The sequence below is a fragment of the Gallinula chloropus genome, assembly GCF_964237585.1.
Source record: "Gallinula chloropus genome assembly, chromosome: Z".
Classification (NCBI taxonomy): Eukaryota; Metazoa; Chordata; class Aves; order Gruiformes; family Rallidae; genus Gallinula; species Gallinula chloropus.
The window spans coordinates 1,276,861-1,337,808 of record NC_140089.1 but is presented as its reverse complement, the minus strand read 5'-3'; the positions used below and the strand labels follow the sequence as shown (position 1 = coordinate 1,337,808).

Genomic DNA, 60,948 nt, shown 5'->3' with positions numbered 1-60,948 from the left:
CTCTCTCCAGGAGATCCCTGTCCTTTTTAAACCAAGGAGCCCAGAACTGGACACAACACTCCAGGTGGGGCCTGAGCAGGGCAGAGTAGAGGGGGAGGATCACCTCCTTTGACCTGCTGGCTACACTCCTCTGGATGCACCCCAGGATCCCATTGGCTCTCTCAGCCCCAGGGCACACTGATGATGCGCAGTGCCCACATGGGGCTGGCAGAGGAAACAGTCTGGGAAGAGCCTCTGGTCTCAGGACCGTTCTGCTTCCCCAGGAACAGGGAATGCAACGAGAGCTGAGAGCTGGAGGGGAGGGGACGCTGTGCTGCCCAGGACCTGCTGTGGTGCAGCGAGCGCTCAGCCGGTGCCCGGCACGGGGCTGGGCCATGGGGGCACAGAGAGCTGCCCGCACCCAGCTGCCCAAATTCTCCTTTCTCAGGACCGCACAGGAGTGATCTCAAAGCGTGCATCCCTGTGCCTGGAGGAGCCAGCTTCCTCCTGTGCTGCTGGTGCTGCAGGAACCTCATCTGGGAAGCCCTGGCCGGGGCAGGGGCAGAGGTTTTGTGGCTGCCGGCCGCACGCGGTGTGGGATAAGGGAAACACGGCCGTGTGGGCACTGCTGCTGGTTTCCCCCACGCTCACGGCCATGAGAAGGTCCAGCCCCGGGCTCCCCAGTGCGAGAGAGAAGAGGATGCACTAAGGAGAGGCCAGCCAAGGGCCACGCAGACCACAAAGGGAACCGAGTATGAGTTGTATGAGGGGGGCTGAAAGAGCTGGGGCCACCCTCACGGAGAAGAGGTTCCTGGGGGTTCCTGTCCTGAGGGAGGGAGAGAGTAAGATGATGGACCCTGTCCCTTCCCAGCATTGCCCTGCGCCGGGAGCAGAGCCTGCAGGCACACACGGAGATGCCGGAGGCTCCGTCCAAGCCGAAGGAAAATCTCTTTGGTTTGGGCTGTGGAGGGTCCATCCTTGGAGAAGGAGAGCCCTGACAGGACACAGCCTGAGCAGGCAGATCGAGGTGACCCTGGCGCGAGCAGGGGCCAAGGGCTCTGTCATCCAGGGTGAACCAAACGTGCGGGACACGCCCGGCACTGCCAGGCAGGACGGGCACGAGGGGCTCAGCCCCAGCCAGCGCAGCCTCGTGCCGCAGTGAGCTGAAGGGACTCCCGGTCATGGTGTCCACCCCGCTCTGACACACCCCTCTCCTCAGCACTTTGGGTTTCCTCTAGGAACAGAGCGAAAGGAAAAGTATTGCTGCTTTAAAGCAAGTGACCCTGTGAGGAGATAAGGCCTCCTGGGAGGAGTTTCCAGGGGGCAGGGCTCAGCGCTGCTCATAAATACCTTGGTTGGACGTGGGGACGGTGCAGCTGGTTGTACACTGACATAGTGCAGCCGCCCCATCTGAGCTCCCAGTGAACTCCGCCTTGAAGCTGCTGCTCACCTTGGGGAGGCAGCATGGCTGAGCGGTTCATCTCCAACGAGCTCAGGGATGACGGTGTGACCGTGTTCGTGACAAGCGGCTGCCTGAACAGCCACTACGCCTTGATGCTGCTCATGAGATACAACTTCCAGCCGGGCGGCCTGCGCGTGATCAATATTATGGTAAGAAGAGATGTCCAGCTCTGCCTCCAACAAATGACCGGCCAAATGAATGTAAGTATTGGCAGCCTTTGCTCCCGAGACAGCCAGTCCCTCGTCCCCACCAGCCCACGCTCTGTGTGGCTGGGCCAGGGTCCCCAGCGAGGTCCCTTTCCCCTCCACTCTCTGCCCTGGGGCTGCAGCACCTCCCGGGATGTGATGTGCCTCCCCAAACCCTGTGGCCAAGGCTGCTGGCCACCGAGGAGACCCCGGGCTTGCTGTTCCCTTCTCCCTCCTCATTAAGTCCCTAATGAGCCCGAGCCCAACAGGCTGGTGAAGGGGGTGGGAGGGGAAGGCAGCGGACCCGCTGCCCGAGTCACGGGTGGATTTTGCCTGCGCTGGGCCCACGTCCTGGCAGGCAGCCGGGCTTCTGCTGGACCCTCCTGCTCGATTGGGGCTTCGTGGGGGTGGCACAGGGACCTTGCCGTGGGCTTCACCCCCCCCACGCCCTGTCCTCAGGCCGGCAGCTGAGCACACGTGACCCACGCAGCCCCACCAGACAGCCAGAGCAGCCCGGGACCCTCGCTCTGCCCCGACGGCCAGAAATGACCTCTGTGCCCCTTGCCCAGCCCCAGCCCTCTGCAGCCCTTCTGGAGAGCGTCCCGTGTGTGGTTCTGACTTCCCAGCCATCCCGGCCGTGCCTTCCCGGAGCTCTGCACGGGCTGCTGTGTGTCATGGGCCGTGCCCGGCACCACAGGAGACCTCGCAGCCCTGCAGCCCAGCATCCACTGGATCCCAGTGGCAGCCTGGGCGATGCTGGGAACACCAACCAGCCTCCCAGCAGCAGAAGGGTTTTGCCACACGGCAGCGGGGGGATATGGCAGGGAGGCAGGGGGAGAGGAGACAGGAGGGAAAAAAGAAGGGAGAGAGGGAGAAAGGACGGGAAAAGGGGGCAGAGAGGAAGGAGGGAGGGAGTCAGGGAGAAAGGAGGGGAAAAGGAGGGAGAGAGGAGGAAGAGAGGTGGAAGCTGTCCGATTTTGTTAGAGCAGCCACACACAGAGAACAGAAAGTGATTTGCCAGAAGCAGGGGAAGTGGCAGCACATTTCTAGGCTGTAAATCCCACTTCCGAAGGGGGAAGGTGGTGGAGGGGGGGGGCCAGAGGGAAGGACACAGTGAGATTTTGAGTCTGAAGAAGAAGGTGTGAGGTTTGCCAGCGAGACAAGTCTGTTCCCAAAAGCAGAAGGTCATTTCCCAGCACGGGAGGTGGCAGGAGGGGGACGGCTGGCATGAGGGGGGCCAAGGGGTCCCCCAGATGGGGAGGCTTGTCGTAGGTGCGGCTGGGGCCGTGGTGTTGTGGGGATGGGAAGGCTTTTCTCCCCAGCTTGGCCATGTGGGATGAAGGAAAATGGTCTCTGTGCTCTCTTCAAAGCTCTCCTGTGCCAGTGCCACCACTGACAGCCCGCGGCTGCAGGGGGGGTTGGGGGGGTGGGGGGGGGCTTTCCCAGCACTGCTCTCTCACTTCTGCCTGGCTGCTCCCCTCTTCTCACATTCTTGGCGGTGCCTCAGCTACTCCTGGTCATCAGGAGAGGGGTGCTCTTCCTTGCTCTGCTCATTTTGACATCTGGCCCTGCGCTGGCCATTGTCTCTCCTCTCACAGCCAGGTGACCATCCTGAGCCAGCCAGGAAATGGGACCGGCACAGGCATGGGGATGGGCAGCAGGGGCTGTGAGGTAGGAGAGGACAAGAGGCCAGGAAGGGGTGTGTGGAGAAGGGGTCGTGCCAGAAGCCCACCTCTGCTCTGCCCAGTGACTCTGGTGCTGCGGCGGCTGTCCAGGGCCGGCAGCACGTCCCACCCTGGGAGTGCCGGAGCTCGGAGACCCTGCTGGGGCCACACGTGTGGTGCCTCCGCGCCTCAGGGCCCGGCACTCGGAGCCGCTCACTCGCTGGGCTGGGACCCGTGTGTGTCTGCAGCCTCCCCAGCGCTCCCTTCCCACCGCCCAATCGCATCCTCCCCTACAAAACGCAGCAGCTTCCCTTCCCTTCTCTTCCTGCAGCCGCTCTCCAGGCAGGTGGGGGCTTGGGGCAAGGTGAGGAGGATGGGGTAAATCTCACTGTCTTTCAGCAGAGTCACTCCCCAGACAAACCCTCTGTGTGCCCCAGCTCTCCCCACTAACCTGTTGATGGTGTTTTTGCCCAGACTCCTTACGTGTTTTTCGGGAAGTATTGCCTTGGTGGCTCTACTGAACTGCACAGACTCGGCAATATGCTCCCCATGATACTGCAACAGATCCATGCCCTGCGCTAGCTGCAGGTGAGTCCTGGGGGGAGCGGTGCCTTGGCAAGGGAGATGTCACCAAGGTGACACAGGGGGCTGTGCCTGGCCTTTTCCTGGGCCCAGACGACATGGCTCAGCTCATAGAGCTTTCTTTGGCAGTTTGCTTTCCCCGTGTCCAAAGACACAGCCTGTTGCTCTCCAAGAACCCTCTGAGGTGCCCCCCGAGCGCTCAGAGCGGGGGATGTTTCATTGCACCATCACTGGCTTCAGCAGCCGCCTGTGGTGCTTGTGTGGGGCCCGGGGTGGGGGGGAAATGCCGTGGCTGGACCCGGCGCACAGGAGGCCTGGAGAGTCGGTGCAGCCCCAGTCCTGCAGCCCGTAGCTCTGACACGGGGAAAGGGCACGCAGGGGGTGAGCAGAGCAGGGAGGAGCTCCTCAGCGTTTGGGCTGAGGTGGTGAGTGTCCTGGGTTTGCCAGCGCAGCCCAAGGGCTCCCGGGGCCAGATGCTGCCCGAGCAGAGGAGAAGCAGGCAGGAGAGCTGCCTCAGGCGTGAATGGCCTCTGCCCGGCTCAGGTATCCCCCAGCCCTAAGGCTATTTACAGAGTTTTTTCTTACAGACCACAGAGTCACCAGGCTCGAAAAGCCCTTTAAGCCCGTGGAGTCCACCTGTCCCTGTCCTGTGCAAAACTAGATCCCTGAGCACCTCATCTCCCCTCTGTTAAACACCCCCAGGGCTGGGGACTCAGCCCCTCCCTGGGCAGCCTGGGCCAGGCCCTGACAGCTCTGCCAGGGAAGAACTTTTCCCTCCCAGCTGAGCTGACCCTGCCCTGGGGCAGCTTGAGCCCATTGCCCCTTGTCCCATCTCCTGGCCCCTGGCTGCAGAGACCATCGCCCACCTCTCTGCACCCTCCTGGCAGGGCAGGGGAGGTGGGGAGAAGGTCTTGAGCCCATTTCCCCTTTTAAACCCACATTCCACTTCTCTGGGAGCCAAGATGCAGCCGGGCGTACAGCCAGACACGGGGGTGTTGGTGGGGGTGTGTGCCCCATCCCTCTCCTGTACGTAGAGGCGTGGCCGGGAGCTCGGCAGCGCGACGGCAGCCGGCTCAGAGCTGCGAGTCTCCCTGGCTCAGAGGCCCTGGGGCTCCTCACCCAGGAGAGCTGCCCGTGGGGTGAGGCGGTTGGTAGCGCTGGCGCCTGGACCCCTCGTGCGCTGCTCTCCACAGCGTGTGTGTCACACGGCCCCGTGTGTGTGTACAGACACACGTGTGGGGGGGGTCTCCTCAGCACCCCGTCCTGTGCTGGTACTGTCCTGCTGGAGTGGTTCCCAGCAGCACTGACCTCACCCCTCTGTGTCTGCTCTTTCTGCTTCCAGGGGAGAGAGAATCATGAGCCGTGGCCCCTCATTCTGACCTGCATGCTTCTCGGAGCAAATCGCTTGTTGCTGCCTCCGAGGGGATCACACGTAGCTTTTGGCCACTGCAGCTCCTTTCCCTTCCACATGTGCTCCGACGTGTTTCCTCTCTTGCTTTGGAACCAAGTGCAGAACACGAAGTGCTTCAGCCCCATAAACTCTGCTTGCTTCTTGCAACTGCTGGCACCATTGTGGTTCTTTCCATACAGTCCCGTTGCCGTGCCCCTGGCAAACATCTCACTGCTCCCCACCAGCCCCTTCTTTTGTAGCCACTTTAAGGGCTGCAAAGATGATGAAGGGCCTGGAGCATCTCCCCTATGTGGAAAGGCTGAGTGAGCTGGGGCTGTTCAGCTGGAGAGCAGAAGACTAAGGGGGTCCCTTATTAATGTTTATAAATATCTTAAGTATGGGATGCAGGGGGGAGTGGGCAGCCCCTTCTCAGTGTCTGTGGGGACAGGACAAGGGGAGATGGGCTCAAGTGGAGCACAGGGAGTTCCCCCCAAAGTGGGGAAGAACTTCTTGCCGGTGAGGGTGAGGGAGCCCTGGGACAGGCTGCCCAGGGGGTGTGGAGTCTCCTTCCCTGGAGAGATTCCAGCCCCGTCTGGACACCAACCTGTGCACTATGAGCTGGGGAGCTGCTTTGGCAGGGGTGGGACCCAATGAGCTCTGGAGGTCCCTTCCAACCCCTGTGATTCTATGATTCTATGATTCCTACCTGTCTCTGCCAAACACCCTCTGGGAACTCCCGTTGCTGCCCAGGCCCCATGGGAAGGGGCTTCAGGGGTGCGAGCTGAGGTGTGTGGGTGGCGGTATCTGTGTACCCTGCAGCGGGGTCCTGTGCACACATCCCCTGCCCCGTGACCCAGCGCCTCTGGGCTGGGCCGGCCCCTCTGGGCAGGGTCACGGTGCCCCCCGAGCAGCACTGCTGTCGCAGCTCTGCGTGGCTGGGTGCTGGGAGGGCACCTCCAGCCAGGGCTGAACCACCACAACTGTGTGGGTGCGGAAGGCGCTGCGCACGGCCGCTGGCGGGAGGTGACACGGGCCCGTCCTGTCCTGCTGAGCCCTGAGGCACCGGGACGGCAGAACATCCCGTGAGACACGGGGGCCACGGGCCGGGCTGGGGCCCAAAGGGACGGCACCGGGCTGGGAGACGGGTCCTGGAAGCGCACGGTGCTGCTGCCAAGCCGGGCCAGGAGCTGGTTGAAACGTCCGGCAGCACAGGAGCACCCGCTGCCCAGGGCAGCGCAAAGGTGCTTCACCTCCAGGAGCAGCTGTGACACCCCAGAGCCCTGGTTCCCCTCCAGGACGAGGTGTGACACCCCAGAGCCCTGCTTCTCCTCCAGGACAAGGTGAGACACCCCAGAGCCCTGGTTCCCCTCCAGGATGAGATGTGACACCCCAGAGCCCTGGTTCCCCTCCAAGACAAGGTGTGACACCTCAGAGCCCTGCTTCTCCTCCAGGATGAGGTGTGACACCCAGTGCCCTGGTTCCCCTCCAAGACAAGGTGTGACACCTCAGAGCCCTGCTTCTCCTCCAGGATGAGGTGTGACACCCAGTGCCCTGGTTCCCCTCCAGGACGAGGTGTGACACCCCAGAGCCCTGGTTCCCCTCCAGGACAAGGTGTGACACCCCAGAGCCCTGGTTCCCCCCCAGGATGAGGTGTGACACCCCAGAGCCCTGGTTCTCCTCCAGGATGAGGTGTGACACCCCAGTGCCCTGGTTCCCCTCCAGGACGAGTTGAGACACCCCAGAGCCCTGGTTCCCCTCCAGGAGCAGCTGTGACACCCCAGAGCCCTGGTTCCCCTCCAGGACGAGGTGTGACACCCCAGAGCCCTGTTTCCCCTCCAGGACAAGGTGTGACACCTCAGAGCCCTGCTTCTCCTCCAGGACAAGGTGAGACACCCCAGAGCCCTGGTTCCCCTCCAGGATGAGATGTGACACCCCAGAGCCCTGGTTCCCCTCCAGGACAAGGTATGACACCCCAGAGCCCTGGTTCCCCTCCAGGAGCAGCTGTGACACCCCAGAGCCCTGGTTCCCCTCCAGGACAAGGTGTGACACCCCAGTAGAAAACGCTTCCGACTTCTTCTCACTTTTCTGTCTCTCGTCTTCTCTTTTCCCCTCCTTGGTTCTTCTGCACAAAGGAATTAAACCTGATTTTTCTCTGTCTCTTTTTATTTTTGTTTTTATTTCTTATGTTATTTTTTTCTTTTATGTTTTTATTTCATTTTTATTTTCCTTCTTTTTTCTCCTTTTAATTTTCTTTCTTGTTCTCATTCTCTTTTTCCTTCTCCTCTTTCTCCTTCTGTTTCTCCCTTTCGTTCTCCTTCTTTGACTCCATCTTCTCCCTCTCCTGCTCCTTGCCCTGAAAGTTCTGTTAACACTCATGGAATTAGAGTGCTGTTGTTTTGGATCATACAGCACTGCCCTTTGCCTGGAGGAGGGTTAACATAAGGAGGAAGAGAGGAGAAAAAAGAGGAAGAGAAGGAGAAAGAGAAAGCGTAAGGGAAAGAGGGAAAGAAGTGGCATTTGGGAAAAGAAAGAGAAAGAAACAAAAATAAAATGTTTATTTAATGTGCTTTTAATGAATGTGACTTTCTCTGTCCTTTTATATGACAGAAATAAAACATTCTTTTGCTCATTTTCATTCTCTTTTTCTTATTTTTGATTTTTAAAAAGATTTCTATTTTTATGTTTTATTTTTTCTTTTTATTTTTTTCTTATTTTTCTCCTTTTTTTTCTCCCTTCTCCTTCTCCTTCTCCTTCTCCATCTCCTTCTCCTTCTCCTCCTCCTCACTGTGAAATTTGTGTTAAGCCTTGAGGCAGCAGAGTCATTTCTGCTGTTCTGAAGCCCTTCACTGCCTGGGTTTCAATACCAGTTTAACCATTAGGAAGTGCCAGGCAGACGCAGCCTAAGGGCAGGACCCCAGCCCCTGCCAGCTCAGCCCCTTCCCCTCTCTTCCTTGAGGGACCCTCCTCCTGAGCGTGGTCTCCCTCTCCCAGCATGAAGCTGGGACAAGGTGGCAGCAGCCTGTCCCCAGTGCCACCAGCTTGGCAGCCTCTTCCTGCTCTGAAAGTCCCCACTGGTGCTGCTGGTGCTGCTGTCCTGCTTCCCCTCACCAGGAGTGACAGAGGAGCAGTCCCAGCCTTGCTCCCATGCCCAGGATATCATGGGAAAGGCAAAGGTTTCATCCTGGCAAGTTTAAAGCCCTTTCCCTCTGGGCTGAACAGCAACCCCAGGTTGCTGCAAGCCCTGGTGTCACGATCTGCACCCAGATAAACGGCTTTGGCAGAGGTTAAACCCCCCCTTCCATTTTCTTTGCTATGTAACCAGCCCTGCTCTCAGCTGGCTCAGTGTGTGAACGCTGCAAACCAACCCAGCAGAGAAGTGACACTGCAAGACACGAGTTTCTACATTCTACTCCATATGGATTGGCCGGGGCAGGGTGGGGGGAGGGATGAAATTGGCTTCCCTCTACCCCCATAAATGAAGGCAGGGAAAAGCACAGCTGACAAGGTCGGCATCCTCGCTGTGGCTTCTTTCTTCCCCCTGCAAAGAAAATAAACAAATTTGCTTCTCAGTGAGAGGAGGAAAAAACCAGCAAGGGGGGCAAAGAGGTGGGGAACAGTGAGCCCTTAATGTTAAAGGCAGCAACAAGGCAATTTCTTATGAAACTATGCAGATAGCATCTCCTGTTCTAAGTGTGGAGATCTGGGCTCTAGTGTCTACCAAAAATGTTATTGGCATTAATTAGGTTGTACAAAACAGGTAATCAGTAAATCACCTCGGTGGTCTTCAGAGAGTTTTCTGATATATATCCACCCTTTGCCCCCCACTCACTTAGAAGGGGACGAAGGAGCTAGCCTCCCGGCAGCCTGGGGGAGGAAGTTAAATCCAATAAAAGAGCACTAGGAGCAGGATTTTCGACCTTGATTTGTGGATTTTTGGGTCATCTTAGTACTAACTTTTCCAATTTATCTGTGGGCACCCCGTTCATGTGTTCTCAGGGAATGCCTTTTCTCCATCCCATGGTCCACAGACGATTATGTTTGTTTTCTATACTTTCCGTAATTATTTCCCTTGTGCTTCTCTTTCTGATAACAAAATTCCATCTCCTCCTGACAGGGACACTCTCAACACATACTCTGACTCCTGTCCACACAAACAGCTTGAATTTGCAACTCGCTTGGTCTGTCTCCAGCTGCTCTCCTTGCGGAGACGCAGAACCACAGATCAGAACTCACTTTGCAGTCAGACTGCATCTCAGTCAAACACTGGAATCATTCCAACGACACACGGCACTGGGCACAAAGATTTCTTGCATATGCAAAGCATGACAATGGTTATGGAAAGGTTTTTCTCTCTCTCAGATACGCTGCAGGACCTCACACCTTTCTGTTCTCTGAGAATCCTGCCGACTACGCCATTAACATGTCACGATCCACACCCAGATGAACGGCTTTGGCAGAGGTTAAATGCCCTGCATTCCAACCAACCTCAGATTGCTCTGGGGCGCTGGGGGCGGCTGGGCTTATCCCCTGAGTGATGTCCAATCAGGTGCTTTATCGTGAGGAGGTCTGCACAAGTCTCGGGAAGAGAATTAAGACTCAAAACCGAGTCCAGGTTTAAGTTACTTTATTTAGCCCGCAACAAGCGGGCAGGAGAAGGGGTGGGGGGAGAAAGAAAGAAGAGTGAGAAAGAGAGAGTGAGATGGAGAGAAAGAGCTTGAGAAAGAGAGTGAGAGAGAGAGAGAGAGAGAGAGAGATTGCAATATCTACCCCCACGGAGCTGAGGCGTCCCATCAGTCCGAATCGGCTTCACGTCAGGTGGGGAGTTCCATTAGTTGCTGGGTGTCATGGTTCAGCGCTGGGTGCAGGGGGGTTGCTCCACTGTGGACGTGCACACTAAGGTGGCAGTTCTTCTTGGTTATATACAGTTCAGTGATACTTATTCATTAGGGTACCTCACACACCTGTACACATGCATCACCTGTCCCGCTTCGGATTAACATGAGTCCCAAGAGGTGATTTCCATCAACTCCTCCCCACTGCTGTTTGGGGGTGATGGTGGAGGGTGGTGGGGATGAAATCAGATGGCTCCTCTTCATCACCACAAGTACCCTTCTGTTTAGCACAGACTCAGTTGCCCCTTGACTCTGATCCAAACTACACCTTTGGTTCCAGCAGGTTCTGTATGCCTTCAAGGACAAGGGGGAGCTCGAACTAGCTACAGTGAGATGCTTTTTGCCTGCATTTGTGACCAGTTTGAGACAGGCAAGGAATTCATTGAACAGATAAGGGGGAGGGGGTCCTGGAATTTGTCGTAGTCATCATTTTATTTTCATAGAGCACATGGTCCTCCAGTGTGTCATTTACTTCAAATACGGTGTTAGACTCAAACTTATGTCCCTATCGGTGTTTCTTCTTTATCAGTGAGGCAGAGTCGTTCAAGCCAGGCATTGTTTATGGGAGGTCACCACTGTGGCACTTCAACCCATCCTGTTAGCAAGTCTTCCTTCAGCCTTTACAAGCATCTTAATGCAATATTGCAGCAATGGTGAGACATAGGTCCACAGGTACAGGCATTCGTTGAGGGACACGGTACGTCACACCCAGATAACTCCAACTGGCTTCTAATTTACCCAGACTCACGTTTGGCAGCACATTGCACCCCCCAGGCACGGGGCAGTGACCCAGCACAAGGAGTTCCATGCAGACCTTCCCTAGACTGCCTGGCAGGCAGGATTTGGATGGTGGGGCGCGTTCTTCTGGCCCAGATCTCTCTCAGCACCATGAAGCAGCGCTCTGCGAGATCTCTGAGCACCACCTGTGTTAATTGAAAGCACAGCCACCCGTTGTTCCAGTGTAAACCCCTCTCTGTCTAGCAGGGAGTCGTGCCTCGGCTTCACCTCAGTCGTGTTGCCCTGGGAGGCCGGAGCTGCAGCCGCTCTGCAGCCCCGAGAGGTGCAGGACGCCCGGCCCTGGCGCAGTGAGTGTGTCCTGGGGCAGGCAGGGTGTCAGGGCTCCTGCTCCGGGGCCAGGCTGAGCTGTCCCTGCTGCCTCGGGCAGAGCCCTGCCTGCTGCTGGGACCAGGCTGCAGGACTCGGCGCCGCTGGCGTCTGGCTGCTGCTGCCCATGGGGCATCACCTCCTTCCCTCCTCTGCGCGGCCCTCAGGGGCTTTTTGGAGCCGATTTCCTTTGTTGTGGGGTCCTTTTATCCCTTGTTCTGCACAGGTTCTGTGCTGGATGGAGCAGCCTGAGAGCTGAGGCTGCAGGGAGCACGTGGCTGGGACGAGCAGCACCTCACTGCTTCAGTGGCAGTGAACAGATTAGACAGCTCGAGTTATAGCAGCAGCTCCACCCTCTGTGCAGAAACGTGTTCCGGTGTAAAAAACCCCTAAACATGCCTTTTTGCTGGTTTATCTGTAAAGCTGGCTTACTACACGGCGCTCAGAGGCAGCACGAAGAGACCAGGTTAAGTTGGAACGGGGTCCGGCTGCCCCGTCCCTCCGCAGTCGCGTTGCAGCTGGGCTGCGCCGGGGGAAGGCTCTGGAGGTGGGCGCTTTGCTCTGCTCCCTTACAGCAGGGGCTTTGGCTGGTGAAGTCTGGGCTCTCCAGCCCCAGGAATAACTGGGATTCCCGGGAATCTGTTCTGCACTGGGGCTCTCGTTCTTCAGCCACTGGGATGTTCCAGCTGCGGAGCTGCTGAGCCAGCACGAGGGACGTGATCTTTGCCTGGTGTTCCCCAGCTCTGAAGCGATTGAAATGGAGCCACAGGCTCTGCCCTGTTTCACTGGCCAGGGCTCAGCTGTGCTGTGGCTTCTGCCTGCCTCAGGTGGCCAGGGTTTGGGCTGGGGAGCTGGTGGACCCCTTGGCTTGAAAGGTCTGGGCTTTCAGGGCGATACAGGCAGCGTCCGACTGGGAAGGAGGATGTGCCGCTGCTCATGGGTGGGCAGATGCCTTAGGGTTTGCCTTTTCCCCTTGAGGTGGACACCTTGTTAGCTGTGTCAGAGCTGTAGTGTGCATGTCCCTGCAGCTGAGGAGGGTTTCAGTTTGGGTGTGTAAGGACAAGTGCTGGCACCTGTGGTGGGGAGATGCTATGCGAGGTGAGCAGTGGGAGGGTTAGCAATGTGGAATGGGGCTGGAGGCGGAAATAGAGGTGATGGTGCAAGAGAATTGGGAAGATGAGCCCTAGGAAAAAGCAGATTAGGGTCAAATGGGGGCAATGGAGGAGAAGGCAGTGAGCACAAGTCACTCGGAGCTCTGAGTGGTCAGCTGAGGTTGGATGTTTATTGTCCCTCCTGGGTCTCAGGGGAAGAGGGAATGGCATGAAGTCAGCTAGCAGCAAGCAAAAGCATGGCTGGAGGCCATGGAGGGGAAGAGATCCAAGTTCATTCTATGGACAAGAAGAGTCTGGTTCCCCTGGGGCACTCCCAGAGCCTAATGTGCAGCTGGGAGAGCCCGAGACAGATATGTCGTTCCACTGTTGGCATGTGAGGGAAAATCCTCCCCTGGTGTGTTTGCCACTGATACCCAAACTGTGCGGAAGTGACATTCGCTGCTGTGCAAAGGAAGGTGTGTGCCTGTGTGACAGCTCTGTGAGTGTGTCACCATGTTGTCTGTCTAAATATCTGTCTACTCTGCCCTCGGGAGGCCCCAGCAGGAGTCACAGAATCACAGAATCACAAGGTTGGAAAAGACCTTTGAAGATCATCAAGTGCAACCATTCCCATTTTGAGCTAAACCAGATCCCTAAGCACCTCATCTACTCGCCTGTTGAGCCCATTGCCCCTTCTCCCATCTCCTGGCCCCTGGCTGCAGAGACCATCACCCACCTCTCTGCACCCTCCTGGCAGGGCAGAGGAGGGGAGGTGGGGAGAAGGTCTCCCCTCAGCCTCCTCTTCTCCAGGCTCAACACCCCCAGCTCCCTCAGCCGCTCCTCAGAGGATTTGCCCTCCAGCCCCTTCCCCAGCCTGGTTGCCCTTCTCTGCACTCGCTCCAAGCCCTCCATGTCCTTCTGGCAGTGAGGGGCCCAGCACTGGGCCCAGCACTCCAGCTGCGGCCTCCTCAGTGCCCAGCCCAGGGGCACAATCCCCTCCCCAGACCTGCTGGCCACACTGGGCCTGGCACAAGCCAGGATGCCCTTGGCCTTCCTGGCCCCCCGGGCACACTGCTGGCTCGTGGTCAGTCACAGTCACCCAACACCCCCAGGGCCTTCTCTGCCTGACAGCTCTCCAGACAGTCTCCCCCAGCCTGTAGCGCTGCCTGGGCTTGTTCTGTCCCATGGGCAGGACTCTGCCCTTGGCCTTGTTAAACCTCATCCCCTGGCTCTCAGCCCATGGGCCCAGGCTGTTCAGGTCCCTCTGAAGAGCCTCCCCACCCTCAGGCAGATCAACGCTTCCTCCCAGCTCAGTGGCATCTGCAAACCCACTGAGGGAACATCCCATCCCTTCCTCCAGGTCACGGATAAAGATGTTGAACAGAACTGGAGCCAGGACTGAGCCCTGGGGGTGCCGCTCGTGACCGGCCTCCAGCTGCCTTTGGCTCCATTCAGCCTTTGGGCCCGGCCATCCAACCAGTTTCCAACCCAGCTGAGGCTGCCCCTGTCCAGCCCAGTGGCAGCCAGTGGCAGAGTCCTGTGTCCAGAGCTGGGGCCCCAGGACAAGAGAGATGTGGGGCTGGTGGAGAGGGGTCAGAGGAGCCATGGAGATGCTCAGAGGGCTGGAGCAGCTCCCCTACGCAGAGAGGCTGAGGGAGCTGGGCTGGGTCAGCCTGGAGAAGAGAAGGCTGTGGGGGGACCTCACTGCAGCCTCCCCGTCCCTGAAGGGACCCCAGGAACAGGAGGGCAATGGGCTTGTTAAAGGGCAGAGACTGTCAGGACAAGGGGGCTGGAGTGAAGCTGGAGGAGGGAAGGGGGAGAGGAGAGACTGGGGGGAAGTTCTTTGCAAAGAGAGTGGTGAGGGGCTGGAAGGGGCTGCCCAGAGAGGGGGTGGGTGCCCCGTCCCTGGGGGTGTTCAAGGCCAGGTTGGCTGGGGCCCTGGGCACCCTTGTGTAGCTCCAGGCCTGGAGGTTGGTGTCCCTGCCTGTGGCAGGTGGTTGGAGTTCTGTGACCCTTGGGGTCCCTTCTGACCCAGACCAGGCTGGGATTCTGTGATTCTATGATTACTGATGGAGAGTTGATGAGAAGTGGATCTGTTTTCTTTGGAATCCTTTCAGCCTGGGATTGCACGTCTCTCAGGGTCAGATGTAACTTGATTCCAGCAGCACAACTACTCTTTGGAAATGCATTTTCATCACTGGCTGGTAGATTACAGGCTCTTCCAAACCTGTCTCCCTACAGGCAAGGCCTGGGTGACACCTCTCTGTGTGCTTCTGTGGTCTTGCTGACTTTTGAGCCCAATTTCAAGCCAATCTGTTGATGGCGATAAGAGTCATCTTGACCCCTACAGTTTGTTTGGGGTAGCTGGATGGTATCCATGGCACGTACCTTCCATAGCGCTGCCCTGAGCGAATCAGAGCTCAGGAGGGGACTATGAAGATGATGATGTATAAGCTGTTTATTACATCAGAGGGCTGTGGTTGGTGAGACTCTTAAGGAACTTCGGGCAGTTCCACGATCTGAGCCGTGGTGGCAGGATCATGGAGCCTCCTGGGTTTGCTGAATTGAGGCAGGCTATGGAGGACACCTGGCTAAACAGCAGACTAGAGGTAAAGAAAGGACCTGGGCTTTCCTCCTCCAGGCACCGTGGTCACTTAAGCAGTTGGTGCCCACCCAGCAGGAGTAGCACTAAGCAGATGTCTTTGTCAGCCACCCTAAATGGCAGCCCCACCTCCTGAGCCAGCACCCCCATCGCTTCACCTGCCCCAGGGCTGCTCCTGCCGGGCTCCAAGGCCACTGTGGCTGCTGCTGTGGCTCCAGCAAGGAGATGGGTCGAGCTGAGATGCACCAGCAGCCCTTGGCCTGGTGCTGCTTTTGGCACTGGATGGTCAAGTGCTCCCCTGAGAGCATCCCTGATGGGTTCTGGCACTGCTGGGAGCTGGTCCTGGGAGCAGCACAGGGGAGCAGGAGCTGTGGGTGCCAGAGAGGGTCAGTGTGGGGAATGGGAGTGGGTGTTTCATGCCTGACACCCCAACCTGCCAGGAAAGGGGGAGTGTAGTGATCTCCCTGTGTTACTGCTTGTACCAGGGCAGCAGCTTATGGTGGGTGTGAGGAGGGACGTGCTGGTGTCTGTGAAGTGCTGGTGATGGAGCCGTGAGCGCTGGGTCTCCAGGGGTGGTACAGTGACCCAGGGGTGTGGTGGGCTTTTCCCAGGGTGCTGCCTCTTCTTGCTGACCCTGTGGAGGTGTGAAAACATCCTGTACCTAAAAAACCATTCCCCATGAAACAGTGTAACCCCCACAGTAATCAGGAGGGATACACCAGGGATGCCAAATCCCCCTTGTACCTCCACCTCCCTGCACCGGTGGCTCTGCCACTCCTCAGGAGATGCTTTGGAGCTGGGAGCTGGGGAGCTGAGCCTGGCTGGGTGGTGGGTTCCTCAGTCCTGGGGCTGTTGGGAGGTGGGAGCTGGGGAGCTGAGCCTGGCTGGGTGGTGGGTTCCTCAGTCCTGGGGCTGTTGGGAGGTGGGAGCTGGGGAGCTGAGCCTGGCTGGGTGGTGGGTTCCTCAGTCCTGGGGCTGTTGGGAGGCAGGGGGTGGCTGGTGTGCTGGCTGGGACTCAAGCACAAGGAGGGGTACATGGAATTTACTGGGTGTTACTGGTGCAGGCAGCCTGTCCTTCCAAAGTGCTGCTCCTTGTGAGGGGGTTTCTGTCATTCCTGTCATTTCCCAGCCTGAGTTGCTGATCAGTTCACATCCAGCCCTGCTGAAACCCAGCCTCTGAGTGCAGGGGCAGCGGGAAGAGCCCGGGCTGTGAGCAAGGAGGGGGCAAGAGCAGGACGGGAAAGGGAGAGGTTGGGGAGCAGGAAGGGAAGGGGAGAGGTTGGGGAGCTGGAGGGAGAGGGCAGCACCCACCCTGCAGTGCTGGAGTGAGAGGGGCAGCACCCACCCTGCATTGCCGGAGGGAGGGTGCAGCGGGTGGAAGCAGCAGTTGGGGTGAAGCAGGGGGGTCTCTCTCCCCGTTGGATGGGGACTTCTGCCCCTCACTCTCAGAGGAGGCTGGGCAGGAGGTGCTGAGGGGCTGGCACAGGGGCTGGACAATTCCTGGGCTGCAGATGTGGCGAATGAGGGATGCACTCTGACCCTCCTAACGAGGGTCCGTGGTGGGGAGGTACTTGGGGAAGGGGCATGATGGGACTGCTGCTCTCTCACAGAGACCCCCTTCCCCAGAACTTCACTCCCTTTGCTGCAAAACAGAAACAGGGGAAACCTGGATGATCCCAGGGCTGGGGTTTGGAGAGTGGTTCCTGCACCCGTGCTGAAGCCTGAGAGCTGGTGGGAGGGGGTTGTTCCCCTGCCCTGCTGCCTGCTGCTGCCCAGTACTTGACAGAGGGTGGGTGAGACCTGTTAGCTCCATGCCCTGCTGAATACAGACACTTTTATATTACTGTCTCAAAGGTCCCTTCTCAGCCAGGGATGCTGCTTCTGAGCAGGCAGGTTGCTTGTGTTAACCCAGCCAGACCTTGTGAAGATGTTCTCAAACAGCCACCTTGGGAGCCAAACCAACCACCAGGGCAGCGGGGCAGGGGCTGGGAGGGAGCAGCAACGCCTTTGGGACTCCCACACTTCTCTGCTGTGTGAGACAGAGGAGGGGTATTTCTCCTGCCAGCACCCCCAGATCGGGTTGTAGAGTTGTCAGTGTTCCCTCAGACTACTCCAGGTGCCACCGTGTCCTTGCTGAGCACGATGAAGCACCAGGTCTCGGGCTCCACAGCACCCAGCAGAGAACCCCCTGGGTCCTGCGAGGAGCCCAGACCCTCTGGAGCCCTGGCTGCAGCCTGTGCCATGGCACAGGAGCACAGAGCCTCCTCTTTGCTCTGAGAACATCCACCTTCTCTTCCTGCAGCACAGGAGGTGTGTGGTTCTGCTGACATGCTGCCTCTTTTCTTTCTCTTGCAGGATACTCTCTCTTCTCCACCTTCGATTCAGTTTCAAGGATCCCAAGGGGTGAGTGCTTTTTACTCTTGTTATATTGGAAAAGAAGTTATTAAACCCACTAATTACCCTTCAGGCATTCCTATGATCTGCCTGTTCCAGGCACCTTGCCTTGTACAGTACGTTTGCTGAGCAGTTGCAGCTGAAGGTGGAAGAGAGTCAGGCTCTGGGTGGGCGTTGCTGTCGTGCTTCTGTCACCTCTCACCCGTTTAGCAGGAGATTCTAAGGGCTCCACAGCGTGACGCAGAAGAGCAGTTTGGGGGAGTAGGGCTGATGGTTCTTGAGCTGCCTCTGAAACCATAACAGAGTGTTTGGAGTCTGTTAATGAAGAGTTGAGGGGGAATAGGAGGAAGGCTGCTCCAGTGATAACCTTGGGTCTTGTTAAAGAGTCCTGGAGAGGAGAAGCTGGAGGTAAAGTGGAACTCAGGCTGTGGGCTCACCATGGGAGCCTGTGCTGAACCGTGGGGACGGCCAAAGGCTCCTTGTCAGGCTGAGGCACAGACTGAGCCTCTGATGCTGTTCAGCGCAGCCGGGACCTCGGGCAGGGCAGTGTGCCACGCAGCTGAGTGGTGCTGGGGCAGAGAGGGGGGACTGGTGGGGTCTGTGTCACTTGGCAGGAAGGGGACTCACAGACCCTGTCTCCAGCAAAGCTGCTGTGGAGACACAAGTTCTTAACGCTGCCCTTCTGAGAAGCTCTTCTCTCCTCGGAGCTGGTTCCCCACTGGAAGTGCACTGGGAAGGGTTTGAGCTGTGCTGGGAGAGGATTTCCTTGCTGGAATGAACTGTGAGTCCCAGTTCAGGTGGCTGGGCAGAACAGCTGTGCCAGGAGGGGGTGGCTGGGTGCACAGATGGATTTTGGAGTCAGTGCTGGCGTCGAGAGGGAAGTTGTGCCTGCAGACCTGACTGGGAAGGAGCCCAGTAAAAGGGGCTGTCTGGCTGTGGCAGCAGGCACACAGCCTTGCAAGGGGCAGGGCAGGAGACAAGTTTTTCTTGGTTTTCTTAGTTTTCTGCCTTTTTCTCAGGTTAGTTATACTATAGGTATATTAACTATAGGTATATTACCTATACTATAGGTACATTAACAGTAAGAGAAGGGACAAGGAGAATCCCCAGCCCTTACTACATGCTGAGGGAACTTTAGTGACAAGGGATAAAGACAAGGCTGAGGTCCTTAATTCCTTCTTTACCTCAGTCTATAACAGTAAAGATGGATGTTCCCTGAGTGCTCATCCTCAGGATCTGGCTGACAGGGAGGGGAGGAAGAGCAAAATTCCCATGGTTCAGGAGGAAATGATTAGCGTCCTACTTGGCCAGTTAGACACCAACAAGTCAATGGGACCAGATAGGATCCACCCCAGGGTGCTGAGCTAGCCAAACCCCTGGCCATCATCTCCCAGCAATCCTGGCAGACTGGGGAAGTTCCACTCGACTGGAGCCTGGCAGATGTGACACCCACAGACCAGAAGGGTGGGGAGGAGGATGCGGCGAGCTCCAGGCCTGTCAGCCTGACCCCAGTCCCGGGGAAGATCATGCAGAGGGTCCTCTTGGGAGCTGTCCTGCAGCACAGGCCTGAGGGCCAGGGGCACAGGCCCAGTCAACGGGGTTTACAAAAGGCAGATCCTGTCAAACTGACCTGATCCCCTCCTGTGACAAGGTGACCCGCTGAATGGGTGAGGGGAAGGCTGTGGATGTGTCTGCCTGGCCTTCAGGAAAGCCTTTGGCACAGTTTCTGCCAGCATTCTGACTGGGAAACTGGCTGCCACTGGGCTGGACAGGGGCAGCCTCAGCTGGGTTGGCAACTGGCTGGATGGCCGGGCCCAAAGGCTGAATGGAGCCAAAGGCAGCTGGAGGCCGGTCACGAGCGGCACCCCCAGGGCTCAGTCCTGGCTCCAGTTCTGTTCAACATCTTTATCCGTGACCTGGAGGAAGGGATGGGATGTTCCCTCAGTGGGATGTGTTAAAAAAAGGGTAAATGAGGTGCTCAGGGATCTGGTTTGGCATAGGATGTGAATGGTTGCACTTGATGATTTTCAAAGGTCTTTTCCAACCTTGTGATTCTGTGATTCTGTAGTTGCACTGCCACTTCTGAAATCTTCTAGGAGAGAAATGTTCCCTCATCATTGTTTTTGCCTCTCTGAAATAATGAGTGCCTGAGGAATGGGCATCCTGTAGTTCTGGAGTTTGTGACAAGTGGATCTGAAAGATTTGAGGTTGAGAGCAAACCTCTGGATGCTTTCTTTGCTCTGTCAATGGTTGTGGTAGCTGGTGATGCCATCATCACTGGTTTCTATCTTACAGAGTTTGTAGGGGTGAGGGGAAGCTGGAGAATATTTGGTGTTTCCATCTGCGTTTGCTCCTGGGTCATGGTTGCTGGTGATAATCTTCAGAGGCATCTGCCTGCAAGGTGCCAGACTTGTCCTTGTCTGTGTTTTATCAGTGTCCTTTTAGCACCTGGGGGAGTGGAGACCTCACAGAAGAGAGTGGGACAGCAGAAAAGGGCTTTAGATGTGCCCCAGGTCTGGCTTCTGTCTCCAGGCTGCTGCATCAAAGCACACACTGAGACCTGGTCTGGTACCTGTGCAAAGTTCTTCCAGAGTCCCGTATTAAACTATGAGGGAGCAGCAACTCCTGGTGCTGGGGGATTCCTGCCTGTTCCTCCTTTAGCCTGGTCGATGTCAAATACAAAGCCTGCTCAGGATGAGCTCTGGGAATGGGATGCAGGAACACACAGCGACAGCTGCATCTTCCCTCTGGCTCCTTGGGGACCAGCCCCAGGTCTGTCACCCTTCGTGTCTGTGGGGTCTCCAGAGAGTGTCTCAGGGTGACGACAGCCACAGCGGGTGGGACGGAGCCGTGAGTCACACACAGACCCTGCTGTGTTCACAGCACAACCGTGTGCCCAGACCCTGGGTGGGTGGGTGGGTGGGAGTGGGCTTCAGGGGATGCAGTTTCAGTGCCATTCGGGGCCCTGTGGTCCTCTTAGGGTGATGGCAACTCCGTAGTCCTGCTGGTGATCCTGAGAAGGGAAAGCTGCACGTGTGACCCAAGATCAATGACGCAGTTTCTCTCCATTCTGGTGTGAAACACACAGATTTCTCTCTGACCGTGCTGCTACTGTGAAGCTGAAGGGACAAGGGGCGGGTGGGAAGGCTGCCTTTCTCCCTGGGGTCCAGTCCCTGCCCCAGGGTGTTGGTGAGCTCTGCCAGTGCTGATGAGCAGCACACAGCTGGGATGGAGCTGTTGTGTCGTACCCATTGGTGCAGGGACTGCGGGTGCCTGGAGAGACCCAGGGCCAACCAGCAGGCCAAGTGTCCAGAGGAAGGTCCATCAGAGCATGTCCAATGTCCCTTTAAGTATCCAAGTGTCCAGAGGAAGGTCCATTTAGAGCATGTCCAATGTCGCTTTAAGTATCCAAGTGTCCAGAGGAAGGTCCATCAGAGCATGTCCAATGTCCCTTTAAGTATCCAAGTGTCCAGAGGAAGGTCCATTTAGAGCATGTCCAATGTCGCTTTAAGTATCCAAGTGTGGAGGGGAAGGTCTATCAGAGGTTGTCCAATGCTGCTTTAAGTATCCAAGTGTCCAGAGGAAGGTCTATCAGAGGTTGTCCAATGCTGCTTTAAGTATCCAAGTGTCCAGAGGAAGGTCTATCAGTTGTCCAATGCTGCTTTAAGTATCCAAGTGTCCAGAGGAAGGTCCATCAGAGCATGTCCAATGTCCCTTTAAGTATCCAAGTGTCCAGAGGAAGGTCCATTAGAGCATGTCCAGCGTCCCTTTAAGTATCCAAGTGTCCAGAGGAAGGTCCATTAGAGCATGTCCAATGTTGCTTTAAGTATCCAAGTGTGGAGGGGAAGGTCTCTCAGAGCATGTCCAATGCTGCTTTAAGTATCTTTCTCTGTCAGCTGTATTTACTCCATTAAACACTCCAGCCAGTCTCAGAACAGCTTTTCACACTCACTGCAAGCTCGTTTCCCCTTTGGAGTGGAGGAGTCAGATGGCAGCAGGTTTTTGGTGCCTTGGTGTGGTTTGCTGTGGCAGCACACTGAAGAGCCTGCTGATGCCACCAAACGTTCTGGCCATTCCTCACACTTGCATCCTTGGGCTGCAGCAGGATGCAGCACGTTCTGTCCTCAGTGGCCAGTCCAGCCAGGGGGATCTGACTGAACCTGCAAAACACTATTTACGTTTCACTCTTGGCAAACAGTCGCATCCAGAGCTGAGGAGAAGAAAAAGCCTTTCAGGGCCTGTTGGGTGTGAAATTGGGGCTTTATAGTTTGAGAGGTTTTGCTGTTGTGATTTGCGTGTCGCTGTTTGTTTTCCCTCCCTCCTTGGAGCTGGCTGTACACTTCATAGGGCTGAGGGAATGGCTGCCCCTGGGCGTCCCACGCAGGGTGTGCACTCTGTGCTGCTCTGGTCCCTTGGCTGAGCCTCAGGCCCTTGGATGATACTCAGGTGCTGGTGTGGAAATTTGGGCATGTGTCTGTTAGTGCCACCAGATGGGGAGGGGTGACTTGCTGCTTGAACCCTCTGCTAAAGCAGAGGCTGAGCGACTGTAGGGTCTGTGGGGCAGTTACTGCTGTGGCAGACACGCAGCCAGCCCTGCTTTCCCAGGGAGAAATGTGCCAAACCCACTATTTTAGTGGCTTTTAGTGCTTAGTGTCTTTAGTGGCATGTTTGACATCGGAGCCTTCAAGACACAGTTTCTCTCTGTAAGCCACAGCCCTGGTTCATGGTGAGCAAAGGGCTGTAGACTCCAGTTTTTACACCACCTTTTCTTTCCTTTTTAGCATCCTAGTATTCCCAAAGTTGCTGTGCCAAATGAAGTGCAAACATTTAACTTCTACATGTCAGATGATGGCAATGATAATCCTCAGGGAAGCTTTGACTGTGTCCAGCAGGCTCACTCCAGGTAAGTTTTCCTTAACGTTCCCTTTCGTGGCCAATTCAAGTAGATTCTGTGGCTTTGAGGGCACAGCAAAAGCCTGGAGCAGGAGCCTGCGCCCAGTGATGAGCTGCAGGAGAGAAGTAATTCCTAGCAATTATAAGTACAAATACCTGCTTCTACATAGAATTCTCTTGGGTTTGCTCTCAAAGGAGGTAACCTTTTGAGGGCTTTCTCACCTCTTTGTGCTGCTTCTAAAACATTCTGGGTTGAGCATCGTCCAAGCCAGACCAGATCCATTCTACAGCCATATGTAAACATGGTTATGGCTGGCAACACGCATGGGTGCTGCCCTGAGGGATACTGGTCTTATTTTAAGAACCACATCAGTCAGTGGCCCTGCCCAGAACTGCGTGGCCATGGTGCTTCAGAACCCCCTGTAACACAGCAGTGCCTGGTCTGGCTCCTTGGGGTCCGAATGAACAGTGCTGATGCTGACCAAAGAGGCAGGTTACACCTGGGGTTTGCTTCAGCTTCTGCAGTGTTGGATTCAGTCCAGTGGTGATGTTGTCTGGTGGTGGGGGGTGGCTGTTTGTCCCCTCTCATTGACTGGGACATCACAGGTGGGGTTTGTGCTCTGAACTAGTGCTCGGGCTCAACCTTTCTCGATGTTTTTGTAGTTCTGGAGCCTCACAACTCAGTTGCCTGGGACCTGTACAGGGTAAAATTACAGTATGTGCCACAAGGGACTCCTATCAGACGACCAGAGAGCACGTGACTCAGGCAGAAGAGGAGTCGGGCAGTCAAAGCGCAAAGGCTGTTAAACCCAGCCGACCACTCTTAGGTATGGTTGGATTTCCTTTGTTACTAGATGTCTCTAAGCTTTCCAATTCAGTGATTGATCTTTTCAGCGGATGCCTGGGGCAGGTGCTGTGCTTGGTGGCCTCAGGTGCAGGCAGCTCGCCTTCCCTCACAGCTCTGCAGTCTTCTCTTGAACATTTTTTCCCCCAAAAGCCTGCCAGTCCTTCCTCGTTCCCATGTTGCTTATTTTGAGCGCTGAAGTGAGGGGTTGTTACTGCCCTACCCATTGAAATTCTCTAGTTCAGCAGCTAGTGTTCTGTTTTTATAGCAGCACCTCTGAGTACTCAAATTCTGTGCTAAAGCATTCAGCTTGCTTTGTAATTTAGAAACATGAACGTTGAGGGACACGCGTAGAAAGTCCCGAACTTAATATGGAGACCTTTGCTTTTCAGTCTTTCTAATGCTGAGTAGTTATTTATAACTTGGTCATTAATAAGCAACAGCTGCCACAAGAGCCTTTTAAAACAACTAAAGCATCAGTAAGGTGAGGTTGGCGTTTTCCCATGGACGTTCCCGTGGGCTTCATGGTTCCCCTCAACCCAAAGAGCGCTCAGGCGGTGTCATTCCGTTATTAAACCCTTCTGAGGATGGTTCCCCGAGGAGCCGGGATCCCTCTGCAGACAGACAGACAGACAGAGGCCAGGTGAGCACACACCTCAGGGCCCTCAGCGGAGCAGACAGTGGCTGCATCAGCCAGGGCACCCGGGAACATCCACCCCTGGGACTAGAGGTGTCCCTCGCTCGGCTCCGGCCACACTCCTCCCGCCAGCTCGGGTGTTCCCAGCTGTGAAGTGGCAACACAGGCTCAGCCTGGCTCACTGCAGGGCCCTGTGAACCAGCATTTGGGGATACAGGGTAGCCTGTGAGTGGCCGTGACAGTGGGCAGCGGGGCAGGGCTAATGCCAGGCACGGAGCTGGCCCCGCTTCCCAGGGCCTGTTGGAACTGCTCGCCACCTCCTTCTGTGTCTCGCTCTCTCCCTGGGGCAGCTCTGGGGAGTGAATGACCTGGGTGATTCTTGGCAGCTGTTCAGACAGACCTTGAGTGAGTGTTGGAAGAAACGGGCCTCAGGAGTGAGGGCAGGACAGCTGGGGTGTGTGGGGGTGCTTCTCCTTCCCATGGGCCTTGGCTAGGCTCAGGTAGGACAGGTCTGGCTGCTGGTGGGGTGCAGGGCCGACTTCGTGACGTGCTTCGGGCCGGTTTGACCTGGGGAGCGGGGCTGTGAGTGGTGTGAGGGCTGGGTTGTGCTTTCAGCTCATGCTTTAAAGTGGTTTGGAGGCACGACTTCAGGAAGGAAGCAGTGCTGTGGAAAAAGACCTGGGAGTCCCTGTGGGCAACAGGGTGACCAAGAGTCAGCGACGTGCCCTGGGGCCAAGAAAGCCAAGGGCATCACCCTGGGGTGTGACCAGCAGCTCAGGGGGGTTCTGCTCCCCTCTGCTCTGCCTGGAGAGGCCTCGTTGGGAACTGTGTGTGTGGTGCTGGGGTCCCTGTGTCAGGAGGGACAGGGAGCTGCTGGAGAGGGGACAGCAAAGGGCTGTGGGGATGCTGAGGGCACCAGAACATTTCTCTGGCACACAGACACTGAGGGACTTGGGGCAGTTCAGCCCAGAGAAGCCTGAGGGGATCTTCTCAGTGCTGATCAACCCTTGAGGGGTGGGCTCAGGAGGAGGGGTCAGTCTGTGTTCAGGGGTGCCCAGGGACAGGACAAGGGGCTGTGGACACAAACTGGAGCAGAGGAAGTTCCCCCTGACCCTGAGGAGCAACTTCTGTGCTGGGAGGGCAGCAGAGCCCTGGGCCAGGCCGCTCAGAGAGGCTGGGGAGTCTCTGAACCCCATGATCCTGGGTGCTCTCCTGTGCAGCCTGATCAAGGGACCCTGCTCTGGGCAGTGGGATGATCTCCAGAGGTCTCTGCCAACCCACACCAGCCTGTGGTTCTTCCACATCTTGAATTGCTAATGCAATACTGGTTTTAGAAGTTATCTGACTTAGTAATTCTTTTAAGAAACTGCCTCTTCTTCTTCCAAACGCCCATGTCGCTTATTTGCCCCCCCACACCTCTCTTTTTTACCCTGTCTTTAGGGAAAAGACCACCGGTTAGAAAACCACGACAAACCAGTCCAGATCTTGCACCTAAGAGGAAGAGATCGACACCCTTGAACCCTGCAGTTGTCTTACGGAAGATACAAAAAGCTAATCCTGTTTCTCAGCAGCCGTACAGGGACAGGGTGATCCACTTGCTGGCCCTGAAGAGTTACAAGAAACCAGAGTTACTGGCTCGCTTGCAAAAAGACGGTGTCAACCAGGACGACAAGAATTGCCTTGGAAGTATCCTTCAGCAGGTGAGACCATGGGGCTTGTGCCAGAGTTTCCCCTCCCCGCTGTTGTTTCAATCATAAATTTGAGGTGTTGCTGCTGCATCTAAATTAGGAAATAATCAACATCCTACATAATGGTCCTCCTTTAACCTTTTCAATCTACTTTATAGTGACGTCCCCAGCTGCACGTCAACACGAGGAAAGGAAGAGTAAAGACAGTTTGAGCAGTGGTTTTGATGCTGTTGGGAGGGCAGGCAATAATTATCTATTTCTAGTGTTGTTGTTCCTTAGGTTGTCTTTATTTTTCCCCTTTCTTTTACTTGGATTTCTTCATTGAGGGCAGCTGACCCGTGTTCTCTCGGTGGTGTGAAAAAGGTACTTCATGTTTCTTGGGATGAGTTTATGAGGAGAGAAGTTTGGTGATGGGAGAGGTTTGTCATGGTCAGCGTTTCATTTGAATGTAGTTAGTGGCCTGTAACTGGCACTTTGTCTCTCTTGGGACCTGTTAGAATTGCAATCCAGGGTTGGCTGTTCCAGCCACATTGTACGTGGAAAAAGGTAGTGGGCTGGTTTTGAGCAGAGCGTTTCTTTGCTGTCATGTGGCTCCTTTACGTTCCACCTGTATTTGTTTGTTGTAGACATCAAAATCATTGGTCAGCTTATAAAGTTGCACAGGTGAAGCTTCTAAGCTGTGTGTTCAAGAGTGGCAGAGATTAATTCTCTACCAAAACAGTTCAGAAAGGGCTTCTGAAAGAACTGAGATGCAATGGCTCCTTCTTCATTGTTTGAAATACTCAGTGTGCCCACAGAGTGTGGCTGAATTATATATGTATTAATATGTAAAGAAGGAACATATTCTGTAGGAAAAAGTGATTTGGAAATTATTGAGTTAGTAAAATTCTACATTTACACAGCTGTGACTGATCCTACGCTGGATTTTAAAAGCTCATTGTTTGAATATGTCAAGTGTTGTTGCTCTGTTTGCCCAGTGCGATGGTAGGTTGTTGTTTTTATCCTGAGGACATATACAATGACAAAATTCAAAAAGCTCAGCTCCCTAAGAGAGAAAAGCTGCAAATTTCTTCTTGGAGCCTGTTTCCTGTACGTGGTGTGAACTACCTCGAGGTCACACTAGCAGCACTAGGCCCTGAAAGGCCTTGCTTACTTATTAATTAGCTCCAGAATGAGGTTTTTCTTGTATATAACTAGCAGCTAAAACTTGCTTAGGATCTCATATACACAGAGCTACTTCTTTTGGAATACAGTTTAATTCTATTTTTCATGAGGGAACTACTGTTTCTGGCTATCGTTGTTACCTTTTTATTTAAGCTGGGTACAGACAGACACACCCCCAGCCCCCACCCCCCATCCCACCCTCTCCCAGCCCAGCAGAATTCATCTGCCATGTTCTGGGGGAAAACCAGGCAAAGCTGCACAAAGCAGTCAGGATGTCTTGGGAGATTCAGCATTTGGTATCTGGCAAATGGGGCCTGCTTTGCTTTGGGGCCTTTTTTCCTTGAAGCTCTGAACAGATGTCAGGCGATGTCGGCCTAAAGCAGCGTTTTAGGTGTCGGGTGGTTCCAGGTTTTTCCTGGCTTGCTCTCAGGTTTTGAGTATATTTTGTGTTTCTGAGGAAGATATAAACCCATTTTATTCTTAGAGCTTTCCAGCAAGGCAGGCACAGGCCCTTCTCAGGACAGTGCTGTCTGTAACGGAGCTGTGTCTGTAGATCAAAGGCCACACCTGGGCCTGTGCACCTCTCCTGGGCTGTTCTAGCACCAAACCCTGTGTCCAACGTGCCACTCGTTACTTTAATCCTCACTGGTAAAACTGCAATATGGCTTAAAAGCTAATGGGATGCACAAATATTTCCTCTTTGTGCTCAGGGATAGAGTGGTGAGGGGCTGGAAGGGGCTGCCCAGAGAGGGGGTGGGTGCCCCGTCCCTGGGGGTGTTCAGGGCCAGGTTGGCTGGGGCCCTGGGCAGCCTTGTGTAGCTCCAGGCCTGGAGGTTGGTGTCCCTGCCTGTGGCAGGGGGTTGGAGCTCTGGGACCCTTGGGGTCCCTTCCAACCCAGGCCAGTCTGTCATTCCATGATTTTATGACATTTAGTGCCAGTGAGGTGAGTGGAATCTGCACTTCCTGGTGGCTCAGCCACTTGAGAAAGGAAAGCAGCGCTGTCTGTCAAGACAGACGACGAGGGGATGCTGTGGTCATTAATGTGATGATGGAAAACATGTGTTGTGCAGGCACAGCCTGTGCTGTGCCACCACGGTGTAGCTGCCTGGAATAGAAGAGCAGCAGGTGTCATCCTGAAGTCGAACCAATCTGCATTTGCATGTGGGGATTCTGTTCCTTGGTTCTCTGAGGAAAAACCCACCAAACAAACCCACCCCAGAACTTGGCCTCTCAACCTGTTGCATGCGGTGAATATTGAAAGATCTGCTGTGCTTTGCCTTGATTCTCAGTCCTGTATTGCAGACCAGAAAGCAGATACCCGGTGCAGAGAGGTTTTTGTAGAGCACACGTCACACACTCTTGCAGCGATCCGGCATTTCCTCACATCCAAACCTGACATTCCAAACTGACCAACTTTTCTTTTTTAAACAGTGCTCGTTATGCAGGACCTACTTAGATCTAAAAAAGCCTGGAAAACTGCAGTGTAAATTAATTTTTAGCTTTAATTTAGTTATGCAGAACTGATTTTTTTTTCTGTAATTTGCATTTAGGTATAATGAACATTTATTTTCTTAAATGTCTGCCTGTAGGTAGCCAACCTGAATCCAAAGGATAATTCTTACACTCTGAAGGAGTCTTTATTTAAAGAAATTAAGAAAGATTGGCCTGGATACAGTGAAATAGATAAACAGTCATTGAAGTTAAAACTTAGGTAAGTTCAGTCTCTAGGGGAAGGATAATAGCCATTTTAAAACTTTTACTGGGAAATCAATGTCTGTCTTCCCTACACCGAAAGAACTACGGCATAGGTATTTTTCCCCTCTAATGTGAATGTTGGGTTGTCCTTTCAGCAGTTTATATCTGTCTCAGAATGCCACCAGCACCGGTCATGACACTTCTGACATGGATGGTCCATCAACTTCTGAGGTATTTTGTAATTTTTTAACATTACTTACAGTATGTAAAGATTTATCACACTTTCTGTGGGTGTACAAGCTGTGATGTGAAGCACTAGTATTGTCTTAAACACAAAAAACCCTGAAGCATCTCTTTAGTCGATGCTGTTTTTTAAAGGATGTCTGCACTGTGGAGGGCTGCAGTAAAGTAGCTTAAGGGCTGCCACATTTAGTATTGTGTATTGCAAAATGTTTACTAAAAAGCTCAGGAAAGTAAACAGCCCCTGTGTGCAGAGCAGTTTGAAAGCACACCTCAGGCTCTGACAGGGACTCCCCCTGTCATGTTTGAACAGGGGTTGGCCTAAATCAGAACCTGAACTCACCTTGTAGGGCTTAAACTTGCCCACTCAACGTCTTGGTTACCCATGGCTGTTGCACAGCCCTGAACTTTCTGGGTAGATATTTAAAACTCTTGTTTGTGGGCACACGACTTTTCAGCCTTAAAACGCTCTTTTCCCGTGGCTACGAGAGGACAGTGCAGACCCCTGCAGAAGAAGCTGGGAGAAGTGCATGAAAGGCATTACTCTAAGGAAAAGTGTGATACTTTCTATGACTGAAACTGCCCTTTGGGAAAGGCAGTTGAATTCTGAGGATGGACAAGAGCTTGTGTGTGCACAGTGCTAATCCAGAGTCATGCCCAGTGCCCCTGGTGCAGAGCCCTGCCCAGCGCCCTTGGTCTGAGCTGCCGTCACACGTGAACATGAGCGGTGTCTCCTTGCTAGAGGATGTGATGTGAGCCAGTGGAATGACAACTGAGGCAAAAGTGGGGTTTTTACCTATTCCCACCTGCTTTGCACTTCACCTGCTCTAAGCAGGGTGCTGCCACACACTTCTTGGGGCATCTTTAGTCAACCTCTTGGCCGTGTGACAGCAACAGCCGGCTCGTCACCCAGGATGTGCGAACGGGGATGTCACCGAGGCAATGCCAACCTGACCTGGCTTTGGTGAAGCCTGTGACGGAGCTGCTGGGGTGAGCATCTTTCTCCCAAAGCCTTCTACCTGTAGATTTGAAGAACCACTTGATGGGTGGTAAGATTAGAGACTAAGAATGAAATAGACACCCAGTTTCGCTGCAGCGCTTCCTGGGTTTCTTGGAACAGGAGCAAAAAGTCCATTCTGATGATTTAATTGATTTCTTTTTTGTTACAGAAGGGATATATGACTTCTGGCTATATCGATCCTCTGGTCAAAAAACGAAGGATCTCTCACCTGGCCTCTGCAACCAACCCACTGCGCTGTGAACTGGTCTCTACCCTCAGGCAGAAAGGTGCTGGCACTGCTGCGTCTCCCCCACCATCACTGCATTTCACAGTCCTTTCCAGCACCAGCCCTGTGAGAGCTGCCATCTCCAGCTCACCCAGCACCCCTGAGAGACAGGAGACACAAGACCTGCCAGCGGACAGGTCCAGTCAGAGAAGCAAGCTGAAAAAGTCCCCCAGCTCGAAGCCTGGTGAAGGTATGAACATGCTGCTTTTGTTCCCTTTTCACCAGGGTTACCCACATAAAACCAGGGGCTGGAAATGCAGAGGGTCTGGTTTTCATTTACTGCATGGGAAGATTCTTGTCATTATTCCCACTTTCTGGCCACGAAGAATCAGTGTTTTTAATCCTGCCACTGCATTACATCGTAAATGTTAGTTAGAAAATAATAATCAACCCAACCCAACAACAACTGGCCATGGTCGTGCTGGACACTTACCCAAAATTAGCTTCATTTTTAAGAATTCTCACCCTGTAGTCCAGAAATTATTAGAACAAACAAATCATAAATGGGTTGCTGTTGGGCAGAAAGTAGCTAAAAGGTAGAGCTTGGTACTAGAAAAACACAGGGGGTGGGGTTTTATTCACTTCTTGATTTCCAACAAACTGATAGTTCACTGAAACTCTGCTTTTTCCATCGGTGAGGTTTAAAGTCTGCATGCTGAACATAACCTGTCACATTTTAGTTTGAAAAGCAGAAGAATGAAGTAGAAGATGGCATGCTATCTCTCCTCTCTCCCCAGGATGTAACTCAGATAGCATAGGGACTGACAAGAAGGGCTGAGCTTCAGCAGAAGCACTGTGTTTAAACACTGTCAGTGTGAGATGATGATGAATATCGAGGGTTGTGTGGGGTTTTTAGGCTTGCCACAGAAAGCCACATGAGAAGCAGGGAGAGATACCCCAATGCTGAGTGCTCCTTCCTGTTCCAGCTCCCTCTTCCCTGCAGAGATTGTTCCTGTGTATCAAAAGACAGGCAGCTCTTGACATTTCCCTTTAAAAAGTGGGATTGGAGATGAAGTGTACTGCATTTTCATGCCATTTAAGAATAATTCAGTAGCACACATAATGCTCAGAGCCCGTGTTGCCACCTTGATGGTGGCGAGTCTTTGCTGTGGGTTACTGAAGCCTGAACGCCACTAACCCCTGCACGATGCTACTGACCTTCCCAAAGAGCAGAGCACTGGAATGGAGCTTGGGGTGTCTGGAACTGGCAGGGAAGGAGGGACAGGACATATCCCAAGCTGGCTTCCTTTGTGCAGCCACATCTGGTGCTGCACAGCTTGGGTTGGTGCCAATGCCACATGCTGACTGGAGATGGGAAACGCTGACCTGGGGCAACGCTGGGGTGGCACAGCACCTGCAGAGTAAAGTGGAGGTGCCTCTGTCACAACCCTGGTGCTGCTGCTGCTGCTGGGGAGCAGGTCCTGGGCCCTGTTGTTAACTGAGAATGAGCTCTGTGATAACACTCTAAAGGGTGTTTGTGGCAAAAGCCTATTTATAGCATCCAAACTCTGCTTTTTCCTAGGAGCTGAGGAAACTTGCACTGCCTCCACAGGCCCTTCTTCATCCAGTGAACAACCAGACTACATCCTGTGAGTAAATTAGCAATCTGGGGAAGCACTTGGGAAGCCACTTACAAAAACTCTCTCCTAACTAGAGAATTGGAAATTTACCCAATGTAACTTTAGAATAACAATGAGTTCCCTGAAGTCACTCACTGCCTGATCTGAGGACCTGCAAGTTTGAAACTCTGAGGCTGTCCCTTAATTGATGGGAGGAAAAGAAGTGTTAAAAAGCATTTTTAATGTCATTTTAACATACTTCAGGTGAAGACTCAGAACACTTAATTTTATTCTTCTCCAAGAACACAGTAAGAGGGGAATAGGAACGTGCAACGTTCCCTTTTCAGAGGGGAGGCACTAGAGGAGAAAGCCAAAGGCTAAACAGGGAATACACAAACCTGACACCTTTCCTGTGTTTCTCACTGCTGGTGCTGGGGTCGATCCCAGACCTTCAAGTCCAGCGTTACAAAGCCTGGGTATGGGCTAGCAGGAGTTTAACCACCAAGTTGCTACTTCAAAGCTCTGATTTCAAATGGCTTCTGACTCACTTGAAGCTGCAGCAAACTGCGGTTTCACTGTAGAGCTGCAGACCAAAGAGCTGCAGGAAACAGGAAACCCTCAGTTCACCTTTCAAACTTCATCTGCTCAAGGGAAGCAGGATAAAAATGTGTTAAAGGTGCCTGTGGAGTGTTACCTCTCTGCATTGGCTGGCACACTGCAGCCTATAAAGCTGCAGAAGGACTCCCAGTAAGTTTAATTTCATCTCCTTAAACTGTTACACGTCAGATTCACTTTCCCAAAAATCATAGTTCACCTGCTGAAAACTCAAAGAACTTGATTTCAAAAGGAATAACTCTAATAACAGAGACGTTTCATCCCCTAAATACTTTTTTTAGAGCAGTAAAGCTTTTTTAGCAGAGGAACAGTTTGCTGCTGCTGTAAGACAGAGCAGTCTCTTCTGCCAGTGCCCAGTGCCTGGGCTTTGCCCCTGTTTCATTGGCAGCGCGATGCAGGAGGCACGGAGCCCCTCCTAGGGACTGCAGGACAGAAATTTGGGGAGGGAGGAGGCTGTGGAGTGCTGCAAACTGCTGGATTGGCCAGCTCCTGCCGGGATTGGGGGTCAGGGCTCGCTGTGGCGCTCAGCTCCGGAGCATCCCCCGCCCAGGCTGAAGCAGGAGCCGCGGCAGCGCCCTGTGTCGCTCTGTTCACGCCCCGAGAGCTGCTCCCTGGGCAGCCGGGAGCAGGGCTGGCCCCGCAGGGAAGCGCGTTGGTGCCGGGAGCCCAAACCTGCGTCTCATTCCCAGCCTCTCCTGGCTGAAAACAAGCTAGAGCTGGCTCTTCCCTGTTTCCCAGTCAGCTGAGGGCAGCGACAGAGCAGGGTTAACTGGTGGAATCCCGCATTAAAGCTGGATGCCAATAGCCACTGCTGAGAGTTGAACAGCCAAACCAGAAGCCTCCACGCCAGATTTCTGACTGGGGGGAAACTAATGAGAGGTTGTCAGGGAAAGGAAAAACCCCTGGAACAGCCTCTCAGGAATCTACAGGCCGGGGTGTCGTGGGGAATTAAATACCAGGTCTCAGTGCTCCAGACACCTGCGGGATCACTGCAGAAAGACTGAGGGGTGAGAGCACCCACAGCTTGATCCAGTGTACAGGACTTGGAGAGCTCACTGCTGCTGTCTTCCTCAGTGCTAGGTAACTCCTGAGAACAGCCACAGCTTCAGCACAGGGCTACTTCCCATCTTAATCTAAAGAGAACGATCACTCCACGCTCGGGTCGGGTGCGTCCAGCCTGGGACACATCACTGCCAAGGGCTGTGGTGTCTGTTGGCACAGACTGGTTAAGCTTTCACTGCTTGTTCAAACAGGGAATCTACTGGTGGTGTGAAGGGCTGGTCCCTGCGTGCAGGTGCCTTTATCACCCAGGAAGAGCCAGGCCTGCAGGCCAGGAGGACCAGAAATAGTGGTGTGAGGGTGGTGGGAATGGAATCTGTTACCTGCATCGTTGTTCCTCTTGCATTTTGTAATGAGCTCTTGAGTCTGCTCATGTTGAGGGAGAGGGAAATGCAGAGACTTGGATCCCACCAGTGGCTCTAAGCTTTAAGCATCCGTGGGGTTTGCCCTCCCGAGGAGCTGGTGGGACAGCTTGGCTGGGTTTTTCTTTGCTTTTCAGCCTTGGCAGGTTTTCTCTCTTGCTGTATTGCCTGTGTCTCAGCTGAAGGGGCAGCAACAAGTTGTGTTATTAGTCTCAGTGTTCACTAAAATAATCCAATTATGGAGTTAACTTGTTTTGCTGCTCAATAAACACAAACATAGGCAAAACCAGGACTGCCTCCACCTGCCTAAATGCAGCACCCTCCAGAAATGTAATGAGTAACGTTCCAAAAGGAAATATCAAGTCACTTTCCCCCTCACAGAAAGGTTCTGTAATCCATGTCTGTCATCCCTGGCTGCAGCTGGTGTGTTTATTGGCCCTTTGAGGTTGGAATGGTTGCTGGTCTCTTCTAGCTGTGCTATGCCCCTTCTGGTGCAGTTTCTGAACATAAACTCTAAAGGGTAAAATATGAGACAATAACCCTCACAAACCCAGGGTGGGTTTCTGTTCCTGGCTCAGTATGTTCTCCTGGAGCTGGCGTGGGCACGTGCGGAGCACCAGTCACACAGTCAGCTGGTGTGAGGCCTGGGTGCTTGGCGCTCTCTGTGTCCTCGGTGTGAAACCACACGTGTGTGTGCCTGTTCCCCTCAGGAAATACACAACTGTAGAATCCTACAGGCAACAGGAGAGCTACACGGAGGACTTCAATGCGGAGTATGGGGAGTACAGAGCCCTGCACGCGTGGGTGGAGAGCGTGATCCAGCGGTTCAAGGACCTGGACGCACGGCGAAAGCTGCTCACTCCAGGCACCAGGGAATATCAGGTAAAGAAGGAGGATGAGAATTGTTCTTCATCTCCCTCCTGCCCCTCCCAACAGCCCATATTTTGGACAGGGGCAGAGTCTCCAGTCTGGTTGTCTGTGAAGTGATGCTGATGTGGATTTAAAAGGCTCTCTGGGCTCAGTGTCTGAGACGGAGCGACCGGTCACCTGGCCAGAATCACCGGGCTGGCTGAGGCTTTGCCGACTGCCCCACATCCTGGGGGTGTGGGCTGCTGCACACAGCTGGGCACAGGACTGAAGTGCCTGGCAACCAGCAGCTCTAACCCCACAGCTTTCCTGGCAGCCAGCAGCTGTAACCCCACAGCCTTCCTGACCCTGTATTTCCCATCGCTTTGTACACCCAACCAAACCTGCAGCCACGAGCTGCTCCTTTTCCTTGTGGCTGATCCAAGCCACGCACTCAGCAGAGGAGGGTGTTAAAAATCTGGTGTTCTGGCTTTCTGACCTGGAACTCTGGGATTTGGGGACACACATTCCACGTGCTCAGCATCAGACTTCTTCCTCTAGTTCTCCCTTTGTGCCTGGGCTTTCGGTTGGCTTTTGTCTGGGTCATGGTCAGACTGCAGAGGCATTTGTGAGCAGCAGGAGTATTTTAAAACCCACGATGCTGCTCAGTCAGGCACAGGGAGACCCTGCAGCACCTGCTTACGTGCTCAGACCCTGCATGGGCTGGTCTGCTTGTTGTAGCTTCACAAAACCCTGCAAAAAGTTGTTCGGCCCTCAGCCCCCCCCACACCTGTTTGAGCTGGCTGTGAACACACAGCAGCGTGAGCATCTTCCCAAAGGGAATCTTCAAGCCCCTGCTGCTTTTGTTGGCTACTTACAGGCTGGATGGCAGCTCTTGAGTGATGCCAGAGGTGGGGGGTCTGTTTTGTAACACAGGAGACCGCTGTGCCTCGTGGATAAGGAAATATCTTGAGTAAAACTCTGCGTTGTTAGGGGTTTACATGGACTTGGATTTTGGGGCAGCAGTGAAATGTTCTTCATATTGACCTTGTGCTTGTTTGGGTTTTTGTTCCCCTGAAGTTGCTTGAAGAAGAAATCTTGGAAGATTACCGCAAGGTCAAACAGGTATGAGTAAGGCCGGGTCTGTGGCTGCTCCTGGCACCAGGCGGCTCTTAAGCGACGGGCACGACTCGTGGGACTCTGAGGAAAGGTTTTCACTCCCTCATCTTGTTTTTGTGCTGCCTTTACAGTCCACCCCCAGCTACGACGCCGTGAAAAGCAGATGCGAGTATCTCCACAACAAGCTGTCCCACATCAAGAGGCTGGTGGAGGAATTCAGCCAGCAGAAACCAGAGTTGTGTCATCAGTCCCCGGCCAGGAAAGACGATTAACCCAAAGTTTATTTATTTAGAACTTTAGATAGGTTGCTGTAAGGTTATAGAAAGGTAGTAGCAAACTCTTCAATTGCAGAAGTCTCAGTATTAGCAGATTTAAGTATTTTTGTTGTTGTTAATGTTGATTATAGGTATATTTGAAGCTGCTTTTTCTGGTCCGTTTCTTCAAGACTTGTTTGTCCAACGAATTAATTCTGTCAGTAGGTGCTAGGGACCTGGTACCTCTCTTTAAGAAGAGAATATTGTAGCAAATCCAAATCCTTCTGGATGTTTCCAGACCTTTCTTGGTAATGCAAACTCTTTGCCTTAAATGGTAGAAAGTTTAGAATTTTGCACTCAGAAAAAAATAATAGAGAACCCAATCATCTTTTGGAGGGTTGGAGAGGGAGGTGTGAGCCCCTCTGTCACAGCAGAAACTCACCCCTGCAACTTACCCCCCTGGCTGCAGTGGCTGCCTTAAGGTGTTTGCTTGTGTCTATCCAGTGCAGTTGAACCACGAGCCACGCGGCTTCCCACCGCGCCGCAGCAGCCGGGAAGCAGCCGCGGCCTCCCCGCCCGGCAGCGTGTGTGTCAGCGCCTGCGTGTGCGAGGGTGGGTGTGAACGGGGGTGATGGGGAAGCACCAGCCCAGCCAAAGGCTCAGGTCACAACGGCTGGTGAGTGTTGCTGTGGGTCTTTCCTATGGAACTGTGACCATGTGGTGTGGAAGATCATAGAATCACCGAATCATAGGGGTTGGAAGGGACCTCAAGACATCATTGGATCCAACCCCCCTTCCAAAGCAGCTCCCCAGCTCATATAGCACAGGTCGGTGTCTAGACAGGTCTTGAATATCTCCAGAGAAGGAGACTCCACACCCCCTGGGCAGCCTGTCCCAGGGCTCCCTCACCCTCACCGCCAAGAAGTTCTTCCCCACATTGGGGGGCAACTCCCTGTGCTCCAACTTGAGCCCATCGCCCCTTGTCCTGTCCCCACAGACACTGAAAAGGGGCTGCCCATTCCCCCCTGCATCCCATACTTAAGATATTGATAAGCATTAGTAAGGTCCCCCCTTAGTCTTTTTTTCTGCAGGCTGAACAGCCCCAGCTCACTCAGCGTTTCCTCACAGGGGAGATGCTCCAGGCCGTTAAAGATGGGACATTTCCATGTCCACAGTCTGTCAGCTTTAATAATCCTGGGGAAATTGATACTTTACAGAAATGAAACACATGTAGTTTTGGGGTGAGATTACAAAAATTAAACATAGAATCATAGAATCATGTAGGTTACCTATTTATATACTGCTATAAATTATATTTTTGAACAGAGATATGCAAAGAATATATTGCCTATATGATATATATCTATATAATCACAGCATCACAGTATCACAAGGTTGGAAAATACCTTTGAAGATCATCAAGTCCAACCGCTCCCATCCTGAGCTAAACCAGATCCCTAAGTACCTCATCTACCCTTTTTTTTGAACACCCCCAGGGCTGGGGACTCAGCCCCTCCCTGGGCAGCCTGTGCCAGGCCCTGACAGCTCTGCCAGGGAAGAACTTTTCCCTCCCAGCTGAGCTGACCCTGCCCTGGGGCAGCTTGAGCCCATTGCCCCTTGTCCCATCTCCTGGCCCCTGGCTGCAGAGACCATCGCCCATCTCTCTACAACCTTCCTTCAGGTAGTTGTAGATGGTGATAACGTCTTTTAAGACTTCAGACTTAAACAGTAGTACTCTAGTCTTTTCAAAGTGTTTTCCCAGACATGTAGACTGTGTTGGAGGCCAGTGATTTCCACAGGTTTTACACAGAGATGGGGTGAAAGCATCACTGCCCTAACTGTGCTCATCTGTCAGCTTCTTATAATGATGCTACAATCAGTCTTTGGGTGTGGGGATGCTGAGTCACCCAAAGACCTGCGAATAGTCTCAGTGTGGTTCTTTCTGTCAGTTTACTGTGAGTTTGTGTGTGTGATGGGGGACAGATGTGGCCAGAAATTCCATAACCTCCCCTGGGGAAGGATATGAAATGGCTGAAGAGGGGACAAGACTTGGGAACATGAAGACTTAAAACAGGGATGTGAATCCCCCGTTCTGACTTGGATTGTGTTTTACACCTGTTTCAGTTGTTTCCATACAAACTGTACGTGGAACATCCTGGGGTGTTCTGTCAATGAATCCTTCAGCCATTGTTTGTGTGTGTGTCCCCCACCACACCCCACGACAGTTCTACATCAATTTATGTTCAATAAAATATTAACTTTGCAATCCTGCAGTTTGGGTCCTTTCTTGGGGGCGTGGGGGGGACAGGAGCCTCCTCAGCAGTGAAGCAGCGTGAGGAACCCTGTCACGGGGCTGCTGCTTTGTCATGGAACGTGGGGTGAATTCTGAACTGGCCGAGCAGGGTTGGAAGGGCCCCCCAGAGCCCATGGGGTCCCTCCCCTGCCCAAGCAGGGTCCCTAGGACAGGTCAGGGCTGGAATCTCTCCAGAGAAGGAGACTCCACACCCCCTGGGCAGCCTGTCCCAGGGCTCCCTCACCCTCACTGGGAAGAAGTTCTTCCCCAGGTTGGGGGGGAACTCCCTGTGCTCCAGCTTTTCCCTGTGGGTCATCCTCTCTTTGTACCAACTCCCCCTCTTCTCCCCCCATGTGTGGTATCCTGCCTCATTCACTTCGCTGTGCCAGCAGCTGACCCCACGTTCCTCGGCTTCCAGTGCTGGGAGCTGAACAAGTGAAACTCTGAGGTGCCAAACTGTGGTGGGTTTCCCACTCTCCCACCTTTGGAACTGCTGTCTCGGCTTCCCCTCTGTCCAGAGAGCATCTGGGACAGGCGGGTGTCACAGGGTTTCCCCCTGATACCTGCAGCACGATGCCGGGGAGGCAGCAGCTCTGGCTGGCTGGGGCTGTTGGCTGCATTCCCAGGGATCTCTCCCGCTGGAATTGCTCATCTGTCGGTACAAGGCAGCAGCTGCCTGTGGGCTGTAAATAGGAAACGGATGGATGGGTAAGGGTTTTACAGGCAGTTGTCTTCCTCCTGCCTCACACTTCACTGTGCCCATAAACCCGTCTAGAACGTGGGATTTCCTCCCATTGACAGCCCCGTGCGTTTCCAGCTGGCATTTCAGTCTAGATCCCCAAACAGGTAAAAAAAACAACCCTTCACTCATTTTAAAACCCTAAAACGTTAATCCAGTGAGTTACAGCTGCATGAAGGGTGGGAAGCTGCTCTTACACCCTCCTTAACAAGGATTTTTTAAGCACTAGGCTATTGGTTTCCCAAAGAAAGCCCATCCTAAGCCAGAGGGTGAGCCTGTACTTGCCCAGCACATCAGTGCTGTACCATCAGCAGGCTCTGCAGACTGGCACCAGACCCTCCCAGCTCCCCAGCTCCAAGTGCTCCTCTGGCTCCTGCATCTCTATGCAGCCACATCTGCCATTTGGTCCAACCATCCCTGTCCTGTGCTAAACCAGATCCCTGAGCACCTCATCTCCCCTCTGTTAAACACCCCCAGGGCTGGGGACTCAGCCCCTCCCTGGGCAGCCTGGGCCAGGCCCTGACAGCTCTGCCAGGGAAGAACTTTTCCCTCCCAGCTGAGCTGACCCTGCCCTGGGGCAGCTTGAGCCCATTGCCCCTTGTCCCATCTCCTGGCCCTGGCTGCAGAGACCATCGCCCACCTCTCTGCACCCTCCTGGCAGGGCAGGGCAGGTGGGGAGAAGGGCTCCCCTCAGCCTCCTCTTCTCCAGGCTCAACACCCCCAGCTCCCTCAGCCGTTCCTCAGAGGATTTGCCCTCCAGCTCCTTCCCCAGCCTGGTTGCCCTTCTCTGCACTCGCTCCAGGCCCTCCATGTCCTTCTGGCACTGAGGGGCCCAGCACTGGGCCCAGCACTCCAGCTGCGGCCTCCCCAGTGCCCAGCCCAGGGGCACAATCCCCTCCCCAGACCTGCTGGCCACGCTGGGCCTGGCACAAGCCAGGATGCCCTTGGCCTTCCTGGCCCCCCGGGCACACTGCTGGCTCGTGGTCAGTCACAGTCACCCAACACCCCCAGGGCCTTCTCTGCCTGACAGCTCTCCAGACAGTCTCCCCCAGCCTGGAGCGCTGCCTGGGCTTGTTCTGTCCCATGGGCAGGACTCTGCCCTTGGCCTTGTTAAACCTCATCCCCTGGGTCTCAGCCCATGGGCCCAGGCTGTTCAGGTCCCTCTGAAGAGCCTCCCCACCCTCAGGCAGATCAACGCTTCCTCCCATCTCAGTGGCATCTGCAAACCCACTGAGGGAACATCCCATCCCTTCCTCCAGGTCACTGACAAAGATGTTGAACAGAACTGGAGCCAGGACTGAGCCCTGGGGGTGCCGCTCGTGACCGGCCTCCAGCTGCCTTTGGCTCCATTCAGCCTTTGGGCCCGGCCATCCAGCCAGTTGCCAACCCAGCTGAGGCTGCCCCTGTCCAGCCCAGTGGCAGCCAGTTTCTCAGTCAGAATGCTGGCAGAAACCGTGCCAAAGGCTTTACTCAAGTGCAAGTACACCTCATCCACAGCCTTCCCTTCATCTACTAAAGGAATGTAAATAAACCTCTCTGGCCTTCTTTGCCAAACTCTCTTTTTCCTGCTGATTCCGGGTAAAAGTGAAAGGGAGACACAGCCACTGATTGTGCCCCCTAATTATCCCCTTACCACCATGATGCTGAGTGTCACAGCCCTTTCCTCTGCAGCAATCCCAGACATGAAGCAGCAGCGCATCCTGAGCTGCTGCTAATTTTTCTATTAGCTTATCACCACACAGATTTCATGCACAACTTTCCCTCTCATTCAAAACTTCTTAAAAACAAGTACTTTTCTAACAGTAAAATCTCTGTAACACACACACAAAACCCCCCAAAACCTAACAAAACCTCTATAATACTGAAAACCCCCCAAACCTGAAAGAGAACCTTGGCCCAAACGTTCCCTCTCTCTAACAGACACAGCGTATCTCTTTTCTTCCCTTTTGATGACACTTTATCACTTTAAAACAGGGTCCTGGGGACACCCTGTGCCTCATCTCTGCCAAGGATCACCGAGACCCCCATGGTGCTCAAAACCAGAACTGCTTCGGACCTCAGTGGAACATATTTCCTGGGTATGACCTTAGTTGGACGCAGCTGCTTCTCTGAAGGTTCTGCAACCCTCCACAGGCATTTGGGGTGACTGCAGACCCAGCCTGTGCCTGGCCAAGGAGGCCTGGGTGGGACCATGGGGAGCGGGATGTGTTTGAGGTGGTGCTGGAGTGCCCTGTGGTAACATCACACCCACACCTGAGACTGACAGAAAAAAAGCAACTGGAAGTCTTCAGTCTTGGTTTGTTGGTTGGGTTTGGTTGGGGTTTGTTTTGGCTGGAGCTTTGGGAATTTTTGTTTGGAGGGATCAGACAAGGTGATGGAGGCAGGGAAGGCTCTGAGTAACCAGGACTGTGCAGCAGGAGTGGGGGAAATGCCTCTTTACTCAATGACAGGTTGTGACTCCATGGACAGCATCCCAAAAAAATGGTTTGGTGCTTTCTCCTCCCTGCTGATAACATCTCAGGCACAGGTCACTCCTGAAAGTCATATTGAATTTAGAAAAAGGAATAAAAAGAATCCCCTTGCAGCGAGTCGGCTGTGAGCCACACGGCAACGATGCCAGGGGGTTTCTCTGACACCTCAGGCAGATCTGGGGTCGTTTCCTGATGCCCCACTGGGCTCTGCTCCTCACCAAGTGCTGCAGCAGTGGAAATGGTGTGGGGGGAGTGGATGTGACCAAAAGTGTGGAGTGAAAATGTCTTCAGCACCCCTGGGAGCTGAGCTCTGAGCCTGCACTGACGTGGGACCAAGAGGTGCTGGACCGTAGGATGTCGGGTTCTCCTTCCCTGCCTGGCTGGCTCAGGGAGCCACTGTCCCCAGCCTCCCACCACAGTGCAGTAATGTCAGAACGTCACAGAACTCTCTCACCAGGCATTAAAATTCTACAGAAGCTCCATTTCAGTAGAGTCCAGACTGTCCAGGGACATTCTGCAGTAAATTGGCATCTGCACCCACCAAGATTTCAGGGATGATATCCTGCCAGCTGGTTTCCTTACTGAAAGAGGGAACAGCCCAGAGAAGAGCAGGCTCTGGGGACACCTGAAAGCATCTTTCCAGCCCCTGAAAGGTGCCTGTAGGAAAGCTGGGAAAGAACTGTTCCTGAGGGCGTGGAGTGAGAGGATGAGGGGTGATGGGTTTAAACTCAAAAAGGGGAGATTCGGGCTGGATATGAGGAAAACATGTGGGTCACTGGCACAGGGTGCCCAGAGAGGTGGTGGAGGCCTCAGCCCTGGAGACATCCAAGGTCAGGGTGGGTGGGGCTCTGAGCGACCTGCTCTGGTGAAGATGTCCCTGTTTACTGGAGGGGGGGTTGGACTAGATGGGCTCTAAAGGTCCCTTCCAACCTTACACACTCTGTGATTCTATACATACACAATGTAACTACAATTTCAACTGTTTCTCTCATCATCAGCAACAGTTACTGCCCATCCCAGGGACTGGGTAGGACACTTGCTCCAGCAGCAGCTCTGGCATCCCTCAGGCACACGTGCCGTGCCCATCCCTGAGCAAACCCCTGCGGTGCCTCCCCTGAGCTGCTGCTGCTGGGTGGTGTGTTCGGATGTCACAGGCCAGTGACAGCCTTTCCCTCGGGGGGCTGATTCCAGCCACACAATGGGACTGGGAGCAGCAAGTTCTGCTGGAGAGCAGCTTGCAAGAGGCCTGCCAGGCAATCTAGGGAAGGTCTGCATGGAACTCCTTGTGCTGGGTCACTGCCCCGTGCCTGGGGGGTACAATGTGCTGCCAAACGTGAGTCTGGGTAAATTAGAAGCCAGTTGGAGTTATCTGGGTGTGACGTACCGTGTCCCTCAACGAATGCCTGTACCTGTGGACCTATGTCTCACCATTGCTGCAATATTGCATTAAGATGCTTGTAAAGGCTGAAGGAAGACTTGCTAACAGGATGGGTTGAAGTGCCACAGTGGTGACCTCCCATAAACAATGCCTGGCTTGAACGACTCTGCCTCACTGATAAAGAAGAAACACCAATAGGGACATAAGTTTGAGTCTAACACCGTATTTGAAGTAAATGACACACTGGAGGACCACGAGCTCTATGAAAATAAAATGATGACTTTGACAAGTTCCAGTACCCCCCTCCTCCTTATCTGTTCAATGAATTCCTTGCCTGTCTCAAACTGGTCACAAATGCAGGCAAAAAGCATCTCACTGTAGCTAGTTCGAGCTCCCCCTTGTCCTTGAAGGCATACAGAACCTGCTGGTACCAACCTGTAGTTTGGATCAGAGTCAAGGGGCAACTGAGTCTTTGCTAAACAGAAGGTTACTTGTGGTCACAAAGAGGAGCCATCCGACTTCATCCCCACCACCGTCCAGGACCACCCCCAAACAGCAGTGGGGAGGAGTTGATGGAAATCACCTCTTGGGACTCATGTTAATCCGAAGCGGGACAGGTGATGCATATGTACAGGTGTGTGAGGTACCCTAATGAATAAGTATCATTGAACTGTATATAACCAAGAAGAACTGCCACCTTAGTGTGCACGTCCACAGTGGAGCAACCCCCCTGCACCCAGCGCTGAACCATGACAACCAGCAACTAATGGAACTCCCCACCTGACGTGAAGCCGATTCGGACTGATGGGACGCCTCAGCTCCGTGGGGGTAGATATTGCAATCTCTCTCTCACTCACTCTCACTCTCTTTCTCAAGCTCTTTCTCTCCATCTCACTCTCTCTTTCTCACTCTTCTCTCTTTGTCCCCACCCCCACCCCGCCTCCTTCTCCTGCAGGCTTGTTGCGGGCTAAATAAAATAACTTAAACCTGGACTCCGTTTTGAGTCTTAATTCTGTTCCCGAGACTTGTGCAGACCTCCTCACGATAAAGCACCTGACTGGACATCACTCAGGGGTTAAGCCTAGCCACCCGCAGCCCCCCAGAGCAGTCTGAGGTTTGTTGGAATGCAGGGGGTTTAACCTCTGCCAAAGCCGTTTATCTGGGTGCAGATCGTGACACCAGGGCTTGCAGCAACCTGGGGTTGCTGTTCAGCCCAGAGGGAAAGGGCTTTAAACTTGCCAGGACGAAACCTTTGCCTTTCCCATGATATCCTGGGCACGGGAGCAAGGCTGGGACTGCTCCTCCGTCACTCCTGGTGAGGGGAAGCAGGACAGCAGCACCAGCAGCACCAGTGGGGACTTTCAGAGCAGGAAGAGGCTGCCAAGCTGGTGGCACTGGGGACAGGCTGCTGCCACCTTGTCCCAGCTTCATGCTGGGAGAGGGAGACCATGCTCAGGAGGAGGGTCCCTCAAGGAAGAGAGAGGAAGGGGCTGAGCTGGCAGGGGATGGGGTCCTGCCCTTAGGCTGCCTCTGCCTGGCACTTCCTAAATGGTTAAACTGGTATTGAAACCCAGGCAGTGAAGGGCTTCAGAACAGCAGAAATGACTCTGCTGCCTCAAGGCTTAACAGAAATTTCACAGTGAGGAGGAGAAGAAGAAGGAGAAGGAGAAGGAGAAGGAGAAGGAGAAGGAGAAGGAGAAGGAGAAGGAGAAGGAGAAGGAGAAGGAGAAAGGAAACAAAAATGAGAAAAATAAGAAAAAAGAAAAATTAAAACATAAAAATAGAAATATTTTTAAAAATCAAAAATAAGAAAAAGAGAATGAAAAAGAGCAAAACAATGTTTTATTTCTGTTGTATAAAAGGACAAAGAAAGTCACATTCATTAAAAGCACATTGAATAAACATTTTATTTTTGTTTCTTTCTCTTTCTTTTCCCAAATGCCACATCTTTCCCTCTTTCCCTTACGCTTTCTCTTTCTCCTTCTCTTCCTCTTTTTTCTCCTCTCTTCCTCCTTATGTTAACCCTCCTCCAGGCAAAGGGCAGTGCTGTATGATCCAAAACAACAGCACTCTAATTCCATGAGTCTTAACAGAACGTTCAGGGCAAGGAGCAGGAGAGGGAGAAGATGGAGTCAAAGAGGAGAATGAAAGGGAGAAACAGAAGGAGAAAGAGGAGAAGAAAAAAGATAATGAGAACAAGAAAGAAAATTAAAAGGAGAAAAAAGAAGGAAAATAAAAATTAAATAAAAACATAAAAGAAAAAAGTAACATAAGAAATAAAAACAAAAATAAAAAGAGACAGAGAAAAATCAGGTTTAATTCCTTTGTGAAGAAGAACCAAGGAGGGGAAAAGAGAAGACGAGAGACAGAAAAGTGAGAAGAATTTGGAAGCGTTTTCTACTGCTTTGAGCAGCAACAAGCGATTTGCTCCGAGAAGCGTGCGGGTCAGAACGAGGGGCCACGGCTCATGATTCTCTCTCCCCTGGAAGCAGAAAGAGCAGACACAGAGGGGTGAGGTCAGTGCTGCTGGGAACCACTCCAGCAGGACAGTACCAGCACAGGACGGGGTGCTGAGGAGACCCCCCCCCCACACGTGTGTCTGTACACACACACGGGGCCGTGTGACACACACGCTGTGGAGAGCAGCGCACGAGGGGTCCAGGCGCCAGCGCTACCAACCGCCTCACCCCACGGGCAGCTCTCCTGGGTGAGGAGCCCCAGGGCCTCTGAGCCAGGGAGACTCGCAGCTCTGAGCCGGCTGCCGTCGCGCTGCCGAGCTCCCGGCCACGCCTCTACGTACAGGAGAGGGATGGGGCACACACCCCCACCAACACCCCCGTGTCTGGCTGTACGCCCGGCTGCATCTTGGCTCCCAGAGAAGTGGAATGTGGGTTTAAAAGGGGAAATGGGCTCAAGACCTTCTCCCCACCTCCCCTGCCCTGCCAGGAGGGTGCAGAGAGGTGGGCGATGGTCTCTGCAGCCAGGGGACAGGAGATGGGACAAGGGGCAATGGGCTCAAGCTGCCCCAGGGCAGGGTCAGCTCAGCTGGGAGGGAAAAGTTCTTCCCTGGCAGAGCTGTCAGGGCCTGGCACAGGCTGCCCAGGGAGGGGCTGAGTCCCCAGCCCTGGGGGTGTTTAACAGAGGGGAGATGAGGTGCTCAGGGATCTGGTTTAGCACAGGACAGGGACGGGTGGACTCCACGGGCTTAAAGGGCTTTTCGAGCCTGGTCACTCTGTGGTTCTGTAAGAAAAAACTCTGTAAATAGCCTTAGGGCTGGGGGATACCTGAGCCGGGCAGAGGCCATTCACGCCTGAGGCAGCTCTCCTGGCAGCATCTGGCCCCGGGAGCCCTTGGGCTGCGCTGGCAAACCCAGGACACTCACCACCTCAGCCCAAACGCTGAGGAGCTCCTCCCTGCTCTGTTCACCCCCTGCGTGCCCTTTCCCCGAGTCAGAGCTACGTACGGGCTGCAGGACTGGGGCTGCACCGACTCTCCAGGCCTCCTGTGCGCCGGGTCCGGCCACGGCATTTCCCCCCCCCACCCCAGGCCCCACACAAGCACCACAGGCGGCTGCTGAAGCCAGTGATGGTGCAATGAAACATCCCCCGCTCTGAGCGCCCAGGCTGCACCTCAGAGGGTTCTTGGAGAGCAACAGGCTGTGTCTTTGGACACGGGGAAAGCAAACTGCCAAAGAAAGCTCTATGAGCTGAGCCATGTCGTCTGGGCCCAGGAAAAGGCCAGGCACAGCCCCCTGTGTCACCTTGGTGACATCTCCCTTGCCAAGGCACCGCTCCCCCCGGACTCACCTGCAGCTAGCGCAGGGCACCGATCCGTTGCAGTATCATGGGGAGGTCCTTGTCGAGTCTCTGCAGGTCACTAAACCCTCCGATGCTGGACTTCCCGAAAAACACGTAAGGAGTCTGGGCAAAAACACCACCAACAGGTTAGTGGGGAGAGCTGGGGCACACAGAGGGTTTGTCCGGGGAGTGACTCTGCTGAAAGACAGTGAGATTTACCCCGTCCTCCTCACCTTGCCCCAAGCCCCCACCTGCCTGGAGAGCGGCTGCAGGAAGAGAAGGGAAGGGAAGCTGCTGCGTTTTGTAGGGGAGGATGCGACTGGGCTGTGGGAAGGGAGCGCTGGGGAGGCTGCAGACACACACGGGTCCCAGCCCAGCGAGTGAGCGGCTCCGAGTGCCGGGCCCTGAGGCGCGGAGGCACCACACGTGTGGCCCCAGCAGGGTCTCCGAGCTCCGGCACTCCCAGGGTGGGACGTGCTGCCGGCCCTGGACAGCCGCCGCAGCACCAGAGTCACTGGGCAGAGCAGAGGTGGGCTTCTGGCACGACCCCTTCTCCACACACCCCTTCCTGGCCTCTTGTCCTCTCCTACCTCACAGCCCCTGCTGCCCATCCCCATGCTTGTGCCGGTCCCATTTCCTGGCTGGCTCAGGATGGTCACCTGGCTGTGAGAGGAGAGACAATGGCCAGCGCAGGGCCAGGAGTAGCTGCGGCACCACAGCCGCTTCCTCGAGGCTTCTGTGCGCAGAGGGAAGTGAAAATCCCGGCCGAGCAAAGAAGGGGAAGAAGCACCCGAGGTCAAGGCCAGGAAGGTGAGAAGAGGGGAGCAGCCAGGCAGAAGTGAGAGAGCAGTGCTGGTAAGGCTGGTTGGTGTTCCCATCATCGCCCAGGCTGCCACTGGGATCCAGTGGATGCTGGGCTGCAGGGCTGCGAGGTCTCCTGTGGTGCCGGGCACGGCCCATGGCACACAGCAGCCCGTGCAGAGCTCTGGGAAGGCACGGCCGGGATGGCTGGGAAGTCAGAACCACACACGGGACGCTCTCCAGAAGGGCTGCAGAGGGCTGGGGCTGGGCAAGGGGCACAGAGGCCATTTCTGGCCGTCGGGGCAGAGCGAGGGTCCCAGGCTGCTCTGGCTGTCTGGTGGGGCTGCGTGGGTCACGTGTGCTCAGCTGCCGGCCTGAGGACAGGGCGTGGGGGGGTGAAGCCCACGGCAAGGTCCCTGTGCCACCCCCACAAAGCCCCAATCGAGCAGGAGGGTCCAGCAGAAGCCCGGCTGCCTGCCAGGACGTGGGCCCAGCGCAGGGAAAATCCACCCGTGACTCGGGCAGCGGGTCCGCTGCCTTCCCCTCCCACCCCCTCCACCAGCCTGTTGGGCTCGGGCTCATTAGGGACTTAATGAGGAGGGAGAAGGGAACAGCAAGCCCGGGGTCTCCTCGGTGGCCAGCAGCCTTGGCCACAGGGTTTGGGGAGGCACAGCACATCCCGGGAGATGCTGCAGCCCCAGGGCTCTGCACCCAGCCAGGCCCAGCCACAGGGAGCAGGCTGCACCCCTCAGCATGGCAACACGGGTCCCTGCTGTGGCTTTGGGGTGGGAGGAGCAGAGGGACCGAAAGAGGAGCCTTCATGGCAGTGGGGAAGGCGCGCGGTTCTCCCTGCCCCCTGGCACAGAGAGTGGAGGGGAAAGGGACCTTGCTGGGGACCCTGGCCCAGCCAAACAGAGCGTGGGCTGGTGGGGACGAGGGACTGGCTGTCTCGGGAGCAAAGGCTGCCAATACTTACATTCATTTGGCCGGTCATTTGTTGGAGGCAGAGCCAGACATCCCTCCTCTCCGTGATATCGATCACGCGCAGGCGGCCCGGCTGGAAGTTGTATCTCTTGAGCAGCATCAAGGCGTAGTGGCTGTTCAGGCAGCCGCTTGTCACGAACACGGTCACACCGTCATCCCTGAGCTCGTTCCAGATGAACTGCTCAGCCATGCTGCCTCCCCAAGGTGAGCAGCAGCTTCAAGGCGGAGTTCACTGGGAGCTCAGATGGGGCAGCTGCACTGTCCCTGTGTCCAACCAAGACAGCTGCACTGTCCCTATGTACAAGCGCTGAGCCCTGCCCCCTGGAAACTCCTCCCAGGAGGCCTTATGTCCTCACAGGGTCACTTGCTTTAAAGCAGCAATACTTTCCCTTTCGCTCTGTTCCTAGAGGAAACCCAAAGTGCTGAGGAGAGGGGTGTGTGAGAACGGGGGGGACACCATGACCGGGGGTCCCTTCAGCTCACTGCGGCACGAGGCTGCGCTGGCCGGGGCTGAGCCCCTCGTGCCCGTCCTGCCTGGCAGTGCCGGGCGTGTCCCGCACGTTTGGTTCACCCTGGATGACAGAGCCCTTGGCCCCTGCTCGCGGCAGGGTCACCTCGATCTGCCTGCTCAGGCTGTGTCCTGTCAGGGCTCGCCTTCTCCAAGGATGGACCCTCCACAGCCCAAACCAAAGAGATTTTCCTTCGGCTTGGACGGAGCCTCCGGCATCTCCGTGTGTGCCTGCAGGCTCTGCTCCCGGCCTAGGGCAATGCTGGGAAGGGACAGGGTCCATCATCTTACTCTCTCCCTCCCTCAGGACAAGAACCCCCAGGACCCCTTCTCCGGGGGGGTGGCCTCAGCTCTTTCAGCCCCCCTCATACAACTCATACTCGGTTCCCTTTGTGGTCTGTGTGGCCCTTGGCTGGCCTCTCCTTAGTGCATCCTCTTCTCTCTCGCACTGGGGAGCCCGGGGCTGGACCTTCTCATGGCCGTGAGCGTGGGGGAAACCAGCAGCAGTGCCCACACGGCCGTGTTTCCCTTATCCCACACCGCGTGCGGCCGGCAGCCACAAAACCTCTGCCCCTGCCCCGGCCAGGGCTTCCCAGATGAGGTTCCTGCAGCACCAGCAGCACAGGAGGAAGCTGGCTCCTCCAGGCACAGGGATGCACGCTTTGAGATCACTCCTGTGCGGTCCTGAGAAAGGAGAATTTGGGCAGCTGGGTGCGGGCAGCTCTCTGTGCCCCCATGGCCCAGCCCCGTGCCGGGCACCGGCTGAGCGCTCGCTGCACCACAGCAGGTCCTGGGCAGCACAGCGTCCCCTCCCCTCCAGCTCTCAGCTCTCGTTGCATTCCCTGTTCCTGGGGAAGCAGAACGGTCCTGAGACCAGAGGCTCTTCCCAGACTGTTTCCTCTGCCAGCCCCATGTGGGCACTGCGCATCATCAGTGTGCCCTGGGGCTGAGAGAGCCAATGGGATCCTGGGGTGCATCCAGAGGAGTATAGCCAGCAGGTCAAAGGAGGGGATCCTCCCCCTCTACTCTGCCCTGGTCAGGCCCCACCTGGAGTATTGTGTCCAGTTCTGGGCTCCTTGGTTTAAAAAGGACAGGGATCTCCTGGAGAGAGTCCAAAGAAGGGCCACGAAGATGATTAGGGGCCTGGAACATCTCCCCTATGAGGATAGGCTGAGTGAGCTGCGACTCTTCAGCCTCGAGAAGAGAAGACTAAGGGGGGACCTAATTAAAGTTTATAATTATCTGAAGCAGGGGATGCAGGGGGAATCAGCCAGCCCCTTTTCAGTGTCTGTGGGGACAGGACAAGGGGAAATGGCTGCAAGTTGGAGCCCAGGAAGCTCCGCACCAACATGGGGAAGAACTTTTCCCCAGTGAGGGTGAGGGAGCCTTGGGACAGGCTGCCCAGGGGGTGTGGAGTCTCCTTCTCTGGAGAGATTCAAGACCCGTCTGGATGCCTATCTGAGTGATATGTCCTAGGGAGCTGCTTTGGCAGGGGGGTTGGACCCGATGAGCTCTTGAGGTCCCTTCCAACCCCTACAATTCCATGATTCTATGATTCTATGATCATCAGCCTCCAGAACCGGGGTCGTCTGGTTGAAGCACCCTATCCCCCATCCCCAATGGAGCGCCAAGTCCTGGCACTACCAAAGCATCAAGGCCTGGCACTACCAAAGCACCAAGGCCCGGCACTACCGAAACACCAAAGCCCGGCACTATGGAAGTGCCTGCAAAGCCCACAGGCCCCCGGTGAGCAGGTCTGAGAGGGGACTGGTTTGGGGCAAGCGCGGTAACAAAGCTGACGACTCCCAAAACCTCTTCTTGGGGCGGGGCAACCGAGCAGGGGGGTGGGAGGTGATGGGCACCCCACTTACCTCTGCCGGTTGGCTCTTGTGGGGGTTCAGTGCCGGCTTCACCCCGGCTGTGCCGCCTGCTTCACGTTCACACACGGTAAAGGCCCCTGGACCCGAGATACTAAAACCCAGCAGGCGAAACGCCGTGGTCTGAAGCGTCAGCTCGCGGTGCGGAGGTACCCAGAGCTCCCACCCTCCCTGTGCAAGCTCACGGACGCTGCCGCTCCGTTGCAAAGGAATTAAGGTTAAAGGCTCTTTCTTCCTGACACGTGCTGCCCACACACCTTCCAGCTGCTGGCAGCTTGTGCTCTGGAGAGAACCTCGGGCTTGTAGGACAGGTCAGCGTCGGGACCGGCATCGTCAGGGTTAAAACAGCCCCGAACAGCAAACACAGCTCAGACATCTGCCTGCTGGGATGACCCCCGGACAGTGCCAGCCAGGGGGAAGTAGTGAATCCAGCTGGGCCCTCAGTCTGCAAGAAACAGGAACCGAAATGTGCAAGGGAGGGAGGGTTGGGGCATCCCATGTGGAGCCTGAGCACGGGACAGAGCTCGGGGTGCAGAAGGTTTCTCCCTGCAGCAGTGCTGGTTGAGAGGCCGAATGCGCGGTGCCAACCTCTGCCGGGCCATAGCGGGGTCACCCCTCGCTCTCCAGTGACAGTGGCATCTATACCAGTTACTTTTCCCAGCTGTTATTGCTGTGAAGGATCAGACCTTCCCCAAAACCCTCCTGGGAGAATGATGTTACTTGGAGAGAATTGCTGGGTACAGGGCACCCCCCACAAAAATGGGAAGGGGTTCTGTTCCTTTGGGGGGAACCAAAGTTAAAAGACACCCCTGACACAAGAGAGAAGGGAAGGGGGGATGTGGGGCTCACTCTCCAAGGCCCATGGCAATTTTTAGTCTCCTACTATGTAGTCGGATTCTTTTGGGGGGTGCCAGCAGCAGACAGGGTCTCACACAGTTAACTTGTAGTTTCTGCAGGAGGTTGGAGCCTCTTTCTCTCCTGGTTTACCCTCCTCAGGTAAACCTCAGGTCCTTGCTGGAAGAACACGGAGAGCTAAAGAGTCCCACATTTGGGGGAGGTGCAGCCAAAACATCAGTGTGGTACCAAAATACTGCTCCTTGCTGGAAGACCCGTACCAGCTGATAAGGAAACTGCTAAGACAAACAACTCCCGCCTGGCAGAAAGCCTCCAGCAGCTCGCCCTGCTCCTGCTGAGCAAAGCACACAGCACAGCTCACAGCCAGCTCTATTCCCAAGCCATTGACCTGAATTAAAACTTATTTGCTGCCACCAAACAGCGAGTGTCCCCCAGCAGGCCTTCTTTTGGTCTGAGGGAGCACCCCTGCTCAGGTGCTACGAGAAGTCAGGCCTCAGAGCGGGACAGCCAGGCGTGACGAGGCTGCTCCGGGTGGGCTGGGGTGGCCAGGAAAGTCCCCAGCTCGTAGGGCCCCCGGGCTGCTCCCCGCTGCTGCTGCCCCGACGCAGCCGCAGGGTGCAGAGCCAGAGCCACCGAGAGACCCGGGGCGGCTGGGGACGGGGTCTGGTGCGGAGGTTGTGCTTCTCCTGTCCTCTTCAGGGGCGGCGGTGACGCTGCAGGGCCCGGGCCGGCTCAGCCCGTCCGCCCGGGGCTCTGTGGCTGGTGTCACCCCGCAGGCCCGGGTGTGGGTCCCGGGACGGCCGGCGCAGCCCAGGCTGGCGGGGGTCCCAGGGCAGAGGGGGCTCCTGGCTCAGGCCCTGGCAGGCCGGGCTGTGGGGCTGGAACCTGGGCTGGGGTCGTGCCCCGGTGGAGCCGCGGTGCCCAGGGGTGTGGGGAGGCCAAGAGCCCAGTCGGGCCCCTGAGCCTCAGGAAAGGCGCTTCCTGATGCTAAAAGGTGAGTTGACAGGATCCCCTGGGAAGCTGTTCTGAGGGAGGGGGGAGCAGAGCAGAGCTGGGGGTCTGTAAGGACCCAGAGAGTGCCAGCTCTGCATCCCCGGGTGTAAGGGGTGAGGAGGGGAGGCCAGAGGCAGCGTGGAGGAGCTGAGACCTGCCGGGCAAACTGAGGGGTGAGAAGGAAGGGCAGAGTGCTGGCAGCAGGGGCAGGTATCCTGGGGGCACCAGAGGGACACTGCCTGGCTCTGCAGGGACGGGTCAGGGAAGCTGAAGCGCAGCTGGAGCCGAACGTGTCAAGGGACCCAGAGTCAGATGGCGGCTGCTACAGGTGTCCCAGCCGGAGAAGGAAGGTCAAGGAAAGGGACGGCTCCTGGTGAATGCCCCTGGCAAACCGGTAACAGTGGAGGAGGAGAAAGCATTTTGCCTCCATCTTCACTGGCCACCTCACTTCCCACAGGTCTCGGGGGGAGGGACAGCAAGGCAGGGACTGGGGCAGCAAAGTCCTGCCACCGGGAAAGGGAGGATCAGGATTGTGGCCTCCTGAGGGACCTGAGCGTACACAAGGCTATGGGACCCCATGAGCTGCACCCCAGGGTCCTGAGGGAGTTCCCAAGCCACTCTCCATGATACTTGAAAAGCTGTGGCAGTCTGGTGAAGTCCCCAGTGACTGGGAAAAGGGAAAGAGACTCACAGACTGGTGTGGGCTGGCAGGGTCCTCTGGAGATCCCCCAGTCTCACCCCTGCCTGAGCAGGGTCCCCTCAAGCAGCTTGCACAGGGCAGCACCCAGGATCATGGGGTTGGAATGTCTCCAGAGGTGGAGGGAGACTCCCCAGCCTCTCTGGGCAGCCTGGCCCAGGGCTCTGCTGCCCTCCCAGGCAGTCGATGGGTATCAGGAAGGCAGTGCTGCAGAGAAGGACCTGGCAGTCCTGGAGGACAAGCAGCTCTCCATGACCAGTGCTGTGTCCTCGTGGCTGAGGGACCTGGGGCCTTGAGCAGAGCGTGGCTGAGGGGCCCAGGGAGGTTCTGCTCTCATCCCTTCTGCTCAGTTCTGCTGAGCCTCATCTGGAGTTGGGTGTCCAGTGCTGGGCTCCCAATTCAGGACATGCAGGGAGCTGCTGGAGAGGGGACAACAAAGGGCTACAGAGATGCTGAGGGCACCAGAGCATCTCTCTGACAAAGAGAGGCTGAGGGACTTGGGTATTTTTGTCCTGGAGAAGGCTGAGGGGGATCCCCTCAACACTGACCAGTAGCTAAAGGGGGTGTCAAGGGGAGGGGGACAGACTCTTCTCAGGGGTGCCCAGTGACAGGACAAGGGGCAATGGGCACAAACCGGATCCATCCCAATATGGGGAGGAACTTTTTCATGCTCTGGGTGCTCAAGCCCTGGGCTGGGCTGCCCAGAGAGGTTGGGGAGTCTCCTTCTCCAGGGAGATCCCAACCCCATGGTCCTGGTCACCATCCTGTGCGACCTGCGTGAGGTGACCCTGCTTTGGCAGGGTTTGGACTGGGTGGTCTGCCGAGGCCTCTCCGAGCTCTGCCGGTCCAGCTCCCTGTGATTCTGTGATCAATAACCTTGCCCAGCTCAGCAAAGCATTTAGGAAGCCAGGTGAGCTCTGTGCTGTGCCGGGTTCCTCTAATAAGCAGCTGGCAGGGAAAGGAAGCGTTTGGACATCCCAGTGACAGGGCAGGAGCACACCTTTCTGCAGGGAATGTGGATCCTCTGCCAGTGCACACACAGGCAGCACGGGCCTGGCTGTGTTCTCCGGCTCTCTCTTCCTAGAACTACAACCAGAGGGTTTGCTGGTGGGGTTTGGGGTTTTTTTTTTAAACATATTTTCCCAGAAATACAGCACGAGGGTTGTTTACACTTGTGAAACAACCGGTAAACTCTGCGTTCCCACCAGGATGGGGCAGCGGGCAGCCTGCCAGGGCCTGGCATGGGCAGAGGGAGAAGCCCTTGGGGACCCCAGGGGATGTCACCGGCCTCCCACAGCCGGTGGGACCGGCGTCCCGCAGCTTTCACCGCCCATCTTACCTCGGCACCGGCTCCTGGGGAGCACTGGCAGTGCCGGGTCGGGACGGCGGCCCCAGCTGCCGTTGGCAGAGGCGGTGTCAGAGCCCGACGCCAGCGCGGAGCCAGAACCCGCCATGGTTTTTGTCAGCGCATCCCCCACCCTTCGTCACCCGAGTTCTCCCTAAGTGCCACCCGGTACCGCTCCCCCGTCCCCTGCCCGTGCCCGCGGGCACCCCCGGCTTCACCCCAAAGCGGCTGGATGGGGAATGGAGCTGGCAGGGAGGGGGGAGAGGGTTTCCCCTGTTCCCCCCCCCCTTCCCCGGGATCCTGCGTAACGCGCAACCTCCGCCGGGCGACAGCAGCGTCCCGCGCACCGCGTCGCTCCGTGCGTTACCCCCCACACCACCTCCCCCACACACTACCCCGCGCATCGCCCCGCGCATCACCCCCCCACCCACGGCCCCGCGCATCGCCCCGCGCATCACCCGCCCCCCCCCACCATGGCCCTGCGCATCTCTCCGCGCATCGCCCCCCACATCGCCCCCCCCACATGGTCCCGCGCATCACCCCGCGCATCACCCCCCCCCCCATGGCCCCGCGCATCTCTCCGCGCATCACCCCCCACATCACCCCCAACATCGCCCCCTACATCGCCCCGCGCATCACCCCCTCATCACCCCCCCCATCGCCCTCCACATCGCCCCCCCCATCACCCAGATGGAGCTCTGTGACCCTTGGGGTCCCTTCCAACCCAGACCAGGCTGGGATTCTGTGATAACCTGTCTTTTTAAAGAAATAGAGTGCTTCTGGTGCTAATACAGTGTGTGTGTGTGTATATGTGTGTGTGTGTACATATATATGTGTATTCTAGTTTTCTATTTTTGTATTCTATGTCTCCATTCTATTATTCTATATTTCTATTTTATTCTATATATGTATTTTACTTGTTCTATTTTTCATATATATATGTATTCTACTATATATATATGCCTCTGTGTGTATATATATATGTATAATTATATATATTCATTAATCTTAAATGTGTTTGTCATGACCATGAAGCCCAGGGGCATTCCTCTCATTTAATACAGGTTTATCTGATAACACTTGCAGTCTGATAGCACTTGCAGTGATTGGGTTGCTTCAGCTTTAGCAAGCCCCAAACTGAGATCCAGAGAGCTCAGGGGAATTTGTTAATTCCCTTAATTGTCCAGGGCTCAGGAAACCAGCTGGGGATCCCCGGACACTCTGCCAACACCACATCTCCAGCCTTCCAGCCCCTCAACTCAAACCTTTGTGCTTTTATTTGGAAGATCATTCTCAAACCCCCTGGTAAAGCTGCTCCGTGCCCGAGGGCGGAGAGTCCTGGTGCCCCTCTCACACCTGTGTAAACACCCCATCGCTCTGGCTCACACTCACAAGCACCAGTGGGTTGGTTTGGCTGAGTTCCTGGAGAGTCCAGAGCCTGAATCAGCCTGGGAATATCTTTCAGTTGGGCATTTCCCCCTTTGGCTGGGCTCTGGTTAGTGATTTCCCCTCCTCTGTCTGTCTTACAGAGCAGATTTCCTGCCTTTATATTTCCCTGAGTCTAATAACGTTCTCTGAGTGGTGGGGTATTGGTTTAATGGAACAACACTGCAGCTGAGAGGTGCTGGCAGCCTTTTAGGGGCTGGTGGAGGGCTGGAATTCAGTGTGTTTCCTCTTGCTTTGGTGACTCTGTGGAGATGCTGAAGCACTTTCCTAGTGACAACGCCACCGCGCCGCAGCGCGCTGGGCTCTGCAGACACTGCTGCTGCTGCCTCTCCTCACGGGCTCAGCACACACAGAGTCTCCCCCATGAAGTCAGTGAGGCTGTTTGGGTGCAGAACAACTGGGCACTGAAGACTTGTCACAGGTAAACTGGGTCTGAGCAGAGTGTGAGGAAAGGAAACACAAGAGGAATAAAACCAGACCAGGGGTCTGGTTTAGCATGGGACAGGGACGACTGGACTCAATGAGCTTAAAGGGCTTTTCCAGCCTTGGGATTCTGGGATTGTGGGACTCCTGTTTGCTCTGTTATCATGACATAGACCCTTGGTTTTCCCAGCCCTCTACGACTTTGCATCTCTCTGCATCAGCATCGCATCCCCCCCCGTGCCTGGCATGAGCTCAGCAGGGCCAGCAGCAGAGCATCCCTGCCTGAAGCCCACGGTGCAGCAGCCTCAGGGGAGTATCTGCACCTCTGGATGTGACAGGAGCCCTGACTCAGGCGGTGACATGCTTCCCTCTGAGTCAGTCCCCAAGCTATGGCATCGTCCCAGTGTGTCAGGAAGGGGAAGGATGCGGTTTAGCTCAGAGATCCTGCTTTGTGAGAGGTAAAAGCTGGAAGTTCCAGTCTTGGCTTATTTATCAATTTTTTTTTTCCACCTAAAATCACCATCAAAATTCAACAGGAATATTTAAACTCACGTTTCCTACAGATTTATACATACAGACAATAAAAAGTTGATTTATTCTGGACACACGAGATTGGGACACGAGGTGTGAGGCAGGGAGAGGCTGAGGGGTGAGTGCTACCTTCTTCCCAAAGCTCACCTAGACTGGGCTCTGGGTAGAGGAGACCCAACTGTGGTGTTGATTTAAGGCACGGTGTGGCTCAGACAGAAGAGCTGCTGACTTTCAGCCCCACAGCACCCCTTGCTGTGGCTCTCTCAAGGTTGGTTCCCTGGATGCCCTGTCCTTTTTATGAAAGCTTCACTCCTGTTTCATGCCAGGGCAGGTTGCTGAGAAGAGAAAATTGTTTCGGTTCTGCAGGACCCAATATCTGCAAGCCACAAGACAAAATCACAGCCCCTGCGAGTTGAGAGTATTCTTGGGTCCTTTGATATCGTATCTAGAGCTGTGAGCAAACTTTAAGTATACAGGAGGAGTGTAGCACCAGGGGAAAGGTGGTTGTGCTAATCCTGTTACCCTGTTAGGGCTGAAGCAGCCACTGTGAGGCTGGATCTGATGCTGCAGCAATCTTGAGAGTCCTGTGTTACCCATGGCACTGCTGTGTGATGTGTCCTCACATAAATCACAGAAATCACAGAATCACAAGGTTGGAAAAGCCCTTAAAGCTTTAAGAGTCCAACTGTCCCTGTCCTGTGCTAAACCAGATCCCTGAGCACCTCATCTCCCCCCTGTTAAACACCCCCAGGGCTGGGGACTCAGCCCCTCCCTGGGCAGCCTGGGCCAGGCCCTGACAGCTCTGCCAGGGAAGAACTTTTCCCTCCCAGCTGAGCTGACCCTGCCCTGGGGCAGCTTGAGCCCATTGCCCCTTGTCCCATTTCCTGGCCCCTGGCTGCAGAGACCATCGCCCACCTCTCTGCACCCTCCTGGCAGGGCAGGGGAGGTGGGGAGAAGGTCTCCCCTCAGCCTCCTCTTCTCCAGGCTCAACACCCCCAGCTCCCTCAGCCGCTCCTCAGAGGATTTGCCCTCCAGCCCCTTCCCCAGCCTGGTTGCCCTTCTCTGCACTCGCTCCAGGCCCTCCATGTCCTTCTGGCAGTGAGGGGCCCAGCACTGGGCCCAGCACTCCAGCTGCGGCCTCCCCAGTGCCCAGCCCAGGGGCACAATCCCCTCCCCAGACCTGCTGGCCACACTGTTTTTGATACAAGCCAAGATGCCCTTGGCCTTCTTGGCTGCCCGGGCACGCTGCTGGCTCATATTCAGCCTCCTGTCAACCAGCAGCCACCTCTGCAATGGGCTGATCAGCTCTCATGCTGTGCACCATTGTTTGTGCCTCACCTCCTGTTTTTCTCCCCTCTGGATTTTCTAAGGGCCATACCTGAGCTCCAGGAAGCTGCACTTGCTGTTCCCAAGAGGGCAGCTCTTTCATCCTCCACACAGCCTCCTGCACTGCCAGTTCCAGCGTGCACATACAGTGAGTACTTACTGACCTCCGTGCACAGCTCCGTCATGTGCCCTTTTGGAAAAGCCCTGGGGGAGTGTTTTTATTTTTTTTTTGGCAGGTGCTGGGTCACTGACCCAAAACAGTGTTGGAGGAAACTTTCTGTGGGTGAGATCTTCTATGGAAAGTCTGAGATTCCAGTGCTGTGGGTCCAACACCCCGTTTTGAACTGGAGAAATGTTACACTGGCTGTGGGAAGAGTGCAGACCCAGCCCCACTGAATGGCTGCAGGGTCCCTGATTGCTCTGGGCAAAAGCCTCCTTCTGCTATAGGAGAGCAGGGTGCTGTCCCAAAAAAAAGAAGGGGAGCAGGCTGCCAAGCATCGCTCCCAGCACATGCTATGCAGACCTGTGCCAGGTCTGGGGGTGTTGAGCCTGGAGAAGGGGAGGCTGAGGGGAGACCTTCTCCCCACCTCCCCTGCCCTGCCAGGAGGGTGCAGAGAGGTGGGCGATGGTCTCTGCAGCCAGGGGCCAGGAGATGGGACAAGGGGCAATGGGCTCAAGCTGCCCCAGGGCAGGGTCAGCTCAGCTGGGAGGGAAAAGTTCTTCCCTGGCAGAGCTGTCAGGGCCTGGCACAGGACTATGCAGTGTTAAGAAGGGTGTGGGTGCTGAATTGACATTCCAGTGTGGGGTTGGGGTTTTTTAAATTTGGGAAACGTGTCACTTTCTGCATGGCTGATGCTTTCACTCACCTTGGTGCTTTGGGGATCTGGCAGCGATCAGAGCTGGTTTCCTGTCACCCTGGGCTCAGCCACAGCCTGCACCCCCTGTGAGGTGTTCCCACAAGACTGGTCTTGCAGTTTGGGTAAGAACAGGGTGAGCTTTGGGATACCTGGGTTAAACAGAACCATCTGGCAGTCAGTGTTCAACTAATTCCTGAAGGAGAACCGTGATACATGCAGCTGCAGCAGTAACAGAGATGCTGGCTCAGATCAACAGGAACCTGGTTCAACTCCAGCTGCCCAACTCCTGCCACCCTACCCTGGAAAATCACACAAACCTACACATGGCTGCCCTGGTAAACACCAAAAAAGGATGGATTCTGGCAGGGGCCAAGCCCGTTTTTGGCAGCGTGGTTCAGCAAGGCGAGCGCACGGGGTCAGCTGAGCTGAAACAAGTCAGGCTTGTGGGGACTGGAACTAATGACATCCCACTTCCTACAGATTTGCCTCTTGTTGCTGGTTATCATGGACCATCGGAGGAGGATGGAGAAGGCTCTGGTTAGCTCAGATTGCAATTTTTCCTGTGGCAAAAGGAAATTATATGGGATTTTCCTCTCCCCAGGTTCCCTCCTCTGAAATGAAGCAGGGCACAAGTGTGTCCTGCCCAAGTCAGGGCACAGGTGACAGCAGTTCTGTGAACACCCCAGCGATCTGTAGGAAGGAAACAGCTTCTGAAACAGTTGCCTTCAACGGGGAGGGGTGTCCCAAAAAAAACCCAGTCGCTCTCACAGAGAAAGCATCTGCTTGGAAACAAGGGAAGAAGAGATCTTGAAGAAGCATCGTGCAGAAAGGGGCTTGGGAGGTCTGTGGAGTACAACCTCTTCTTCCCACCCCTCAAAAAACAGCAGAAGAAAGGGGTGATACCACTAGAAATGTTGTACAAGTATTTTTAAGAGAAGAAAGGCATTTAAACCCTTCAAATGCTTCAAAAAGGACGTTTACAGTTGTGTTTCAAGAGCGGCTCTGCAGGAAGGACGGCTGCAAGCACGCGTTCAGGGAGGCAGCCAGGGACGTGCAGGGAAGAGATGCCTTTTGGGTACCAGGGGAGCAGAGTCAGCTGGAGCCGTCCCAGGACAGGCTGCAGAGACGTCAGGCTGGCCCCTGCAACTGGGCTTTGCCACACATCGTCCCACACATCACTCTGCAGAGGAAGAGATGCTGGGGAAAGGTGAAAGTGTTTCCCTGCTTCCAGCCCAGGCACTGGCTCTGCCCTGCTCCGTGTTTGTTTTCCAGCAGGTCACCTCCACCAGGGTCGATATTTGCTTATCAAAGGCTTTCTGTCACTTCAGAGCGACCCTGACCCTTCCCTCCGGGCTTTAGGGACTCACAGCAGATCCCTGCTCTAATGCAGCTAAAACTGCACTGCTGACTGCTCCTGGCACCATGGCTGGGACTGACCGAGCTGGACAAGAAGATGTGCCAGAAGGGAAGGCAGGAGGTGTGCAGGGGTGGTTTTTAGGAAGCAAACCCACCTCGTTATCGCTGATGTTAATGAAGAGAAAAACCTTTCTGGGAGGAAACGCTGAGAGCCAGGAGCAGGGTCCTCAGCTGCAGCCCCCTCGCACGGCTCTCGGCCCCGCGCCGCTAATCCCACCACACAAAGCTTTGCCCAAAGGGCAGATGTGGCTGCCTAGAGATGCAGGAGCCACTTGGAGCTGGGGAGCTGGGAGGGTCTGGTGCCAGTCTGCAGAGCCTGCTGATGGTACAGCACTGATGTGCTGGGCAAGCACAGGCTCACCCTCTGGCTTAGGATGGGCTTTCTTTGGGAAGCCAATAGCTTAAAAAATCATTGTTAAGGAGGGTGTAAGAGCAGCTTCCCACCCTTCATGCAGCTGTAACTCACTGGATTAACGTTTTAGGGTTTTAAAAAGAGTGAAGGGTTTTTCTTTTATACCTGTTTGGGGATCTGGACTGAAATGCCAGCTGGAAACGCACGGGGCTGTTAATAGGAGGAAATCCCACGTTCTAGACGGGTTTATGGG

At 55.0% G+C, this 60,948-nt stretch overlaps 2 protein-coding genes across 2 annotated transcripts; one reads left to right on the top strand and one right to left on the bottom strand.

The window, feature by feature from the left end:
• Positions 1 to 1,443: 1,443 nt before the first annotated feature.
• On the top strand, positions 1,444 to 35,624 carry LOC311203267 (RNA polymerase II elongation factor ELL2-like; the record flags this gene model as incomplete). Its single annotated transcript, XM_084277921.1, has 8 exons — positions 1,444 to 1,590; positions 22,127 to 22,248; positions 22,902 to 23,065; positions 25,160 to 25,419; positions 28,161 to 28,282; positions 34,098 to 34,269; positions 35,314 to 35,358; positions 35,484 to 35,624. The coding sequence occupies 8 exons, from the start codon at positions 1,444 to 1,446 to the stop codon at positions 35,622 to 35,624; spliced, it is 1,173 nt and encodes a 390-aa protein (XP_084134047.1).
• Positions 35,625 to 44,287: 8,663 nt separating this feature from the next.
• Positions 44,288 to 48,305, bottom strand: GLRX (glutaredoxin). The gene is made up of 3 exons (XM_084278335.1): positions 48,062 to 48,305; positions 46,294 to 46,407; positions 44,288 to 44,969 (listed from the first exon to the last, which is right to left on the bottom strand). Exons 1-2 carry the CDS (start codon positions 48,257 to 48,259, stop codon positions 46,300 to 46,302), a joined length of 306 nt encoding a protein of 101 aa, XP_084134461.1. The 5' UTR covers positions 48,260 to 48,305; the 3' UTR covers positions 44,288 to 44,969; positions 46,294 to 46,299.
• Positions 48,306 to 60,948: the final 12,643 nt, after the last annotated feature.

Excerpts from the sequence above, each read along its gene's own strand:
- GLRX (XM_084278335.1), bottom strand. The coding sequence starts at position 48,259 with ATGGCTGAGCAGTTCATCTGGAACGAGCTCAGGGATGACGGTGTGACC. Across the intron at positions 46,408-48,061 it reads AAATGACCGGCCAAATGAAT|ACTCCTTACGTGTTTTTCGG; the intron begins GTAAGTATTGGC and ends GTTTTTGCCCAG.